Source organism: Nicotiana tabacum, chromosome 11 (genome assembly GCF_000715075.1).
Source record: "Nicotiana tabacum cultivar K326 chromosome 11, ASM71507v2, whole genome shotgun sequence".
NCBI lineage: Eukaryota > Viridiplantae > Streptophyta > Magnoliopsida > Solanales > Solanaceae > Nicotiana > Nicotiana tabacum.
The window spans coordinates 118,345,966-118,418,054 of NC_134090.1; the positions used below are offsets into that span (position 1 = coordinate 118,345,966).

Below are 72,089 nucleotides of genomic sequence, written 5' to 3' on the forward strand. Positions count from 1 at the left end.
GACGAAGGGGAAGCCTTCGAAGAAATAAACCGAGAACTGTGCCAATTTGAAGAGAAACCCAAGCCTAACCTAAATGACACTGAGGCTGTGAACCTAGGAGACGCTGATAACATCCAAGAGACCAAAATTAGCATCCACATTGAGCCGAATGTCAAAGCAGAATTGATCGAAACTCTCAGGGAATTCAAAGATGTTTTTGCATGGTCATATGATGATATGCCTGGATTGAGCACCAATTTAGTGGTTCACAAACTACCCACTGACCCGGCATACCCTCCGGTCAAGCAAAAACTAAGGAAATTTAAAACAGAAATGAGTGTAAAGATCAAAGAAGAAGTGATTAAGCAGTTGCAATCGAAGGTCATTCGGGTCACTCGATATCCCGAGTGGTTGGCCAATGTGGTACCAGTCCCTAAGAAGGATGGAAAAATCAGGGTATGTGTCGACTACCGCAACCTCAACAAAGCAAGTCCCAAGGACAATTTTCCGCTACCCAACATTCATATCCTGATCGATAATTGCGCTGGGCGCGAGATCGGATCCTTTGTGGATTGCTATGCGGGTTATCATCAGATCCTAATGGACGAAGAGGATGCTGAGAAGACAGCGTTTATTACGCCATGGGGAACCTACTGCTATCGGGTAATGCCGTTCGGGTTAAAGAACGCTGGGGCAACGTACATGCGAGCAATGACTGCTGTGTTTCATGACATGATACACAAAAAAATAGAGGTGTACGTCGATGATGTGATCATCAAATCTTGGCATCAGGAGGACCATGTTGCAGACCTAAGGAGATTTTTCCAAAGACTCCGGAGGTATGATATCAAGCTTAACCCGGCCAAATGCGCATTCGGGGTTCCATCAGGAAAGTTGCTAGGATTCATCGTCAGTCGACGGGGGATTGAGTTAGACCCATCCAAAATTGAATCCATCCGAGATTTGCCACCGCCAAGGAACAAAACAGAGGTAATGAGTTTGCTGGGTAGACTCAATTATATCAGCCGGTTCATCGCTCAACTCACAGCAACTTGTGAGCCCATGTTTCGGCTGCTGAGAAAGGATGCTGCGGTAGGTTGGACAGCAGAGTGTCAGGAGGCCTTCGACCAAATCAAAGGGTATCTGTCTAATCCACCCGTATTGGTCCCGCCTAAGCCCGGGAAACCTATAATCTTTTACCTGACGGTCTTGGAAAATTCATTTGGTTGTGTACTGGGGCAACATGATGACACAGGAAGGAAGGAGCAGGCCATCTACTATCTTAGCAAGAAATTCACAGTACATGAGGTCAAGTACACTCAACTCGAGAAAACATGTTGCGCCCTAACTTGGGTAGCTCAGAAGTTGAAGCACTACCTGTCTTCATATACTACTTATCTCATATCCCGTTTGGACCCATTAAAGTATATCTTTCAGAAACCTATGCCCACGGGAAGGTTGGCAAAATGGCAAATTCTGCTCACAGAATTTGATATCATCTACGTAACGAGGACGGCCATGAAAGCCCAGGCACTGGCAGACCATTTGGCAGAGAATCCCGTTGATGAAAAATACGAGCCCTTAAGAACGTATTTTCCTGACGAAGAGGTGATGCATACGAATGAGTTGGAATTACCTGAGGAACCGGGTTGGAAGCTTTTCTTCGATGGAGCTGCGAACGCAAAAGGGGTTGGAATAGGAGCAGTACTCATTTCTGAAACAGGACGGCATTATCCTGTTACGGCTCAACTGCGCTTCTATTGCACCAACAATATGGCCGAATATGAGGCTTGAATTCTGGGTCTGCGCCTGGCTGCCGACATGGATGTCCAAGACGTCTTGGTCTTGGGAGACCGGACCTCTTGATACATCAAATTCAGGGAGAATGGGAAACACGAGATTTAAAACTCGTACCATACCGACAATGCTTGCATGATCTGAGCAAGCAATTTCGATCGGTAAAGTTCAAACACATCCCGAGAGTTCACAATGAGGTTGCGGATGCCTTAGCCACCTTAGCATCAATGCTGCACCACCCTGACAAAATGTATGTTGATCCTCTGCACATCCAAGTCCGTGATCAGCACGCCTACTGCAATGCCATAAAAGAAGAAGCGGATGGCGAACCCTGGTTTCATGATATCAAGGAATACCTCAGGATGGGGATATATCCAGAACATGCCTCTAGAGACCAAAAAAGAGCCCTTCGGCGTTTGTCGAATGGTTTCTTCCTCAGTGGGGGAATATTGTACAAAAGAACCCCGGATCTGGGATTGTTGAGATGCATAGATGCCAGGCAGGCAACAACGGTTATGGCAGAAGTACATGCTGGAGTTTGTGGGCCACACATGAGTGGATATGTATTGGCAAGAAAAATCCTTCGAACAGGGTGTTATTGGCTCACCATGGAACACGACTGTATCACTTTCGTGAGGAAATGCCATCAGTGCCAGATACATGGAGACTTGATTCACTCTCCGCCAACAGAGTTACATACGATGTCAGCACCCTGGCCGTTTGTAGCATGGGGCATGGATGTCATTGGGCCCATCGAGCCAGCAGCGTCCAACGGTCATAGGTTCATTCTAGTGACCATTGATTACTTCACCAAATGGGTTGAGGCTAAAACCTTCAAATCAGTAACCAAGAAGGCAGTGGTGGACTTTGTTCACTCCCATATCATCTGCAGATTTGGGATCCCAAAAGTGATCATCACGGATAACGGTGCGAATCTTAATAGCAGCTTGATGAGAGAGGTATGCCAACAATTCAAGATTACACACCGCAATTCCACCCCATATCGTCCTAAGGCAAATGGAGCAGTCGAAGCAGCCAATAAGAATATCAAGAAGATACTGCGAAAAATGGTGGAAGGGTCCAGACAGTGGCACGAGAAATTACCCTTTGCTTTGTTGGGTTACCGCACTACCGTCCGGACTTCCATAGGCACAACTCCTTATTTGTTGGTGTATGGAACTGAGGCCGTGATACCAGCGGAGGTCGAAATTCCACCCCTCCGAATTGTCGCTGAAGCCGGAATTGATGATGATGAATGGATCAAAGCTCGCTTGGAACAGTTGAGCCTGATAGATGAGAAAAGATTGGCAGCAGTGTGCCATGGTCAGCTGTACCAGAAGAGAATGGCAAAAGCGTATAATAAAAAGGTGCGCCCCAGGAAGTTTGAAGTAGGGCAGCAGGTATTGAAGAAGATCCTCCCACATCAGGTCGAGGCAAAAGGCAAATTCGCCCCAAATTGGCAAGGGCCTTATATCGTGACCAGAATCTTGTCCAACGGTGCTTTTTGTTTGACAGATGTCGAAGGTAGATGCGTCGACATGGCTATCAATTCAGATGCAGTCAAGAGATATTATGCGTAATTTCTTTAAATTATGGCAATTTTGGTTTATTTGTTTGTATTTGGCATTTGTTGAATAATGAGATGACGGAGGCAATTCTTTCTTCTATCCAAACACTTTTAACCCTCGCTTCCCCCTTTAAGCCTTAAGCAAATTCTTTCAATACCCCTCTTTTGGAATCACTAATGGGAAAGATACGGAAAAAAAAAAAAAAAGAAAGAAAAGGAAAAGAAAATGAAAAGAAAGAAAAGAAAAATCAAGGAATATAAAACCGTTGGGAACTACGTTTGACCTGATTCCTCAAAGAGGATACGTAGGCGCCTCACGGCTCGGTCATAGTATGCATCATAGCAAAATATAGGATGCATAATGTACATAGTGTGCACAATGTGCGTAACGCACGTAACTCAACATAAGCGTAAAAAATAAATTCCCCAAGCAAGAAAATCGGGGCAGAGGTTATGTTTTAAATTCCAACAAAGGTCTGATTCCAAAAGTTGTAACACATCACCCTTCAAGTTGTTTTCAATTTTATAGCCTTTCTTTAACCCCACACCAAAACCAACATCAACGTCCAAAAGACCTCCCGATCGATGTTCAAGAGATGTCGAGTCAGGCGAATAAGACCGAGAATAATACACCAATCCCCAGCAAAGAAGAGGATCGTAAGACTGGGAACGAATTGATAGTCAAAGGAATCTCCAGAAGAGAGGGTCGTATCTACAACGCCCCGATTCCTCGAAAGAAATAAAATGAGAGAGTCTCATCGGTGAAAACCTTCGCAGGCACCGAGAGGCGATGTAAGATGAGGGATATGAAATGAGAGAGTCTTATTGGTGAAAACCTTCACAGGCACCATAAGGCGCCGGGAGATGAGAGAAAAGAGAGAGTCTCGTTAGTGAAAACCCCTCGAAGGGCACTATGAGGCGACAAGATAGAGCAGCAAAAGCTACCACATTCGCAACAAGATGAACATCCATTTATCATCCCCAGCAAGTCAGACCGTCGGACAAATCGATTGATACAAATAGACTGGGTCGGGAATCTATGGTGCACGTCATGATCACGGGGACCAGTTGTGTCCTCCAGATAAGTTCTTTGGATTGTCTCCTCCCACAAAATATTGGTTCAGAAAGTTTTTCTCTTTTCCATATCTTTACTTCTTTTCCTAAAATGTGTCTTGAAAGGATTTTTCAAAGCTTACTACCAGAAACCGAAGGGGAATTCATCCCAATGCAGGATAATACAAACAGTCTTAAGGGCCGGTCCCAGGCAATGCAGTGATTGTGCCCGGAAATTTTTGGAAGAAGTAAGCTCCAAAAGGGAGTGGTTTCGGGAGTTAGAAGCAAACTCCCACATCATGTGTTTTAAAAGAAAGCAGAAAAGGAGATAAATTGAAAACCAATCCCCAGCAGGCTAGAGACCCCCAACAGGCAACTTTGCTCGCCAACCAATTATGGGGACAAAGAGCAAGAAAAGAGGAAGAGAGAAAATTGCTCGCCAGAAAGGCACCCTCTACCACCACGATTAAAACTGACCAAATCCTTTTGTCTGTTGCAGGGGAACAGAGGATTGATGAGGGCAACAAGATGCAACGCCATGGAAGTCACCAAAAATCGGGGCAGAAAATTTTCTGCCGATTGTCGAAAATTTTCTCGGAAGAACGGGGAAACAATTTCAATACTTTTAAGTTCTAGGTCGCCCACCAGTATAATGCGGGAATACATTTCAGTTCTAGGTCGCCCACCAGTATAATGCGGGAATACATTTAAGTTCTAGGTCGCCCACCAGTATAATGCGGGAATACATTTAAGTTCTAGGTCGCCCACCAGTATAATGCGGGAATACATTTAAGTTCTAGGTCGCCCACCAGTATAATGCGGGAATACATTTAAGCTCTAGGTCGTCCACCAGTATAATGCGGGAATACATTTAAGTTCTAGGTCGCCCACCAGTATAATGCGGGAATACATTTAAGTTCTAGGTCGCCCACCAGTATAATGCGGGAATACTTTTAAGTTCTAGGTCGCCCACCAGTATAATGCGGGAATACATTTAAGTTCTAGGTCGCCCACCAGTATAATGCGGGAATACTTTTAAGTTCTAGGTCGCCCACCAGTATAATGCGGGAATACATTTAAGTTCTAGGTCGCCCACCAGTATAATGCGGGAATACTTTTAAGTTCTAGGTCACCCACCAGTATAATGCGGGAATACATTTAAGTTCTAGGTCGCCCACCAGTATAATGCGGGAATACATTTAAGTTCTAGGTCGCCCACCAGTATAATGCGGGAATACATTTAAGTTCTAGGTCGCCCACCAGTATAATGCGGGAATACATTTCAGTTCTAGGTCGCCCACCAGTATAATGCGGGAATACATTTAAGTTCTAGGTCGCCCACCAGTATAATGCGGGAATACATTTAAGCTCTAGGTCGCCCACCAGTATAATGCGGGAATACATTTAAGTTCTAGGTCGCCCACCAGTATAATGCGGGAATACTTTTAAGTTCTAGGTCGCCCACCAGTATAATGCGGGAATACATTTAAGTTCTAGGTCGCCCACCAGTATAATGCGGGAATACTTTTAAGTTCTAGGTCGCCCACCAGTATAATGCAGGAATACATTTAAGTTCTAGGTCGCCCACCAGTATAATGCGGGAATACTTTTAAGTTCTAGGTCGCCCACCAGTATAATGCGGGAATACATTTAAGTTCTAGGTCTCCCACCAGTATAATGCGGGAATACTTTTAAGTTCTAGGTCGCCCACCAGTATAATGCGGGAATACATTTAAGTTCTAGGTCGCCCACCAGTATAATGCGGGAATACTTTTAAGTTCTAGGTCGCCCACCAGTATAATGCGGGAATACTTTTAAGTTCTAGGTCGCCCACCAGTATAATGCGGGAATACTTTTAAGTTCTAGGTCGCCCACCAGTATAATGCGGGAATACATTTAAGTTCTAGGTCGCCCACCAGTATAATGCGGGAATACTTTTAAGTTCTAGGTCGCCCACCAGTATAATGCGGGAATACATTTAAGTTCTAGGTCGCCCACCAGTATAATGCGGGAATACTTTTAAGTTCTAGGTCGCCCACCAGTATAATGCGGGAATACATTTAAGTTCTAGGTCGCCCACCAGTATAATGCGGGAATACTTTTAAGTTCTAGGTCGCCCACCAGTATAATGCGGGAATACATTTAAGTTCTAGGTCGCCCACCAGTATAATGCGGGAATACTTTTAAGTTCTAGGTCGCCCACCAGTATAATGCGGGAATACATTTAAGTTCTAGGTCGCCCACCAGTATAATGCGGGAATACATTCAGCTCTAGATTTCGGAATCAGTCATCCCACCTAAAGACGGAAGGGTACAACAGAGATCCCCAAACGGGAAAACAATAAAATCCCCAGCACCAAGAAGCAGACAACTGCAGAGGCAAGCGCACAATTCAAAAGGAAAAGAGAATGCGTCTCAAAAGAAGCGTCTCAAAAGAAGTAGTTTGGGAACGCTATGGCATGCCTAACATAACAATTCTGATGAAAAGCCATACCACTGAGGAAACCATTGAAAGATTTAAAGAAGAAAGCCGTATCCCCAGCGGGTCAAGCAAAGTGATGAAAACTGGCATTCAAACGTCAGCAAAGGACCAACATCATCTCCCAAAGTCACAAGATAAAGGCATCGGAGGAAAGCGATAGCCGACAAGAAAGCAAGGCAACAAGAACAAGTCGAAGATGGATGAGATTTCAGGATCCTCAGTTTAGCTTAGCTTCTTGTTTTCCTTTTAGAGCAATGTAACAGGGAGATCGGTTGAGCAGTAGCATCCTACAGCAGCATACAACAGCGCAACAACAGCAAGCAATACAGTCACATGGTAGTCCCAGCTACCAAAATTTCCCGAACTACATTGACCTGATTCTTGTTCAGCCCAGGATATGTAGGAAACCTCTGAAGCAAAGGTTCGGTCAAATCTCTTTCAAAAAATGCTTCACACGGAGTATTCGGACGGGCAAAAATCGCTCGTTTTATCTTTGCGCGAAAACCCTTCGTGTCTTCGTGCAAAGAGGGGCAGCTGTAAGCACGTGATTTTTGCTTCACAGACAGTCACTCCAAAAGAAATAGTAACAAAGGACCTCGCTGTACAATTTTCAATTTTTCTGTAACGTGTGCTGCTAGTCATGTGTGGTTCTGTCCATTTTGTCCATTTTTACATTATTAAACAAAATACAAAATGTGTATGTCCTGGTAATTAGACCATAATTCATTCAGTAAAAGAAAAATTCACAAAAATATTCTAGGGTGCGATTTAAACTATTTAAATATTTTGATAATTATGTTTGTTTGAATTTCATTTTATTTTTAGTTTTAAGATTAAAAAAAAAAGAAGAAAGGAAAAAGGGCAAAAAAGAAAGAATGAAGGAAGCGGTTTGGGCCAAGGAAATAAACCAAAAATAGGCCCAAACCAACGATCTGACCCGGTCCAAACCAGGCCTGCCCAGGCACCTCCTGAAACGACGTCGTTTCAGGCAAATCAATCTGAGCCGTCCGTCCCAGCCGATCTAACGGTTCAGGACTTCTTTCAGTGACCCATGTTTCAAACCCGACCCAAATAACCAGCCTGACCCAACCCCTCACTTAAACCAAACGACCCCGTTTAACTACCAAACGACCCCGTCTCATTTCTCAGCATCAGATCCAAGCCGTTGAGATCATCTGATCTAACGGCTCAGATCCAATCCCATAGACCATATATAAACCTTCTCTTACACCCACGCCCCCTATACCAACACCCCACCCCTTCGTCCCCAAGCTCAAAGCCGGACCTCCCATTAGAAACCCTAGCCGCCCCCGTCTCCCTCGCCATTAAAGCCGGCGGCATGGACGCCGGTGGCCACCTCCTGAACACCCTAAGCCCCCCTCACTCTCCTGAACATGGATCTGTTACTCCCTAGACTCGAATCACTTTCCTTCGACTCGAATCTTCATTTGAAGATTTGAGTCGAACCTGGACCTATGCCAAACCACCCCATCTTCATACCAGACACCCCCTGACCTTCCTCGTGACCAAACCAAGCTTGGTTTGGTCCGAATCTACCCACAACTCCTTAAAAATCAGATCTGGAAATCCAGAACTTGAAACACATGCACCTGGGGAACCCGGCCAGTTTTGACAAGGGTTTGAGGTCTAATAGACCTTAGTCAAGGTGTTCTCATGTGAGAACACCCTGATTAAAGTTTGTTCGGCCTCAAAAGTTCGAGGTTGAATCAGATTTGGGTCTGTTTGATTTAAACATTTTCGGTAAGTTTTCCTTTCTTTTGTGATTAGTTTTGATTAAGTGGTCAGCATGTTTCGTTGTGTTTGTTTGTTATTTTTTTTTGTTATTTTTCATTCGGATTTCTTTCATCTCTGTAAAGACCTTTTATTTGGTCAATTATTTTCTGTGTATGATTTGAATGTATTCTGTGATGTACATGTTCGATTAGATTAGTCGTCAAATGAATAAACTTATATAGGTTCCCAGTAATTGAACACAAAATTGTCTGATGCCCTTTAGGTCCCTGAACATATTGTTTATGTGAGCGACTGATTATTACCTGCTATAATTAGTATAGTCGACTCGATAAATGTCGTTGATTAGTTTCTATAACTAATGAATCAAACGAGCTAATAATGTCGCATGACTAATTGAACTTTGCCATTGATTGAAGGCCCCAGCATTGTTTGAAATAGTTTGTTTGCATTGAAAAATGACTGAAAGGTTCAGTCTAGGCAGTCTTGAATTTGAACTTTCATCAGTTCAAAAATGCCCTGATGCTGCAAAGGGTCAAGACAGTGATAACCAGGGTTTGACAGGGGTAGTCTGGGGTTTGAAAAGAACAAAAATGATTAGTTTAAATGAGCTGACAAGTAGGGTACTAATTTAGGATTAAACTAATACCAATGGGGAGCAAGACATAAGAGTATGGGGCTTAAAATGAATAAATAAAACGAGCCCATAACTCTTGATTAAACAAAGACCAGGCGTGGGGAACAGAGGGGCTGGCACCAAAGATGCTTAGGCATGGGCTTAAAGGGTATGGGCATTCTGCCAATTGGCAGGGCAGGCAGCTCAGCTGTACTGGTTCATTTGGCCTATAAATAGGCCATTTGATAACTTAAACAGGGCTGGACATTTCTTAGTCTTCAGAAAAGAAAAACAAGAAACATAAAGTCTCAGAATATTGTAACCAAACACTGTCTGAAAATTACATAAGAGTTTATGTTGGTTTAGCTGTCTTGGCCAATTACTGTTAGTGGCCTGTTTGAGCTGCTTGTGGTTGTTGAATTGCTGGGGTGTTTACATTGAATACTTTGCTGTCTCCGCTGGTTCATACTCTGTTTCTGGGATTGTTGTTTGTTGCTCGACTACTCGGGAGCTTCATCCTTGTTGGTTGATTTTGTTGCTGTGTTGTTGCTGTGTATCTGCTGTTGCTGTGTTTACTGCATACTGCCCAGCTGATCATTCCTTTCTTCTTTGTCTTCTATACCAGGTACACAACCAATGCACTGTCAAATGTAATTGGGAAATTTGAGCATGAATATAAGTGAAAGTCCTGAAGAATGTCTTTATACATAGATGGTTACATTAAATATTCATGTAATATGTAATAGTTTGCATCCTTGTTTAAATACTGAAGGTAGCCTGTGTGCCCAATAGGTGGCAATATGTGGTGATTGAATGCTAGTTTGTATATGTAGGTTGATAGATAAAAGGGTCTCAAATGCAGTAGGTTGTATCTTAGGTTTTTATGGTTGGCATGTCCTTAAAACATAGAACTATCCATGTTAGTTAATTTCATGTCCTTTTGATAAATTGTCTCCTTATAATTGACAAACCATTGCTTTAAAATAAACGGCGCAAGGCTGCACTTCTCAACCTCACGAAGGTCGAGCCCGAATCAAACGAACCCAGCAGCCTTTCATCAGAAAGGCATTGGCCCAGGTCCAGCCAATACCGTGTGGGCTGGGTTTGGGCCCACGGTGCTCGATTAGCTGCCCATGGGCATGGTCATGTTTTCTTATTCTGCAAAGGCACTCGGGATTCCGTTATAATAACCTGCAAGCATGTAATTGAATAAGGTCACTTTTAACCTCGACTAGTAGAGACAAACGCGACAAGAAACGTAGTTGCTATAGGATATCCTGTTAAAACAAAGACGAGATGAGCTTCGACGAACAGAAACGCACAAGATGTGGGGCCCTCGTTAAACGTATATTATCAAAGCATTTAGTTTCCAGGACGGGTTGTTTAGCAAATTTCACAACCCTCCTAGAAATAACAATACGTTAGACTCTTTAGGACGCGCCTTAATAAATCTTACCTTCTTAAACCCGGGTGCACATTTATGTGACCCAAATCCAATTCTCAACGGAGTCGAAATGTGTTCCTAATCACGGGTACATTGATTGTGGCGTGGTTCGAGGTGCGTGTCCATGACGTTGCAAATTCATTTTAAAAAAAATATAATAATAATAATAAAATAATAAGGATGAGATGAGCCTCGCCAAATAAAATACAAATTGCGGGGCCCTCAGTAAATATTTGCTTTAAAAATTATTTGGACTTCGGGATGGGCCGTTTAGTAAAATTCCACGGTCTTACCCAAAATAAATACGCTAGTCGCTTAGGCGCGCCTTTAATAATTTAATTTCCTTAAACTCGGGTGCACATTGATGTGACCCAAATCCAAATCTCAACGGAGCCAAAGTGTGTCGACGACCACGGGTACATTGATTGTAACGCGGTTCGAGATACATTTTCACAACGTTGCAATTCTTGATAAAAACAGTAAATGATAAAAGCGGTTGAAAGTTAAATTTTGCACGTAAGTTCACACTCGTATAAAATCAGATAATCAAGCCGAATATAATAGTTGAGCGACCGTGCTAGAACCACGGAACTCGGGAATGCCTAACACCTTCTCCCGGGTTAACAGAATTCCTTATCCGGATTTCTGGTACGCAGACTGTAATATAGAGTCATTGTTTTCCTCGATTCGGGATAAAAATTGGTGACTTGGGACACCCTAAACCTCCCAAGTGGCGACTCTGAAATAAACAAATAAATCCCCTTTCGATTGTCCTTTAATTGGAAAAAACTCTCCCTGCGCCCCTCGGGCGCGTAAAAAGGAGGTGTGACAAGCATGCCTAAGTATAACCTTTCAATTCAATCAATTCCAACAACCTATTTGTCATCACCCAACCTCAAAAGCCGACTTGTAACCACTAAGCACCCTCAACTCATGCACTCACCCAACAAGAAAGTTTACAACATTACCGATCATTCATGAGATCATGTGTCACCAACAAATAAAAGAGTGAATACACATTCAAATATGCTTTTGAATATAGATTAAGGACATCACACAATTGAACAAAATTCGCTCACTTTCACAAAGAATTCATATGCATCATGTGGTCGTACCATAAGATTGTCCGTAGTGTATATCTCTACTAATTTAAGCTAGCCAAATCTAGGATCAATTAGGACTTTAAGGTTGTAATGTAGGCTAAGGGAAGGGTATGATACATTTAAAAATAGTGACTAACCCTCTTAAGCACTTTAATACACTACATTCATAATTCAAGCACATATTCTTCCCAACCAATTTACTTGCCCCGAACCATATGCAACATAGCCCTCTTTTCAATTAAGCACTTCTATATTTCCACTAGCACAAATCAATAAGAATTGGAGGTATGTACTTTTTTACATTATTTGAACTATCAATTTTTTTTCTTTCCTTGCAATTTTTCTTTTTCTTTCTCTTTTTTTTTCTTTTCTTCACACACTCCATACATTAAAGTTCATTGGCTAGTGACTTTTGATTTCAACTTTAGTGCACCAACAGTCCCTTCCATGGTTCCACTCAAAAAATAACTACTCCTCAAATAGTTCACCTTACTTCTTTTAGCGACTAAGTGCCTTAGTAGGTAAAGGTTCAATCAATATCAAATTAAGACCAAAATAGGGGTATGGCTTGTAATGTGGTTGCCAAAGAAAAGGTCTATAGGCTCAAAGGGGCTAGCAACAGAAAATTTTATTTTCTTATGTGATAAGCACATCTATGATCAAGCAAGAAAATGCATACGTCATATCCTAGATTAGCACAACTTACAATTTCGCTTCAATTAACACACGTGACAAGTTCTAAACTACACAGGATAGAACAGAAGATCACAAATCCTCACACACACGTTGCACATGACTCAATCGCAACGGTTTTGTTCAAATCTCAAGTCAAGCATGCACACATAATTGAGAAATTTAAGAAATATTGCACTATTTAGCATACAAGTCAAACAACTGAGAGAAAGTGTCACAAAATAGGCTATTTACTTTACTTAGGCTTTACAATTCAAACCAAATACACGAAAAGACGAAATGTCTGTCATATCCTAATATGCCAGCATCAACCATGTCAATGAGTATCTCAGAGCGACTCAGTTTCTTCCTAAACTACTCCTAAAAAAAGTACCCGGTTCGAGCTACACCCTTGGAAAAGAACCGGCGCCCAAAGAAAAACTAAGAGATACTACCTAACTATTCTAAAAAAAATCTTTTTTGTGTTTTTAATCGGACTTTTATCCCTCAAGAAAATTGTCCAAAAGATCCATCGTCGGGAAAATTCCGAACTTTTTCTAATTTTTTTTTCAATTTTCATTTTTTTCAACTATGTCTACTACGAGTTCTAAAAGAAAAAACTAAATAAAAAAATAATTTTATACAATTACACTTCAGAAAGTAGTTTCCCCACCCCACACTTATATTATGCATAGTCCTCGATGCATGATCATAGAGAAAAATATTAAAACAAGGGTGAGAAATACTCCCTGAGGCCCTCTCGGGCCTAGCTCGGACATGATCCTCAATATTAAGGGTCGGGACGACCCCACACTTAAGGTCAAACATGCTCTTCAGCTTCAACTTCAGGTACTCAGACTTCCCCTACTCTGCAAAACAAAAACAACATGAAACTTGACACTATATAAAAATAAAAAAAAATTAGAATACAGGCTAGGTTGCCTCCCAACAAGCGCTTGATTTAACGTCGCGGCACGACACTATCACTTTCACTACTTTTCCTTCCACTTTGAAGATATGAATTACGCCCCCAATTTTGCATCAATTTTTCTGTCATGTTCTTGGGGCGGTGATGTAAAAATAAAGGAACCAAGCAATAGATATCGCATCTTGCACTTCTTGGCCTTTAAGTGAGGAATGTCGTTTTGTCTCCTTGGTGTGGCAAATTTCATAATATAAACACTTTGTTCCTCATCCATTGACTCCTCCATATGTTCGACTGGATCAATTTCCATGTCACCAACCAAACACAATGTTGAAAAGTGTTTAGAATGAGGTCCAATATGCTCCAACTCAAAAATTGCATTACTGTTGACATCCTCAATTTTTCATTCTTCGACAACCTTGGCATCATTAATAATATTTTGGTCGAATAGTTGAAGTTCCTCTTTCCGCTCCTCAAGTTAGCTAGTATCTACGACAATTGGTTGTAAGGCATCAAATGCCTCAACCTTTTTATTCAATTGAGCCTGCAGGTCATGGATATCTGAGCCAAATTGGTCTATCTCTTTCTTGAGCTCAGTTCTTCCTTCTATTAGTTGTTCTTTCATATTTGAAAGACCATCACAGAGAAACTTTTGAGATTTTATCAGTTGAGCTTGTTCCTCTAGCCAAGATTGGTCACTTCATCTGCTTCTTCAAAATTTTCCTCTTGCTGGTACTCGCTCTCTTCTTTTAGTTCTTCCATATTGGCCTTCATTCTTGTGATTGTTGCCCTCATTCTTTGTATAGCTTTTCGATTTTCATCTTGTTGCTTGGCTATTTGCCTCAGAATATCCCTAATATATGCATCACGTTCCATATCCTACACTTCATTGCCCCTTATCAAACTCACAAACACTGTTAGAAAGATCATAAAAAGGGCTCAGAAAAGGAGGAAAAGAATTAGGAGAACCATCCCAATGGCCACCTTGACCACCACACATATTACAAATATTCCACTCATAAGATTGAGATTCACAATTTTGCCACAAGTGTGGTCCTCCACAATATGGACATGGATCACCAAAATAAGAATAACCAATATTCGACCAATTATCATTCCAAGATTCCATATCAACAAAGATAGTAAATATTAAACTAAGATAAAAAATAAAAACTTGAAAGACAAAGAGTAAAAATCTAATCTAGTAGGATAGTTAATTTCTAAGTCCCCAACAATCGACCGATTATCATTCCTCGGACACATTAGTTTGCTTGCTCCCCTAACAGGTATCCACGAACCTCTTGAGATGTTTGTAAGCATTTTGATTGACAGCGCCCGTAAAATACCCACGCTGCTCCAGCAATGTCAGCATCATATTGGTAATTTGAAAATTGCCCGCCCGAATTCGGGGTGGGACAATTGCACTTGCATAGCCTTGATTTGGAAGCACTCGAGGAGCCATTCTTGGAGGTGGCGGAGGAGGGTCTAGAATATTGTCATTGGCATGGAGGCCTCTCCTTTGTCCTTGAGGCACAATAGGGACCTCATCTTCAACATTATCATCTACTATCTCCCCCGACGGAAGATCTCCAAGAGGTGCGTTGTTTAAGTTTGTTGCTATTTTGTACCTGAAGTTGTGACACACACAAATTAGTAACACAGAAGGAAAGAAGAGCAATACACAAAACTATTTAGATAGATAGCCAAAACTGTTAGCTCCCCGACAACGGCGCTAAAAAGTGATCGATGCCAACCCTGTACTACTATGAAGTAGCAAGAGAGGTCGAAGCAGTTTTTACCCGAGAAGGTTGGGATCAATATCAACAAGGAGCTAGATATTGAAGTTGAGTTTCTATCTAAATGGGAATTGTGTAATTGTTCCTAATTGCACTTCTAAACATTGTTTGTTTTGGTTTTACTTCTAATTTTATATTACTACGATGCTAAATTAAGTTAAGTAAAGCTTAAGATTAAACTATTGAGAGTTGATCAAATAGATAAAAGGCACTAGGGTAGTGAATTTCTCATAGGTGGTTAATTGACGGATTCTTGAGTCTAAAGCTAGATTGTCACATTTGGGGAGTATGATATAACCATTGCACGATTCTACTCCCTCTATACCTCTCGGTAATTCGAGTAATTTTTCCCTAATTGACTTTCTCAAGACCAATTGGGTATGCAAATTTGTGCAAGCAATTGAGGTTCAAGACGGGTATTGCTATTTCTAGGTTTAACCTTTTAATTGGGGCTATCAATCTCTTGAATACGCCCCAATTCCTTGTTGGACTAATTTCATGGACTTAGACTCTCTTTCTCAAGAAGAGCCAAAGTCTACTAGGCATAAACTAGTGTTTGCAACCACTAATTTAACATTAAAACCCTAAATTAGTCCAAACATTAAACACCCATAGACAATCAAGCATCAAAACACAAGACCCATCAATTAACCACACTAGGTTGAGCCACAACCCTAGCTAATAGGTCTAGCTACTCATAATTATGGAAGAAAACAAAGAAATAGATGAAGAAAAACCCATAATAATTAATTACTAGATAAAACTTGAAGATTCAATGTTGAAACTAAACTAAAATTACTCAAAATGGTAAAAGAGAAGAAGTCACGAGTGCAGTTCTATCCCAAAATCTATCTGATGACCTAAAAAAGGGAAAAGAAACTATTTATACTAGGCTGAAAATTTTGGACAAAAATACCCCTGCGAGTCTAGTGCAGACCGCACAAAATCGAGTGCGGCCGCACTAAGGCTCTTGGCTTGACTATTCTGCTCTCTGAAGTTGGCCACCGCAGACCGTGGCCGCGGTGGCTCCTATTGCGGTCTGCATAAAATGGACCACGGACTGCATTGGCCAGGTTCCTCCAAAATGTCACATCTTTGAACTTGAGCTCTGCGGACCACACGAAATCGAGTGCGGTCGCAATAGCATCATTGCAGTCCATACAAAATCCTTTGCGGCCGCATTGCCTGGCTGACTGAGAAGCATACTCTCTGATCTTCATCTTTGCGGATCGTATAAAATGGTGTGCGGCCGCACTGGCCCTGTTTGACTGAGCTTGGTCTTGGTCTTGATACTTGTTCAAGTTTTACTCCTTTTTTAGCTGGTTTTTGACACCTTGTCACCTTGTTGATCAAACCTGCAATCAATTACAACTAGTGAGTTTTTGGGACTATTTTGTACACATTTCTATTCAAAACTTAAGCAAGAAGGAGTGTAAAATGTATCATAATCCCTAGTTATCAACTCCCCCAAACTTAAGCTTTTGCCTGTCCTCAATCAAACAAAATAAGACCCACCATTTAAGAGTCAATCCAAGAAAATTCAGCCGACCTAAAGTAACCTCATTTAGCATCAATTGGGACTAAAAATTGCCCTCAATTCAAATGAATCATTAAGAACATTCACTCTTTTAAACACCATGGATTTAGTGCAACACAAGAGCAATCAAGAGTTGACTCAACACATTAAAAAAACTCTTTCTATTACTTTGGTCATTGAGGAGCCCAAACTCACACATCCTCAACTCTCCCTAAGCAAACCTCACCTTTAAGATAGTGGCACTCAGAACGAGGTTAATGGAATTACACTCATCTCTCTCAAGGAAAAGTCACAAGTCCGGCTCTAAGTATCATATGCTTGCCCCTTATGTAAGTCACCACTAATGTAAGTTTCATTTAAATCAAAATCATATAGGACTTTTGTGGAGACATAGTGAAGACTTTTGGTTCAGGGTAGGAAATGTTTGGTTTAAGTAGGTTCCATCTTCCCTTTAGCACTTCTTTTGCTTCATTTTTGCACGCATTCACTTGACTTTTTAAGGCATTTCACTTCTTTCTAAGGGGTCAGAGAGACACACTGTCACTCTTTCTTGTTCATTTCAAACCTTTTCTCCTTTCTCAACTTTCCACACCTTTCATTCTTTGCTTTTATTGAATACCTTTATTCATTTCTACATTGAACATTTTTTTTGTCTTTTTGATTTTCTTTCTTTTTCATTGCCTTTCCTTTTCCTCATTTTGTACCTTTTTACCACTTTGTTGCAATCCTCGTCTCTACCCCCAAACTTATACTTTTCCATGTACTAAGGAAAGATCGGGTGCCAAGAGAGGGTATCTTAAGAACGGGTAAAGGCTTGTATCGTGATTCTTGAAAGAAAAAGGTCTAAAGCTCAAAAGGGTTGACTAGGGATTTTATCATTGGTAGGCTATAGAAGTGTTCAAGATATCATTTGGATCAAGGAGAGCCTATAATCGTGTCTCAAGTTAAATTACACTTAGGATTTCGCCTAGATAAACATTCAGGACAAGTTTTAGACCAATGGCTCGGGACTTGGATTTGCAATTTCAAATTCTCACCACACAAGCTATGGGATTGCTTAAAGACATAGAGTCGGGGGCCCAAAATAACCTTAGATAAGATTTGAGCACACAATGGTCCCGAAAAACCACTTGATGATTATCGGCCAACACAAGAGTCTCAAGGTCACAACTTTCACCATCCTATACACAACGATTTATTTTTGACCATAAGATCAAAAGCAAATGTGTTAGGCCCAAGTGAAGCTTTGCTTGAGTCACCCTTACCAACTAACTACTAAAAATTAAAAATAAAAATAGACTCAAACCCTTAAGAAGGTTCTCATGTCATCCATCATCGGGAAGAGCCACTCGGTTCACACAAATTCCACCTTTGGAAAGAACCGTGGCATTAAGAAAACCAAAGGCTTATTGCAAAAACTCAAAACAAGAAGCTATGAATATAAAATAAGAAGCTAAGAAAAAGAAAAAATGCAGAAAGTAAACTGAATATGTACAAGAGAGGATTTAATCGAATATACAGTAGGGTAAATGAATATATACAATGGAGCGTAACTTTTATATACAGACCCAATGTAACAAGTACGATAAATGTAATGAAATGATGAAACTATGTATATACCAAAGATAAAAAGGAAATAAAGAAATCATAAAATCTGTCATATATATACAGTCATCCAAATCCAAATAGGGCTACCCCTCAAATAAAAGCTAACATTGTCCTCAATGCCAACTAAGCAAAATAAGCACAAAAAATAGAGGAAAGAGGAAAAAGAAACTCCCTATGGGCCGTCCGTCTGCATGGGATCCTCTTTGGTCCCTGGGTCCCCTATATGCTCGGGAACCTGTGACTGGCTCCTTGTGATCTGTGGCTCTGCTGTTGGGACTTGGGCCTGAACCTGGGGCTGGCTAGAGGCATGTAGTAGAAAATCTAAAGGCAGGTGATCTGCTTTCAATCTCTCAACATCGACCCGTAACTCCTTCATGGACTCTTTGGAAGCCCGAGTCTTCCTCATCTTCTTAGCCTCCCTAGCAAGCTCCTTGAGAGCCTTTCCATGAGAGTGTCCTCAATGGACTATGGGACCTGTGGAGGAGGAGGTGTTGACTGAGCTGCCACAGTAGTAGATAATACATGCAACTTAGAAGTAGTTGTCTGCATCTAGTTGTTGATGCTGGTGAGGGCCTGGCTCAAATGGTGGGAAGTCAATGGATAGGCAGCGGTGGATGGTATCTCTGGATCTGCTGAAGTGGATAGGCCTAGGGCCATGTCTACTGAAGCGAAGGGAGGCTGCGGAGTAGTCACTACCACTACTGGCTCTTCAGACTGGCCAGTTGAAGTAGTGGATTTTCCCTTGAAGTGCTTGCCCTTAGGGTTGTCATCACCCTGTAGGTTATACCACAAGAAAGGTTCCTTTGCCTTCACTTTCACGTCAAATCTGCGGTTTTCCACATTTTGGTCCTTCAGGTACATGGTCAGGAAGTTGGGGAATGGGTAAGACTTGTCACCCTCATTCACTACCCGTGTAATGACCCGAGACATCACATTCACGACATTGATCGGGTACCCCACCATGATGGATGCCACTAAGATCGCCTGGTGAATTGGGAGTGAGTTGTCATGGGTGGTAGGATCTAGCCTGTTGCACACAAATGTCTCCCACCCCTTCGCCTCAAAGTTCAATTTCCTCCTCAATATCTTCAACCCCGCAGTCAACCACTTAGGGGTGGTACCTGGGATTGGCAAGTACTCCGCCAATCACGGACGAGCTTCTTCACCCAACTTCATTTTGTCCAAGTACAGGGACTCATCCTCCTCCGTGAAGCCCAAATAGTCATTGATGGTCTTGCCATCAAACTTCACTTTCAGATTCCGCACTTTGGTGACCATGGTACCCTTTTTGATGTGGGCCACGTTGGTGTAGAATTCTTTCACCAAGTGCTCATTGGCGTCATCTACCTACCCTATGAAGTAGTCACATCCTGCTCTTTCTTTGAATTGTCTCAGCACATTGGTATTGTGAGGCAAAAGATCCAGGGTGATAATTTTCCTCTCATGTATCAACCTCTTTTCTCGCCACCACTCTCTGAATTTGTGGTAGGTAATCTCACTGACGAACCGGTCCTCCCATGCCTCCGGGTTCCTAGTCCGCTCTACCCCACCAACTTGGGGCTCACCCCCTTCTGCTTCTTCCCCTTCTTCTGCTACTGCACCCTCTCCGGATAATGAAGCTGTATGAGAGGTGGAGTACTCATCCCCACTGCCTTCAGCTGAGCTTTTAGATGACTCAAAAGATATATGAATTGAGGCTTGGATAGTGGGGGATGCTGGAGGTGTATCTCTCAATCGGTTCCTCTCCGGCCAGTCAGGAACAAACTCTGGCACAAAATCTGAAGATGCCTCCCGGGAGGGCTCATACTCACTCCCTGACTTGTCAACGACCCTGTCTGCAGCTTTTATAATCTTCCTTGTGTTTTTTATGTTTTGACAGGCTTGTGGGGTTAATTTTATCATTGCCTGCTTCCCACCCCGGGAGGACCCTCCTCTTCCTATTTGTTTACCACCTTTTCCTCTAAATCTCACCATTGTCTGCAAACAACATTCATTCATGCTTTGTTAGTATCAATAGGAACAATAAATTTCAAAGTTGCAGAAAAAGAAAGTTGCAGACAGTTTTATTGCATAGTGTGAACTACACAAAATGCAGTGCGACCGCAAAGAGTCAATTGCGGAACGCACAAAATCCATTGTGGTCCGCACGGAGGTGGGGTTCAGACTACCCACTCTCTGAATCTATGCACCGCGGACCGCACAAAATGGCAATACGGTTTGCATTAAGGCACCTTGGACTGCACAAAATCTAATGCGGTCGCGGTCCTTAAATGATCAGCTTTCAGGACTTTGTCATTGTGGTCCGCACAAAATACCATTGCGGACCACACAGGGGCACCGCGGACCGCAAAATCCATCGCGGTCTGCACTGAACACCCAACAGAAATACCAACCTAGGGTTCATGTTTTGATCACTTTTAGTCTAATTTTACACCTATTGATGAGTCCCTAAGTGTTGGTTCAGTGTATTAACTACCTAGTCCTACATTAAACAAAAATTGACTAACCTAAGCTACAAAATTGAAAGAAATACGGACAGGGAAAGAAGAAGAACTAAGGAAAATAAAAATTCAAAGAAAATAAATAAATTAAACAACTAAGAAGAAGTTAATGTTACCAAAGATGAGATGAAATGCTTAGTAATGAACTTGAGCAGTTAATTTCATGAAGATTAAAGAGAGGAAAAGTAACTTTTATGTTCTGAGAGTAAAGGGGTCGAAAAGTTCGAATGTAGGGCCTCAGGTCCTATTTATAGAAAAGGTCCTACGGCCCAGCTTACCTACCCACCGCAAACCGCACAAAATGGCACCGCGGTCCACGGTGCTCAAAACCATATGGCACTGACCAATTGACCACTGCGGACCGCACAAAATGTAATGCGGCCGCAGTGGACCATCGCGGACCGCACAAAATGCAATGCGGCCGCGGTGGTAAACTTCAGAGAACCCCAACTTTTGTCAAATCACCAGTGCGATCCGCATTGATTTCTTTCCCCCCGCACAAGGGTCTTGCGATCGCACAAAATGAGTGTGGTCCGCATTGACAACTTCAGAGAATGGTCATTTTCCAACTTTTTCCTGCACTGCATCAACACAATCCTACAACATCTCACAACCAGTCAGTCCAATAATAAATCCTACACTACAATGAAAATCAAAGAAAAAAAAAGAAAAACACATGGGTTGCCTCCCAAGAAGCGCCTGATTTAACGTCACGGCACAACGCAGGTTACCATCAAATCATTTGAGATAAAGAAGTGCCACCACGTGGATGTCATCAATTTTTCCCAAGTAATGCTTGACCCTGTGCCGATTCACTCTGAAAACTTCTCCATTTTTGTTCTTCAAGTCAAGTGCACCAAACGGGGTCACAAATACCACTTCAAAAGGTCCACTCCACTTTGACTTAAGCTTTCCCGAAAATAGACGTAATCGAGTGTTGAAAAAGAGAACCAAATCACCTATTTTGAACTCCTTGCTACGAGCATATTTATCATGAAGGTACTTCATCTTGTCCTTGTACAAGGACGAACTGGAGTAGGCATGGAATCGGAATTCATCAAGTTCATTAAGCTGCTCCACACGAAGATTTGCTGCCACATCCCATTCAAGATTTAGCTTCCTCAAAGCCCACATGGCCTGTTGCTCTAACTCAACCAGTAGATGGCAAGCTTTCCCAAACACCAACCGATACGGAGACATACCAATCGGAGTCTTGTAAGCAGTTCTATAAGCCCATAGAGCATCATCCAACTTCTTTGATCAATCGGTCCTATTTGCATTGACCGTCTTTGACAATATACTCTTGATTTCCCTATTTAAGACTTCAACTTGGCCACTTGCTTGAGGATGATAGGGAGTAGAAACTTTGTGGTTGAAACCATACTTTGCAAGCAAAGTGTCAAAAGCTCTATTGCAAAAATGAGACCCACCATCACTTATGATTGCACGAGGAGTGCCAAACCTTGTAAAAATGCTCTTCTTGAGAAATGCAACAACACTCCAAACCTCATTGTTGGGTAAAGCCACAGCCTCAACCCACTTTGAAACATAGTCAACCGCCACAAGAATGTATGTGTTCCTACATGAGCTAACAAACGGGCCCATAAAATCAATACCCCACACATCAAAAATATTAACCTCAAGAATGGTATTGAGAGGCATCTCATCTTTCTTCAAAATTCCACCCGCTCTTTGACATTCGTCACAACTCTTCACAAGTTCACTTGCATCTTTGTACAAAGTTGGCCAACAAAACTCACAACTAAGAATTTTTGAAGTCGTCCTCGATCCGCCATGATGGCTACCATAAGGCGAGGAATGACAAGCCTCCAAGATACTCAATTTCTCTTCCTCCGGGACACACCTTCGGATCACACCATCCGTGCAAATCTTGAACAAGTATGGCTCATCCCAATAGAAATCCAAACTATCCCGTTTGAGCTTCTTCCTTTGGTTAGAAGAGAGCTCATACGGGATTATACCAGTCACAAGGAAATCAGCAATGTCCGCAAACCATGGCATACCATTCTCCGATACCGAAAGGAGTTGTTCGTTGGAAAATGAATCATTGATCTCTAGGCCATCACGAGACCTCCCCTCCTCCCCCAGAGGGGAGGATGTAATGACCCGGCCGGTCATTTCGAGAGTTGTAGCCCCATTCCCCCCATTTTCTGCTCCTTTTGTACACTACATCTGTTATATGACTTATCGGGTTAGTTGGTTTGGGTCCGGAGAGATTTCACAGTGAATTGAGACACTTAGTCTCTTAATTAAAAACTTCAGTTGGAAAAGTTGATCGGATGTTAACTTATGTGTAAACGACCTCGGATTTGAATTTTAATTGTTCCATTAGCTCCGCTGGGTGATTCTGGACTTAGGAGCTTGTCCGGATTGTGATTTGGAGGTCCATAGTAGAATTAGGCTTGAAATGGCGAAAGTTGGAATTTTGGAAAGTTTGACAGGGAGTGGACTTTCTGATATCGGGGTCGGATTGGATTTCCGGAAGTTGGAGTAGGTTCGTAGGGTCATTTATGACTTGTGTAGAAAATTTGTGGTCAATCGGACGTGATTTAATAGGTTTTGACGTCGTTTGTAGAAGTTGAAGATTTCAAAGTTCATTAGGCTTGAATCCGAGTGAAATTCGTGTTTTTGATGTTGTTTGAGGTGATTCGAGAATTCGACTAAGTTTGTATTGGGTTATAAGACTTGTTGGTATGTTTGGTTGAGGTCCCGGGGGGCCTCAGATTGATTACGGGTGGTTAACGGACTTGGAGTTTGAATTAAGGGACTCCTGAAGTCTGGACTCAGCTGGTGTAATCGCACCTACGGAAGTTTCATCGCATATGCGAGCCCGCAGAAGCAACAATGAGGAGGCTTAGCAGTGGACGCAGGTGCGAGGTCCTTTCCGCACCTACGAGGCTGCAAATGCGGGCCTGTTGCGTAGAAGTGCTTCCGCTGAAGCGGTAGTTGGAGAAGTTAGTGATTTTCGCAAAAACGGACTTTCCACCGCAAAAGCCGGACCTCAGAAGCGGGATTTTGGTCGCAGGTGCGAAAGACCTGGGCAGAACATATAAATACGAGGGTTCCGAGATTTTTCACCATTTTCATCATTTTGAGCTCGGATTTTAGAGGTTTTTGAGAGGGTTTTTGAAGAGATTATTGAGGTAAGATCCTTCTGCTCATTTTACTTTAATAATGATGTTTCTCCACTGATTTTTCACCTAGTTTGTATATTTTTTAGGTGAAATTTGGGAGTTTGAGACTAGGTATTTGGAGAGTGAATTTTAGGAATTTGAATGACAATTTGGTGTTAGATTTTGGTATATTTGGTATGGTTAGACTCGTGAGTGAATGAACTTTCGTGTTTTGTGACTTTTGTTGGATTTCGAAACGTGGGCCCGAGTGCCGGGTTTGAGTCGATTTTGAATTTTGGTTATAATTTTGTATTTTTCTTGTGGAATTGATTCTTTTATCCTATATTTATTGTATTGTACTGCTTGTGGCTAGATTCAGGACATTTGGAGGCCGATTCGCGAGGCAAAGGCATATTGGAGTAGAGTTTTGCTCGGATTGAGTAAGTAACAGTTTTAAATCTGGTTTTGAGGGTATGAAACTCTGGATTATGCGTTATGTGATTGGTTTGGAGGTGACGCACATGTTAGGTGACGGGCGTGCATCGTAGGAATTGGGACTTGGTCCATTCCGTGAAACTATAAAATTGAATAACGCTCTCCCTGTGTTATAGAAATTTGACTGCAACATGTAGAAATCATGTTTAGGCTATATGATGACACCGTTGAGACCCGCATAGGTCGTGTACTTGTTGAATCATCTGCTATTTGCTATCTTATACTCAGTCACGGTTTTACTTGCGTATCATATCTCTATCTTTTTTTTGTTTCTTATTGATACATGTTATTATCTCTATTTGGGCTGATTTGTATGATTTTTGAGAGCTCGAGAGACTGGAGAGGTTGGTGACTGAGTTAGGGCCTGAGTGCCGAGTTGTGAGCTATATGTGTATATATGAACCGTGTTGCACGCCGCAACGAGCCTTAAGGTTATATATATACATATGGATCGGGATGCACGCCGCAACGAGCCTTATGGCTATTTATATATAATGGATCGGGTTGCACGCCGCAGTGATATAACACTTGGGATGAAGGAGTCCCTTCGGAGTCTGTACACTCCCAATGAGCGCAAGTACCTGTTGAGTGTGAGTGTTGAAGGCTGAGAGCCGAGTGATTGAGCTATTGAGAAAGATTGAGTGACTGTTACCCTGAGAGGCTGTGCTTGCTTTCATTTGTTGCTGCACTTAGCTACTATATGTCACTGTTTTGAAATTTCTGGAAGATATTGTATCCGATTTTACTTGAATTTGGTAATGTATAAACTGATTTGAATTAAATTGCTGGATTTGAAAGCATGTCTACTTTCTTGCTGAGATTACTGAAAATGAACTATAACTATCTAGCTCATCACTATCTTTCAGTTTCTTATTTATTATTCTTATTTACTGAGTTGGTTGTACTCACGCTATACCTTGCACTTCGGACACGGTGGGCATTGATATCGTGCACGGTTGATCTTTGGAGATTTACGAGGTAGTTGCCCGGCGTCCGCAGTCCTTATTTATGCTATCTTTATTTGTACTTGGTTACAGACTCTCGTAGACATTTCTTTCTAGACTGGTTGTATAGATGCTCATGAGCTCAGTAACACCCTGATTTGGAGTTATGTTTTCGCACTTATGTTTGGGTTGTTACCCCGACTTTTTTTTAATGAAAATTCTGGTTATTCAAAATTTCTTAATTTATTTTCTATTAAATGTTGGAAGTATTTTAAAAATATCGGTTTGCCTAGTACCACGATAGGTGTCATCACGACGGGTTAGGATTTGTGCCGTGACAGTAAAGTGGGACAACTCTATAGAGATAATTATGTATTATCCTTACAATTTACATGCTCTTTGTCATGAGGCAGAAACAACTTAAGTGATTTGGGGTAATAAAACATCTTGCAAATATAGAGCCTGCATACATATAATGATTACATCATGAAAAGTTGAATATTCAGTCATCATAGTTAGAAGTAACATTTCTCATTTCATTTATCCTCATTTTGTGGAAAATTGAGAAAAGTAACTTTATATGAAGTACATTGTCACTTTTCACTCTTGATTTCTTCACAATTTCCACCATAAGATAATTTACATAAAGTAAGGTGAATCACTTATAGAGTACAAAATAGTGACATGTCATATTGAAGGCCACACAAAGAAGGCTTTATGATTGGATTAACAAAAAAGATTCACCAAAATGGAGAACAACCAAAAGTATTTAAAGGTGAAAAAGGGAAGGTATTTTTTTATCTCTCAAAATAGAGAAGTACTTACATTATATTTTGATTGCGTTAAAATTTAAAACTTGATAGTAAGATAGCCCTTATATAATTACCTGGGTGTTACTCAAAGTACATACAAATTATACATTATGGTTGTCCATATGTTTGGACAATACTAAAAAGATTTTTCTACATATCATAAACTCCAATAGCAATTAATTCTGTACAAGTAAAAGTGTCTCACGAAGCTTAGCAAACCCAAGGACTACAATTTGAGCAACAGTGTCAGTGTGTATAACATAAGGGACTAAATACAAAATAGCCAAAAACATAGTACACGTAGTTGCAAATATAAGAAGAAGAGGAGTGAGTGTGACAAATACTCTCCACTTCCTATAATTTATAATTTGAAACTTCGAATGAAACATCGTCACGCCAAAACATAGAGAGAGAAGATTAGACTTAGAGAGAGAAACTTGAAGTTCTCTTGACAATTAAAGTGTCAAAGACTCTCCGTAAACATCGCTTACTCCTCTTGTAAGAATTTCAGTCTTTTTCTTCTTACTCAATTTCTTTGACCAAGTTTTTTCTACTTTGATTTTTTTTTTTAAATTTTAGTTTATACATGAAATATGAATCTAGAATCCAAGATTTTGATTCAGAGGCAATTAAACCTGATAAACTGATCTGGGCTTTTAAAAAAAAAATTAAAATCTGCCTAAATATTTTTTTTTCCAGCAAAACCCCTGAAAAGGCTAATCTTGCTTAAGCATGGAGCTATTTGTTTTGATTTTTTAATTTATTACATTTTATTAGCAAATTATAAGTTGTGTTCTCAAGAATTTATTTTGGATTGTGGGTAATGTTTAAATTTTGTTAGTTTTGTAGTTTTTTTGTGGAGAAGAATGTTATCAAGAATGGATTCCAGGAAGAAAATTGGTGAGAAAACTGGAAATGGGAAGTTGTTGAATGATATTGAAGCTATAAGTAAAGCCCTATATTTGGATAAAACCCAACCTCGGATTTTGATGTCTACAGCTAGTAGTCGTTCTAAGTCTGTTGGGAAAGCCCGTTTACCCGACCCCAAATCGAAAAGCAAAGACAATAATGGTAGAGATTTGTTAGACAAGGATAGTAATAAGAAGTCCATATGGAGTTGGAAGAGCTTAAAGTCCTTAACTCATGTTAAAAACCGAAGGTTCAATTGCTGTTTTTCGCTTCAAGTCCATTGCATTGAAGGGCTGCCGCCATTTTTTGATGACCTTAGCCTTGTCGTCCATTGGAGGAGGCGAGATGGTGGGTTGATGACATGTCCGGTTGTGGTTTCTGAAGGTATAGCAGAGTTTGAGGAACAGTTGAGTTATACGTGTTCTATATATGGCAGTAGGAATGGTCCCCATCATTCAGCAAAGTATGAGGCAAACCATTGCTTGTTGTATGCTGCAGTTTGTGGCACTCCTGAACTTGACTTGGGGAAGCATCGGGTTGACCTTACCAGGTTGCTGCCTCTTACATTAGAAGAATTGGAGGATGAGAAGAGCTCGGGTAAGTGGACAACTAGTTACCGGTTGTCAGGCAAGGCTAAAGGTGCAACCATGAATGTTAGTTTTGGGTATCACATAGTTGGGAAAGGGAACACTTCTACCATGCTTCTGAGCAATAGGGACGTTCAAAACTTGAGGCAGAGCAGTTCAAGTGCTGCAAAACTTGCACAATCTGAGAAAAGTGATGAGCTGAGCATAATAAGGCGAGCTGGAAGCCTTCCTCCTCGGTCTTCTACTTCACAGCAGTACGCAGAGGAAGTAAAAGATCTTCATGAGGTATTACCAATGCGTAGTTCTGACCTCTCCAAATCAGTAGAAGTTTTGTATCAGAAGCTCAAGGAAGAGAAGCTTGAAGTTTCAAAGATTGATGTTTCCTCTAATACTGCTGAGAACCTCAAGCCAGAACTATCCTTGCTATCAGAACCTGGGAAGGGAAGTGTTGAAAACGAGTGCGAGTTTTCTGTGATTGAGAAAGGCATAGAACTGCCCTTGAAGGAACTGGAGCAAAAAGAAGATGATTCTGTGAAAACTATTGATTACCCCGTGTTGGAGAGGCTTGTACCTGCTAGTACTGGGAAGATGCCCATTGAAGAGGAGGCACAACCTGAACTATTGGACAAGGGTCTTGACAGTGCAAATGAACTACTTCCGGTGAGTGCCAGCAATTTTGAGACAGAAGAATTGATTATGAAAGAATTGGAGTCTGCATTAAACAGTGTCTCTGACTTGTCAAGCGAGGGATTAGATTCTCAAGAACATGACAATGAAGTTATAAATCATGATAGTTACTTGGATGTTAAAGCGAAGTATAGAGAGCTTAGGAAGGGAAAATCCCTCAGCATGGATTACGTTACTGAATCCGTGGCTAGTGATTTCCTGGATATGCTAGGGATTGAGCATAGTCCATTTGGCCCAAGTTCCGAGAGCGAGCCTGATTCCCCAAGAGAACGATTATTGAGGCAATTTGAGAAGGACACTCTGGCTAGTGGCTGTTCTTTGTTTAACCTTGATATGGGCATTGAAGAATTTGCTTCTAATGCTCCAAGTGGATCTCAATGGACGAGCATCTTCGAGGAATTTGGTTATTCATCTGCCGAACCGTCATATGAGGAAATGCCCAAGATAGAAATTGAGGCAATGAGTAATAAAACAAGAGCTTCCACATTGGAGGACTTGGAGACGGAGGCTTTGATGCGTGAATGGGGCTTGAACGAGAAGTCATTTCAATATTCTTCTCCCAAAAGTTCAAGTGGTTTTGGCAGCCCAATTCATATGCCTCCTGAAGACCCTTACCAATTGCCTCCTCTTGGAGAAGGCTTAGGACCCTTGGTACAGACTGAAAATGGAGGATTTTTAAGGTCAATGAATCCTGCAATTTTCAAGAATGCTAAGGGTGGAGGGAATTTAATTATGCAGGTATCCAGTCCAGTGGTGGTGCCTGCGGAAATGGGTTCTGGTATAATTGACATACTGCAGCATTTGGCCTCCATTGGAATGGAAAAGCTCTCCATGCAGGCAAGTAAATTAATGCCTTTGGAAGATATAACTGGTAAGACAATGGAACAAATAGCCTGGGGAAATGCACCGAGCTTAGAAGGACCTGAAAGGTTTGTCGTTTTGTTCACATTATTTTTTGTAGAGTTGGATTGCAGTTAGCGTACCACAAATATACATGCACCTACTTATATCTCGTTTGAAATTGTTTTGCAGGCAAGATCTATTGCATCATGAATTTGAGTTTGGGCAAAACATGGCCAGTGGTCGGAGTAAAAAGGGAAAATCACACGGACCAATGCCAAGTAAGTTGGAATCAAGTTCTACTGGGACTCACATAGACGCTGAATATGTATCCTTAGAAGACCTTGCTCCTTTGGCAATGGATAAAATTGAAGCCCTTTCAATTGAGGGTTTGAGAATACAGTCGGGAATGTCAGATGAGGATGCACCTTCAAACATCAGCACTCAATCCATTGGTGAGTTTTCAGCCTTTGAGGGACAAAAGATCAATTTTGGTGAAGCTGTAGGTTTGGAAGGGGCAGGTGGATTGCAGCTTCTGGACATTAAAGACAATGGTGATGAAGTTGATGGGCTTATGGGCTTATCTCTAACTCTTGATGAATGGATGAGGTTGGACTCGGGAGATATATATGACGAAGATGAGATTAGCGAGCGAACCTCTAAACTGCTAGCAGCTCATCATGCTATCAGCACAGACATGTTTCGGGGCAGGTCGAAGGGAGAGAAGAGACGTGGAAAAGGTAAGAAGTGTGGTTTGTTGGGAAACAACTTTACAGTGGCACTAATGGTGCAGCTCCGTGATCCTTTACGGAATTATGAGCCGGTTGGTACACCTATGCTCGCACTTGTTCAGGTAGAGAGAGTGTTTGTACCACCTAAACCTAAGATATACAGCACAGTTTCTGAAGTTAGAAACAACAATGAAGATGATGATGATGAATCTGAGCCTCCTAAGAAGGACCTGAATGTGGACATCAATGAAGAGAATATCACCACCGAGGTTGAACAAATACAACAGTACAAAATAACCGAAGTGCATGTTGCAGGTTTGAAGACAGATCAAAGTAAAAAGAAACTATGGGGTTCCACAACTCAAGAACAGTCTGGCTCTCGTTGGTTGCTTGCTAATGGAATGGGAAAGAAAAATAAACATCCATTAATGAAGTCAAAGGCTGCTAACAAATCTTCAAAGGCAGCTGCTTCATCAGCAACAACTACAGTGCAGCCTGGTGATACACTATGGAGTATATCTTCTAGGGTTCATGGTACAGGCGCTAAATGGAAGGAAATAGCAGCACTAAATCCACATATCCGAAATCCCAATGTTATATTGCCGAATGAAACAATCAGATTGAAGTAGTGGTTCAAACTGGGTGATTCACTGGGCAATGAAATTTTGGAAGCAGCCACCAATTTATGGTGAAAAAACTGGGCAATACAGCTTCAAGTTATATTAAAGGTCAAAGAACGGGTGAACGTGCTGAACCAGTATTTTTGTGCAATGTCAATGTCATGTCAAGGGATGTGCTCCTGTAAATGTGCTTTATTTGTACAATGTTTGGCAATCGTTGCTGTGGTTGTCATGGGAAACATTGTTTTCCTCTTCATAATTTAATGAAAGAAATGTACCGACTCTTGTGACGCCTTGTGTTTGTTGCAATAACAGAAAAATTGTTTCTAAAAAGGGTACCTCGGTGCACAAAGATCTCGCAGGGTATGGGGAAGGGTCGTATCTCAAGGGGTTGCAAAATGAAGCGTACCCTTTTTTGGATATTAAAAATTGGTGCTTTATTTCTCTGTCAAGAGCCATCTCCTTCCCTCCCTCTAGATGGCAAAATTTCTTATTACTGAACTTTTCTGGTTGATCTGAATTTAATCTAAATCTTCGTTTGAAGGAAATACCAATCTTTGAGCTTTTCATCTGAGACTCTCTAACCACTAAAACTATAAGAAAATGCGTTGTTAAGTTTGGCGAAAGGGTGTTTTTGAGGAAGGCAAAAAAGAAACAGAACTAAAAACTCATACTAGGAAACAAAAGATGCCAATCGAAGTGGGTGAACACAGGTAGAATAAAGGGGTTAGGGGCACTTATTACACAACCTTCAAATGACAACTTTGAAGGAAGTTGCTGGCTTGCTGCATACATGAAAGTCTCAGGGATCTAAATTAGTAGTGATACCCCACAAGAGAAGTTAGCAGATACAGATAACAGAAAGATGCCTGTTTTGCAATATAAAAAGCGGCTAACGAATACTAGCACCTTTCATTTCCCACACTGAACTCATTGACCTCCAGTTTTAAGCATCGTGCTTGTATTTCGTTATTCCTCATGTTTAAATTGCCTATTATATGCCTTGTCAATTAGATCACAAGCCGCAACCACAAAAGCAGAGCATACGCTCATAGAATCATTCAATTGATTGACACCAGCAAGATTTAACACAATTTTCAATTAAACATCAGGCTGCAGATGTCAACTAAACTATACCTGCGAAACCACACTCCAGCTAAGTTTTACAAGTTAGAATATACCACAGGAAGATGCTTTCCTACAAGATCCCTATATGTCCAAATTTAAAGTCAAACAGAGGGGCACCTCCGCAATTTTAACTAGTAGATTATCCATAAAACAAAGAGTAGGACGAGAACTTTGAATGAACATGCCCTGCTGATCTACGTAAGATGGCAGTGTCCTACAGGAGACAAATACAAGGGTGGAACTTTAGCAAATTCAACAGGATGTCAAGGGCGTGGCCTCTTGTTGCTGCATGTTGGGCATTTGTACTGCTTTATATGCTCAGCCTTCGCAGGTGTGATCTTCACGCACTTACCATGGAACCACCTCTCGCATATGTCACAACAAATCCAGAATTCATCTGAAGCATAGTTCTCACCACATGCCCCACACAGGGTATCGCCATGCTCTTCCTCCTCTTCATCTAATCCATCATCCTCATCTTTTACTTCGACCTTTGAGTATTTACCCTGGATTTCAACATGAAACTATTTTCATACACCTAATTGTTAAGTTCCACACCATGCATAAGGAAACACACTCAAATCATGGAATTGCTTTTAAAGATTTCTCTATGATAATCTGGAAAATATATGGCAGGAGACATGGTCTAGTTTCAAATAAGATAAACAAACCCCGATGCATACAGTGAAGAAGTGATAGATAAAGTGATGGCAACAAAAAATGAGGACTATAAGAAAGTAGTGAACTTACAGTATATATAAAGCAAACTGAAAGTAGGCACAAACCTCAATTTACAAGGAACCTTGACCCAAAAATTAATGAAGACCAAATTCAGTTGTGAAGATTCAGCAACATTAAATGCTAAGTACAATTGTGAAAACAAGACATTAGAATCAATTGAAAACTATAGCTCCGTCTCAAAAAGCTCAACTGTTGAAAATTTCCGCGTTGCCTCTAACAAGACACAACCTCTTCAAACAACGGGCATATAAGCATACACCCAGAAATGTCACTCCATTAGTTCATAACAACTCAAAATAACTTCATTATTCACTTACTGCTACTACATCACCAAAACCTGAAGCCCAACTAACTCCCACAAGTCACAACTCACATAGCAACATATAAACCTAAGCCCTTTTGATACTAGATGTAGTACTCAAATAAGCCTCCACGGTCCATACTTCAAATAGAAAGAAAAATCAACGTTTATCAACTTGAGAGGCTTGTGTAGAATTCCAGGACTACATAATCTATAGCTGGTTACCACATGGTACGCAAATCCTTCAAAATCACCCGTTGCACTCGTGTTGATCCAACACAATTTGGGTATGAGTGTTGAAAGCACCCCGATCTTGGTCAAGTCACCAAAGGGTGAGTTATAATACATTATAATACAATTTAATAGTCGTACCTCAACAGCGTACTTGTACTCCTACTCATATCCTCCAAGATCTAGGATTTAGGTTATGACAAATTCAATTTTTAGATTCACAACTGCATCAAATATGTGCACCCGTATCCATGTAACATATAATATAACAGGTAGAGATGGTTTTGTCACTGATTAATCATCAGGATGATTATTCCAATCTGTTGGCTAGTAAAAATCACTACAGATTTGGGGTTTCTAGAACGTAGCTGATGAGCCAGTGGTATAGCATCTTGCTATTCACCTGATTGTTGTTCCAATTTGGTAATTAAATTAGATGACCAGCGAGGTATTATAATTTCTATTATTCCAATAGATTTTTTCTAGATTTGTCCCATTAGGATCAATTGCATTGAATACAAAATTCACAAATTCAGTTCTATTTTTCTGAATTCACTTATCAACCAACATCAATCCAACTCAAACTAGTTGGGGTGAGCTCTATTTGACCCCACTTCACTAATACACTATAGGAGAAAAATGCACAAATTCTTGGCTCGTTCATTTTTACAGGGTATGTTGTTGTTGTCTTGTCTCGTTCATTTCATTCATGTTAATTATCTGTTATGACAAAATTATTCTAGTCACTATAATGGTTCTCTTTGCACTGCTTACTATGCATATGAGTTATCAGTCATCATAGACAATACAAGTCCCTAATGCCTACATAAGGAGTTCACAAACATATAAGCAAACAGAGATGGGTTGGAATAGTTGTTTCATATCTGTGGGTCAAATCCCAACTCATGTTGCTGATCTCTTGATCAATAACTTCACCCCCACCCCCCACCCCCCCCCCAACCCCCCAACCCCCCCAAAATAAATCTTTTTTCCTTATTTAGGATAAGTACCTTCAGGCCACACCCTTAAATTTCAAGTTCACTATTTAATGTTCTACGTTCCAAGAGTCCAAGGATTATGTCAAAAACTATCCACTGCTATCTTTGTTATGAATACTGCATAGCAACGGGTCATCAAAGAATCAACAATTTTATTTGGGAGAGGGTTGAAGAGTGATAGTGCCGTACCACTTTAGAGTTTGACTTGGATTTGGTGCTGCTATGGTTAGAGACTGATGATCTCTCCTTTACTTGCTTCTTGGCAGCTCCGGTGACAACCTCATATATTGTTGGCAGATCATTTATCATATTGAACAGGCGTTTCCTGAACCACAGATATCACAAACATTTAGCAAAACAAGAAACTTTTCAATTTAGTAAAATGAGTAGGTAATAGCTCTTCTGCATTCATGACCAAGCACATGCATCGCTAGGGACCATTCACATACAATGGCTTTACAGAGTGACGCTGTTTAGTTACTCAACAGAATAAGCAACTTCTAGTAGGCTATATGTCCACAATAAAATCAAACATAAAAGATACTGCAAAAAAAAAAATCATCAAAGGAAGATCGGATAAACACAGAAAGGGAAGGCAAAAGGCAATGCAACTGCTTTTGTAAAGTCTGTCAGAAAATCAAGTGTACCTATCAGCTTTGTCAAAGCCAAATCTGGCACCAAAGTAAAAGGCAACAGAGAGTAGCCATGCATCACTGTGAACAGCAACTAGAGCCAACCAGTCCTTTTCTTGCATCCCATCTCTGGCAAAGTTTATACCCAATGCTGGCTCTGGAAGCTCAGGAGGCACCTCCTCAGCTGGCAAATTGACTTCCCATTGCTCGCTTGGAAATCCATAAAGGCAAAGATTTTCCTTTTCTGCAAAGTTTTCATGAGAGAGAAACAGAGAGGGAAAAGAAAAAGAAAATTTTGAGATTGCGATATCATCAAAAAGTTTCAGATGAGCTAACCAATTTTTCAGAAAGCACTTATTCAATAAAATATGTCAACGAAACCATTAAAATCCTTATCGAAAGAAGAAACCATAAAAGTACTTGAATATCTGTTTTAATGTGTAAGGTAGACATTACAAGATCAGAAGTCTTGTTGAGCTAAAAGATATTTCAGGCTTTATGCTCAGGAGTAATGTTGCATTCTTTTCAGTTTTCATGGATTTCATATGTCAGGATTATGAAGAACTACAAGATTTTCCAATCATAAACTATCATGAGGCATATAAAACGAAGGATTTGCAATTTGTTTGACCCAAAAGATGATAAATAAAGCACAAAGCCTTGCTGTCAAGTCAAATGCATTAGACAGATTTTGAGCCCTATATTTATGGACCAATTCACATTTCAAGCCGTAAACAAGACCAACATATCGAACCCAAGTCTTCCAAGATATTTCTGCTTAGCCCAAACATTGGAAGCTGGAGTCAGTTTTGAGACAACAATTGAGTGATGAGCTAGGAAACATTTGCTACCCTTTCAGACCAGCTCAAGCAACATATAAGTAGCAAGTCCAATGGACCAGCTAGTTTAAAAAAATATATTTTTCCAAACTTGCATTTTCAATTATACTCTGCTTTATTTGTTTTCTGATGTCTTGCTGTATTATTTATTTCCCTCATCATAATAGTAATTGTCAAATGATTCACATTGCATTCAACCTAAGGCAAGAGGAGGTCCCCATTCTAAGAAAATAAATTTGTGGGTTGTGGGGATGGCTCTTGAACAACCCTTTAAAATTAAACTGGCAACTTACAGAAAAACCTACTGACACTACTCAAAATACAGTAAGGTACATTTAAGTAAATTGTGAGCACATGGTACTCCTTCCTCGGAGTAATGGCCCAAAAGCTGCATAACTATTCTTCAAATAAGTGTTTAGAAATATAGCAAAGATGCTGGTCTGGAACCAATGAACTATGACCTATATAGACACTTAGAAAAAAACCCTAATTTCAGTCTCCCTCCCTCTCCCCTCTCCACTTCGCCCATTTTCAAGTGCAGAGAGTGCCTTCCCACACAAAGAAAAGATTTTTTTTTCAATAGTTTTGAAGGAGCGGAAAGACCCAACCGTGTATTAGGCTTGTCCCTAGGTGACATCAAATAAAAAAGTTTAATTCAGGGAAATCGTAGCAAATAGGAAATGTCCACAAATAGAGCCCCATTTAATAAGTGAACAGAACATAATTCTATATAATCACACTTATATTCCAGAACTCATGAACACATAAAAGCAATTACATAAACAACCCGGGAAAACTGAAAAGAAATGGAGATTAAAACAACAATAATGCAGTAATATTTAACAGCAGAAAATTAGCAAATATTTCTTAACAATAAGAATCAGAACCCACTGCAAATTTATTCAATTGAAAATCTTTTTTTAAGAATATATTTATTGCAGTGAGCGAAAACTTACCAAATAATAAATAGTAAATGCGAATAACACTTTACCACGAGCTAATGGGAATTGAAAACAAAAGTAAGGATCCCTAAAACTCACCAGGGTCACACTGCTGATAAAATTCCTCCACATCTGCAAAATGAATTGCCCAAAATTAAAGTCTCGCAGAGTACAACAAAATACATGCTAAAACCCAGAAAAGGAAAAACTCAGAAAAAGAAGAATTTTGGACAGCAAAAACAAAATAATGATATACATGCAGTTTGCAGATAAGGAAATGTGTGTGTGTGTGTGTGAAAAAGTATACCAGCGGTGAGGGCTTTGATTAAGCCTGTACGACGGCCTTTGAGATCCCTAAAAACTTCCTCAACAGTGCGAGGATTATACTGTGCGCCTCCTTCCATTGCCCGATTTCCACACTCACTGCCGCTGCTTTTTTGCTCTGCTGAAACTACAGTGTTGTCAACGACTTTTAAAGGGTACGAAAAGAATATAAAATAAAGGTACTACTCCTAGTTGGAAAGACAGGGGCACTGTCGTAAATTTCATGGCTTCAACGATAATTTCGGTCGGTCAAGGATGGAAAATGAATTCATACTCGTATTACACAAAACTTGCAAAACTTATTCACTTCAGGACACATTTCAGAATTTGCATATGAACTTACAAATTTAGTAGGCGTTTGGACATGAATTCCAAATTCTTTTTTCAAATTTAAAATACCACTAAAATTTGAATTGAAGATGAAGTTGTGTTTGGTTATAATTTTTGGAACATATTTGGACGTCTTTTTTTTTCAAAATCATGAAACATGATTTATACCCCACAACTTGTAAAAAATATCAAAACCATCCCAATTTGATTATCCTACTTGAAATAAACAATCAAAATATTATTGTTTAACTGTTATCATATTCTGCTTTACTGCAATACACAGAATATGCAAAATCAATATCACATTTTCTAATTCTACTAACATACAGAGAAGGTGCAAAAGCAGGCATATCCACATATTTCTCATAACTATATAATCAAACTTCCAGTAGGCAGAGTTCAAGTATCAACTAAGACTGATGTTCCACCATCAGTCGCCAAAGATGTATCTGCCAAAGATGAAAAATTGATAGTCATTTTATAAATTTTAAAAATATAGGGTAAATTTGTAAAACTAAAAACTAGTAAATTCCCACTTTCAATTGAAAAAGTGGTGAGAACCAGTTTTTCAAATTTGAAAATGGATTTTCAAGTGAAAAAGGAAAAATTGGTAAGAATGAGATAACCAAACATTGTTTTCAAAAAAAAATTGAAAAAAAGGAAAAAAATTTGTATGTCCAAACGGGCTCTTAGGATTTTGTAAGATCTAAAGTTCTTCTATCACTTCAAAATATAACTTCGTAATTGAATATAGGGATTTGAAGTTCTTATATCGCTTCAATGTAATTTCAAAATCTATCACGACTCAAATGCCAACAATGTCGTGATGACACTTAACTCAACCAGCTAGGTAATCCAAACAACATATAATACAATTTGAAGAAAAATCATCAAAAAATAATAAAATAAGAATGCAGAAATTATTACAACTATCCCAAGGACTGGTGTATATGGTATAATCGTTTCATATTAAATGCTTGTATAATAGAGTGACACGTGGAACTAGAGACAGATGTAAAGCGAGACAGGTGGAAGTCAAGACCGGAGGCAACAGTCTCGACTGGCAATGGGAAGCCCCCGAAGGGAATGTTGCTCATGAAGACAAATGAATGTCTGTCACTCGATAGGATTCAATGAAGAATATTTTGTAGTATCAAATACATAGTCCGTTATAGAGAATATGACATTCATATTCTGCCGTTACACATTCTTCAATGACCCCCATAATTGTCATCTAAGAGGGGCTTGATCCTAGGACCTTGTTCCCTAGGTGCCACTATAAATAAGGATTCCAACAATCATTGTAGGGACACGAATTTTCTGACAAACTTATGATATACACATTATTCTAAGCTCAATAACATTCTATTTCTCGCTTATTATTATTACTACTGCCTTCAGAAGCTCTACTCCCGAAACCAAGCTATCTGGTATCTTATCTCGATTTTAATGTTAAGTCTTGCATTTTATTTAATATATTGGGATCAAATCGATTTGCTTGTCTATAAACCACGTATAAATTCAAATGTACTGTTTTATGGGTAAACAGTTTGGCATCTACCGTGGGGCTTAGACAATGACGTAATTGGGTTGATCTTTGCATCTGTTACTAACCTGTTTAAATTCTTTGTCTCTTAGCAAAAAATCATTAAAAATGATAGATAACAGTGTCAACAACATACACTACGTTGAGGCCCAAGGAAATCAGCTCAACACGAAGATTCAATCAGCGATACCCACAACGAGGAGGGCGTAGACACACTGGTCCATGGCCGATAGTATCCACAAAACGTTCGAGAGGCAACTCGTGATGATACTGAAGACGAGCACTTTGTGAAAACAATGAAAATCTTATGGGAGCAACAACGGGCTATATGGGCCACCTCTCACGACAAGATCAGGTCATGATAGAGTTAAAACAGGCGTTGTGAGGTGATTCCAACAACGCAAATGGAAGAGGTCCATTTCCTCCTGGTGCTCCCGTAAACCAAATGGCACAAAGGGTTGATAACAACACCCCTGGGGGTGAGGTCAACTTTGATAGGGCCGGGGGAAAGGCAGTGGACCTGGTAACAACAATGAGAATGATCTCTTTAAAACCAAACTCATATGGTTTATGAGGGAAATAAACACCCAAATTGATCAAATCTCGAGCGCACCACCGGTGTTGAAACGACCAGACTCTAAGAAATACACTGAGTTGCTGTTCAAACCAAGCGCGACAGCAGAATTGATCCCGAAGCGGTTCAAGATTCTAGACATGCCAAGATACGATAGGACTTCGGATCCTCAGGAGCACATCACCACCTATACAACGACGGTGAAAGGAAACGACTTAGCTCCGCACGAGATTGAATCATTCTTGTTGAAGAAGTTTGGCGAGACCCTCACAAAAGGGGCCCTGACGTGGTATTCACTTTTGCTCGAGCACTCAATATATTCATTCGAGATGTTCACGGATTCTTTTATCAAGGTCCATGTCGGGGCCTGGAAGGTACATGCCCGAAAGGCTGACATATTCAAAATTACACAAGGAGAGTCCGAATTGCTGTGGGAGTTCATGACCAAATTTCAGAAGGAGAGGATGCTGCTACTGGCCGTGCTAGATGAGCGGGAAGCAGAGGCATTTACTAAAAGGTTGAATCCGAGGAGTTCTGACATTTCCCGAAAGTTAAAAGAAAGTCTGCTCGAGTTCCAAAAAACGATGTAGGTTGATGTTCACAACCATTACGAGTATAAAATAAGAATTGAGGATGACTAGCTCAGTTTCCCAGCATCAACCAAGGGTCGGGATCGAGAGAAGAATAAGGAAAAGTTGAAGGATGATTTCAACGCAGACTGATGGTCCTCCAAATGTCAAATTTTGCCCAACGAGAAGGCCGAAGGACGTGGTAGATGCTTTCGGTTGGCGGATGGATTTGCTACCAATAGAAGAGCTTATCACAGCCGGAATAACAGGTCATTGCAAGACAAAGAAGTATCAGGCTCTCGAGACTCCACCTACTCTAGGCTGTCTGAGTACAATTTCAACGTCAGCATAGTGGAACTAGTTTCAGCAATGAGAAACATTAAAGAAGCTCGATTCCCAAGGCCGATGAGATCTGATCCCAGTTAGAGTGATCCCAATCTATGGTGTGAGTATCACAGGACTAACAGTCAGCGGACAGGGGACTATCGTCATTTGCGCGAGGAAGTGACAACATTGCTAAAAAATGGACATCTCAGAGAATTCTTAAGCAACCAAGCTAAGAATAACTACGCCCGCAACCAGGATAACGTGAAACCCTAAAAAATATGAGAAGACCCCCCTTTCTTAACGATTAACATAATTTTCGGAGGGAATAAGATTAATGGTGTAACTTTCTCGGCAGCGAAAAAGACAAAGGTATCAGTGACCCATAACAAGAGACTCCGGGAAGTCATCGAGGACGACATTACCTTCACAGAGGAAGGTGCATATGGACTCTTACTACCTCACAACAATGCCCTGGTAATCTCTCTTAATGTTTTAGATTTTAGAATCAAATATATTTTGGTGGACCCAGGAAGTTCAACCAATATTATCCAATGGAGAGCGTTGGAACAAGCCAAGCTGACCGGAAGTATTATTCCTACCACAAAGCTCCTCGTCGGGTTCAAGTTAACAAGCATAACAACCCGAGGGGAGATTCTACTGCCTATGAATGCCGAAGGGGTAATGATGAAAACCCTCTTTTAAGTAGTAGACAGCGAATGGGCTACAATATTATTCTTGGGAGACCATGGCTACATGAGATGAAGGTTGTGCCGTCAACTTACCATCAACTTCTTAAATACTCAACTCCAAAAGGACTTAAACAAATAAGAGGAGACCAACCAATAATAAGGGAGATGAATGACATCTTAGTTTCCAGCAACAAAGGGAAAGAGCATGCATTATAGAAATTACAGGAGCCAGTGCCTGCTCCTGAGCCGAACGAAGTCAACAGGGGGAGGAGTCGTCAGAATCCTATCAGGTACCAAGATATTTTTGGGTATTAGAAGAGACGGATGCAGCCAAATCCACAACTGAAGAACTTGAGCTAGTTGCATTGTTTGAGAAATTCTTGGAAAGGAAGTTCCACTTGGTGACATGACTAAACCCCGAGCGCATGTCAGGATTTTATTAAATTTCTTAAGTTTAACATTGACTGTTTTGTATGGTCGCATGCGAATATGACAGGTATTCTTCCAGAAGTGGCCATGCATAAGTTAAGCTTGGATCCTACTATCCCTCCGGCAAGGCAAAAGAAACGTCCTATTGCCGAGGTCAGAAACAAATTCTGACTGGCTAACTAACGTAGTAGTAGTTGGAAATAAGAATAATAAATTTCACATGTGCGTAGACTACAAGGATCTAAATAAGGCGTGCCCAAAAGACTCGTTCCCATTGCCAACCATTGATCAAATTATTGATGCGACGGCCGGACACGAGTTGATGAGTTTCCTCAATGCTTACTCCGGGTACAACCAAATCAAGATGAGTCTGAAGGATCGGGAAAAAATTTGTTCATAACATACTTCGACATATATTGTTATAATGTGATGTTTTTCGGGCTTAAGAACGCCGGAGCCACTTATCAGAGGCTTGTAAATAAAATATTTGAGAAACAAATAGGGAAAACCATGGAAGTTTACATAGATGATATGCTGGTTAAGTATTTGAATGCAGGTGATCATCTAAAACACCTCCAAGAAACCTTTGACATCCTAAGAAAGCACAACATGAAGCTTAACCCCGAGAAATGTACATTTGGAGTCAACTCCGGTAAGCTTTTAGGGTTCGTGGTGTCATAAATAGGGATCGAAGTCGATCCCAATAAAATTAAAGCCATTGAAGACATTCCCGTCCAGTTGTCAAATATGAAAGAGGTCCAGAGGTTGATAGGAAGACTGGCTTCTCTAAGCAGGTTTATTTCCCTGTCTTTAGAGAAGTGCCATCACTTCTTCTCGTTTCTGAAGAAGAAGAAGAACAATTTCGAATGGACTACGGAATGCCAATAGGCCTTGAAACATTTGAAAAGGTATTTGTCGAGCCCTCTATTACCATAGAAACCTGAGGAAAGTGAACAACTGCTTATTTACTTAGCGGTCTCGGAGGTAGCGATAAGTGTCGTTTTAGTACATGGACTAAAACGACACTTACAAAAGACTAAGTGTCATTTTAGTCCTTGAAGGTACAAAATATCCTATTTATTATGTTAGGAAAATTTTAACGGAGCAGAAACTTGTACCCACACCTAAAAAAATTGGCTTTAACTCTCACAGTCGCCGCTCGAAAGCTTAGGCCTTATTTTCTATGTCACTCGATAGCTGTGGTGACAACCTTTTCCCTGTGAAATATCCTTCACAAACCTGAAATTTTAGCTCGACTGGCCAAGTGGGGAGTCAAAATTAGTGAATTTGATATAGAGTATAAACCTAGTATTGTGATCAAGTCTCAAGTTTTGGCCGACTTTGTGGCTGATTTCAGTCCTGGACTGCTGCCTTTGGCCACAAAAAAAGTGGTGATGGTGTCGGAATTGACATCGGAAGTCTGGACCTTGTTCACGGATAGATCTTCCAACATAAAGGTCTGGGCTAGATGTAGTATTAATCACGCCTTAAGGAGAAACCCTGAGGCATGCCATAAAAACTGTTCCCTTTACTAATAATGAAGGGGAATATGAGGCCTGTCACACCTCCTTTTTACCTACACCCCGAGAAAGGTGTATAAGGAAGTTTTTCCAATTTAAGTGACAATCGAAACGGGATTTATTATTAAAAGATTCAGAGTCGCCACTTGAGAGATTTATGGTGTCCCAAGTCACCGGTTCCAATCCCGAATCGAGGAAAAGATTGACTCTGTTTAACAGTCCGCGAACACAGAAATCCGGGTAAGGAATTCTGTTAACCCAGGAGAAGGTGTTAGGCATTCCTGGATTCCGTGGTTCTAGCACGGTCGCTCAACTGTTATAGCTGGCCTATTACCTGATTTTAACGCATGTTTAGCCTATGATACAATTTTAACTAATTAACCGCTTTTAATCATTTTTAGAAAATTTGCAACGTTACTAAAACACGTCTTGAACTACGTCGCATAAATGCACCCGTGGTCTTTGACATATTTTAATATTGTTGGGATTTGGATTTGGGTCACATAAATGCGCACCCGAATTTAGGAAGGTAATTTTATTAAAATGACGCGCCTAAAGCGACTACGCGTTAGCAACTTTGCAGGGGCCATGAAAATTTGCTAAATGGCATGCCTCAAATTATAAGAATTTTAAAAGAAACAATTAAATGAGAGCCACACATTTGGGATTTTATTTGGCGTGGCGCACCTCGATTCCATTTCTAAAAAAACTAGTCACTTGGGGAAAAAAATTATAATTACTTCAACCCTAAAGTTCACACTTAAACCGCTTGATAAATAAGAAATGGACATGCGAAATTTTCACCATTTTCTCCCTAGGCTTGGTTAGGCTCGAGGCCTTAATTGTCAATAGCCCAAGGCATGACCCACATGAGCAAGACCAGGTTCATACTGTTGCCTACATCAAGAAGTACGAGTGCAGGAAAAAGGAAAGGGAGTCCGGCATAACTGGGCCAACGTTGGTGGCCCAATTTTGTGTTTCAGTACCATATGTTTGTAAGTGTAATACCAATTTGCATGAGAAAGACCCCTTGGGTTTGAGCAAGTGCGAACAGAATTTAGTTGCATGCAAGGGCACATTTGGGTATCACATATGCTAACAGGATAATAAAATATTCACATTGACTGGGCCAGAGATACACAAATCAAAATTCACGCCTGCTGACTTGAACCTAAGCTGGAATTAAATTTTGATGAGGATTCATGCTTACCAACTTTATTCAGAGATGAGAGTCAAAAATAAAAAAAAACTGAAACTAAGACGGCTGTGTAATGGCCGTTGGCTGAACATTATAATGGAATAAGATAACACATGAATTCAATTAACACATCACCACCACTAATATGTATATCACATTGAAAAGTTCTGATTTCCACCCTAACCTTAATATTTTAAGGGATCTATGCAGATTTCAACAAAATGCACTGGTTTTAGCCTAACCAAATAGACCTGGACCTTTTGTACAAACCTCGAACCCAGATTTATTTGCCCATTGGCCAAGACTACCAGTTCTCTATCATTATAAAATAAAATTAAAGCTAAGAGAGAGAAACAATTAAATGTAGCAAGCAAACCAAATTTACAGTAGAGCCTGGCAACATTCAAAGATAAAATAAAAACAGAACTCCATATTTAACTAAGTATTACGACACAAATGACAGAACTCATTCAAGTAACTTCATCTTCTTCCATTTCATATGCCAAGGTGGTGGAGAATACCTGGGTACAATAGCAAAACAAACAAATCCAAAGGAGTGAGGAATTAGCAATACGCAACAGCAAAAAAATAGCACCAGCAGCAGCAACTTAACCCAGAAAAATGAATTTGAAGTAAGAAAAAAACTGTTTCAATTGAGTAATAACCAAGCAACTTCACAACCAAACTTCAAACAACCAAGTCTACTCCATTCCCACACTAAATCATTGGACAATCTTCAGAAAACTACAAGTCTCGTAAAATTATAGAAGGGAAATGCGATGGAACAATAACTCTTCGCCCTCTTTTTTATTTTCAGCTATTTTTGATTTTTCTCGATTTTTGTCTTGAAATTCCAGCCACCTCTATTTCTGTATTTTCAGCTCTTAACTCTAATTCTTGGGTCTGCCTTGAAAGGCAAGTTTAGAATGCCTTTATAGGCAAGGGACTAGGGCAAACCTTAGGATTTTAATTTTGCACTTTGCCCCCCTCTTTAATTCTCATTTTTAGCTTAAAATCCCTAGTGCAAACCTCAGAATTTCAAAATAGCCCCCCATCCCAGCTTCTAGGAAGCTTGCTAGTTAGTTACAGAAAAGATTCCCTCCCCAAAATACCTAGACTACCCTCCCAGTTCCTTGTTTTTACCCTATCCTATCAGCCCAGAATGGGTCCGGTTGGACCCCAAAGGCTTCACACAAGTTAATTCTGGCAAGACCTGGGCTGAACCCTCTACTTGGGCCCAGGTCCAACCCTGTCAATCATGAGATTCCTAAAATGTGAACAAAACTCCAACGGCCCAAAAGTTAAAACAAACGAAATTTAAAACAAAACTGATTAACCAATTAATTAACAATCCAACCTAAACTATTATCAGGAAAATTAACATGAAACCAAGAAAGATAACAAAGGAAATTTGGCTAAAATTTGGAAAGGAAAACCGAACTTGACACTGATTTCACTCAGAACATGCTAGAGAAGGAAGAAAACGAAAAGGCAGGGCAAAGAGACAAACAAAACGAAGAAAGAAAAAGAAAACTTACCGATTTAGACTTAAAAACACCGAATAATTCTGATTTAGCCTCAAAATAGTATAACTCGCCTATTCTTTGGTAAGAACATAGAATAACACCATTATGAGATGAAACAGACTTTGGACACTCAGAGAAAAGCGGAGGACTGAACTTGCATGCACAACCTCCAATTTGGATTATAAACTCGAACCCTAATTTTGAAATTCGAAGGGTTCAAGCCATGCTTAAAGAAAACTAACTATGGGATAGGGTAGAGGAGATGAAGGAGGTAATGGGGTGTAAATTTGGTGGTGGTTGGTGGTGGCGCCGCCACCGAAGAAAACAAGGGCGGCGGCTAGGGTTTCGGAGTTTTGAGAGATTCCGGTGGGATTTGAAGGGAGCTGATGGTGGATTCATGATGAGGAAGGGGAGAGGGAGCTTTGGTGTGAGTTTTGGGGCGTTTGGTGTCCGGCCACCGCCGTGGGCGATTTTCGGCGGTTGGTTATCGGTGGTGATTAGGGAGACCAAAGGGTCTCTGGGGTGTGAGGTAAGAGATGGAACAGGGGGATGGGTAGGGGTCTTCAGACATATATGTATATACGGGAAACCAGTTCTGATCCGTTAGATTAGAAGACATCAACGACTCAGATCTTTCTTTCACGGAACGACGTCGTTTAGGTTTGGGGGGGTGGACCGGGTATCAGGGGCGGGTTTTGGGCCGATTTGACCGGGTACTTGTGTTTAAATCGATTGGGCCTGAAGGTATTAAATGGAAGTGGCCCAAGAGCTGACTTCTTTACTTTTCTTTTCTTTTTCTTTTCATTTCTTTTTTCTAATTTCTTTTTAAATTAAAATTAAAAATAAAACCTAAATTAATTTCAAATCAAATTGTCCTATCAAATTAAATTAACTATCTCCAAATAATAATTACCACAACTAATTAAAAATCAAATTCAAGGAAAAACTACCAAAATTTGAAATTAAAATTGAAAAGTGCAAAATGAACTATTTTTGTGATTTTTCCATTTTTATAAAACAACTAGTTTGTCAATCAATCCTAAAATGTAAAATTAAGTCCTAAATGCAAATGCAACATATTTTGTATTTTTCATTAATTAAATTAAATAAACATGCACAGACAAATGCAAACAATAATAGACAAAAATCTACGAAATTGCAAACAAATGAAAAAAAATTATTTTGTTTTGAATTTATGGGAGTAATTCATATAGGGCAAAAATCACGTGCTCATAAGGCCTTGATTGTAGGACTCGAGTTGGCCCAGTGATTGGACTCCGAGGTCTTTGAAATTAAATGTGATTCCCAGCTGGTAGTAAATCAGTTTTAGGAAATCTTCGATGCAAAGAAGAGCGCATGCAACAATAGTGAAAATCCAAGCTCTACTTGCACAATTCAAGGAATGGTCAATAACCCATATTCCGAGGGAAGAAAGAGCGAGAGCAGACACGCTAGCCAATCTAGGCTCATCCACGAAAATGAAGGGGTTAGACTCCGGTACGTTCGTTCAACTTATGCATTTGGTATTGGATGTGGACGACTATTATGAAGTTAACGTGACTAATTTGGTCTGGAACTGGAGGAATGAGATCACTGACTATCTCGAGCATAGAAAACTACCTGATGATCCCAACGCATCCCGGGCTGCGCACTAAAGTAGCTCGATATAGCTTCAAGGGAGGTCAATTGTATAGAAGATCTTTCCAAGGCCCGTTGGCCCGATGTTTGGGAGCCTCCGAATCTAACTACGTCATGAGAGAAGTTCATGAAGGGATTTATGAAAATCACTCGAGCGCGGATTCATTGGTATTAAAGCTAATGAGGGCAAGATACTACTGGCCCTGAATGGAACAAGACGCTAAGGCTTATGTTTAGAAATACGATAAGTGTCAACGCCATGCACCGTTGGTGCATGAACCGGCAGAGCAATGGCACTTGGTTTTGTCGCCCTGGCCATTCGTGAAATGGGGGATGGATATTGATGTTTTAAGCGTCAATACTACACAAGAGGGGGGGAGGTGATTTGTGTAGTACCCAATTTTCGCTTAACTGAACTATAGAAGAACCTGGTTCTTCTAGGTGTTCCAACTACTACTGTTTGCAGAATAATAAATACAGAAAATAAAGAACACAGAGATTTTTACGTGGAAAACACGTGGCTCAAAAGGTGAAAAAACCACGACCTATTACTCAGTAGGATTTTCCCAAACTTCCACTAAAATCACTGAGCCAAAACAACATTTACAAAAACTCTTTGTAAAACTAAGGATTAACTCTAATCCCGTTGTGGCACACAGCCTCAACTGTTGCGACAACTTCAAGTTAGCTATAACTTGAACACTCTAGGTACCTAATACAATTGCTTCTATGAAAGCTGAAAGGTACAACTTTAAACCACCTACTACAATTGAACTAGAATAAAAGATAGACACAATGGAACTGGTTCTTCTATCTTGTTCATGTAGCTTCAGGAGTGCACACTCAAATCACACATAAATTGCTTGCAAAATCGCCTTGCTCTTTTGCTCTCAATTTAGTTAACTTATGCGTATGTGCATTACATGTAAAAGAGAACAACACTGGCATTTAATAGGTTAGTAATCAGAGTTTAATTGGAACTCAATTGCTGCTCTCCTATCGTAGAAGAGTTCATGATGATCTCAAACTCTAACACTATCTTCATCCTAGATTGTGTTCTCTTCATATAAGGAGACTTTCTCCCCTTATCCAATATGCAACCTTTTCGATCAGATCAGGAGATACTGCTGCTTGATCAGTAGGACTTATCTCCTTCACGTGCATCTCACATGTATAGGTTGATCATGACTATGCTTCACAAGATGGACCTGGTGTCACGACCCAAATTTCCCACCCTCGGGAGTTGTGGTGGTGCCTACTAATGGGAGCTAGGCAAGCCAAATCTTAACTACCTACTACACTTTAATATTGCTTCATTTTAACAAACACGAGACGATAACATGATAACAACGAAATTTTTAAGTAAATAAGGGGAAGTCAATATTTATAAAACCTAAAACTATGTCTATTACAACTTTTAAACTTTAATTACCCCAAAATCTGGTGTCACTATATCACAGACTGTCTAAGAGTTGCTACATATAAGGTCTGAAGAAATAACAGCACACCGTTTCTGAAGTATGAAAAATGAAACAGGAAATAGAGATAGAGGGAGACGCTAGGGCCTACAGACGCATGCAGGTCTACCTTGGGTCTTTGAGTGGACTGAAGGAAGCCCTCCAACTACTGTCCGAAAGCTACTCCGGGATCTGCACACGGTGCAGAGTGTAGTATCAGCACAACCTACCCCATGTGCTGGTAAGTGCCTGGCCTAACCCGGCGAAGTAGTGACGAGGCTAGGACCAGACTCTAGATAAACCTGTGCAGTTATATAACATATGGCGGAAAAGTAACAAGTAATAAGCAATTAAAGCTGGGGAAGGGGAACATGCTTCAGGGGTAGCTGACAAAACAAAATAACAAGAAATAACAAGGAAGCTAACAATATAACTTATAACACAGATAAAGAAAAGTAAAGACAACTTTCACTTTCAGTTTCCATCTTGTTGCAGGCGTGCAACCCGATCCCATTTCTCATATCTTGTAGTAGGCGTACCACCGCTCCCATTTCATAATATCTTGTAGTAGGCGTACCACCCGCTCCCATTTCATAATATCTTGTGGTAGGCGTACCATCCGCTCCCATTTCACAGTTCATCACACAATCACAAGAAATCCCGACAAGGGAACGTAAGTAATATAATAACTTCCCGGCAAGGGAACAAAAGCAATACAATAATTTCCCGGCATGGGAACAACAATATCGAAATAGTCATCCCGGCAAGGGAGAATCAGCTATAACCAATCTCACTTAGCTGGTACTCAGTTCAATTAATGGAAATGCTCAATCATAGAAGATCATTAATTAAAGCACCCAAGTGTCATTTAAGAACACAACAACTTTCAATTTAAGACTCACGGTCATGCTTGACACCAACGTATAGATACTCGTCACCATGCCTATACGTCGTACTCAACAAGAAGCAAGTAGCAAATATGACTCAACTCCTAATCCCTCAAGCTAGGGTTAGACCAAACACTTATCTCGATGCCTTGAACACCACTCAAGTCTTAACTATAGCTTTACCCCTTGATTCCACCACCAATCCGCTCGAATCTAGTCACAAGTTACTTAATTACATCAATAAGTGCTAAATGAATCAACCCCAATGCATGAAAATAAGTTTTCCCAAAGTTTTACCCAAAAAGTCAAAATCACCCCGGGCCTACGTGGTCGAAACCCTAGGTTTGGACCAAAACCTGGTGACCCATTCCCCCACGAACCCAAATATATTATTTGTTTTGAAATCCGACCTCAAATTGAGGTCCAAATCCCCAATTTTAGAAAAACCTAGGTTCTACCCAAAACACCCAATTTCCCCCATGAAAATCTTGGATTTGAAGTTGAAGTTATGTTAAAAGATGTTAAGGAGTGAAGAAGATGAGTTAGAAATCAATTACCAACGTTTTGGAGAAGAAAGGTTGTTTGAAAAACCGTCACTTATGTTTTTTTTGGGTTTTGAAAAGTGAAAAATAACTGAAATTCCCGTTTATTTATACCTCTCTCAGACCCCCAGTGCGGACCACATCAAATGGACCGTGGCCGCACTAGCGTACCTGAAGAGCTGCAGTTCAGCACCCTGTGCGGACCGCATAAGGCCGACTGCGGCCGCACAACCTCCATCGCGGACCGCACAAAGGCGACCGCGGCCGCGCTGGCCCCTCCGTGGTCGCACGCGATTTCTCGCGGACCGCACTAGAGGGTTCAGAGACTGCAACTTCCTGAACCTGCAACACCTGACTTTCTTAGCCTAAAGCATCCCGGAACCTACTCAAAACTCACCCGAGCCCTCGAAACTATAACACAAGTATACACGCAACCTCAAAAACATCCTACGGACATATTCGTGTAATCAAATTGCCAAAATAACATCACGAGCATCGAATTAAACCTCGAGATCAAAGATATTTCTCAAAACTCTTTTAAACATCAAACATCGCAATTAAGGTCCGGATCGCGTCAAACGACGTTCGTTTTCAACCAAATTTTACAGGAATGACTCAAGTCATATATAAGACCTGTACCGTGCGCCGGAACCAAAATACGGGCCCGATACCATTGCTTTCTAATCAGATTTCATTTCAAATTTCCTTAAACAATTTCACTTAAAAAAGTTCATTTCTCGGACTTGGGACCTCGGAATTCGATTCCGGGCATATGCCCAAGTCCCATATTTTCCCACAGACCCTCCGGGTCCGTCGAATCACGGATCCGTTTACCCAAAATATTGACCGAAGTCAAATTTATTCATTTTAACATCAAAACTTAGCATTTTTCATAGAGTTTCATATTTAAACTTTCCGGTTATGCGCCTGGACTGCGCACGCAAATCGAGGCAACTCTAATGAGGTTTTTAAGGCCTCGGAGACACAGAAATCAACTGAAAGCAAATGATGACCCTTTGGGTCGTCAAATTCTCCACCTCTAAAACAACCGTTCGTCCTCGAACGGACAGAAGAAGGAAGTACCTGAGTCGGGGAAAAGATAAGGATAACGGCTATGCATATCGGACTTGAACTCCCAGGTAGATGCCTCAGGAGGCTGACCTCTCCCCTGAAAACGAACCGAAGGAAAACTCTTCGACCTCAACTGTCGAACCTGCCGGTCTAGAATAGCCACCGCCTCCTCCTCATAAGACAAGTCTTTGTCCAACCGGATAGTGCTGAAATCTAACACGTGGGATGGATCGCCATGATCCTCCGAAGCATGGACACATGAAATACTAGATGTACGGCTGATAAGCTAGGCGGCAATGCAAGTCTATAAGCCACCTCTCCCACTCGATCAATAATCTCAAATGGACCAATGAACCTAGGGCTAAGCTTGCCCTTCTTCCCGAATCTCATCACGCCCTTCATAGGCGACACTCGGAGCAATACCCGCTCACCAACCATAAAAGCCACATCTCGAACCTTACGGTCTGTATAACTCTTCTGCCTATATTGAGATGTACGAAGCCTATCCTGAATGATCTTGACCTTGTCCAAAGCCTCCTGAACCAGATCCATACCCAACAACCGGCCCTCTTCCGGCTCAAACCACCCAACCGGAGATCGACATCGCCTACCATACAAAGCCTTATAAGGAGCCATCTAGATACTCGACTGGTAGCTGTTGTTGTAGGCAAACTCTGCTAAAGGCAAGAACTGATCCCACGAGCCTCCAAAGTCAATAACACAAGCTCGGAGCATATCCTCCAATATCTGAATAGTCTGCTCGGACTGCCCATCCGTCTGAGGATGAAATGATGTACTCAACTCAACCTGGGTGCCCAACTCTCGCTGAACTGCTTTCCAGAAGCGCGAGGTAAACTGCGTACCTTGGTCCAAAATGATAGATACCGCACACCATGAAGATGAACAATCTCCTGGATATAAATCTTAGCTAACCTCTCAGATGAATAGGAGACTGCCATAGGAATGAAATGCGCTGACTAGGTCAGCCTATCAGCAATGACCCAAACTGCGTCGAACTTCTTCCGGGTCTGCGGGAGTCCAACAATGAAGTCCATAGTAATCCTCTCCCACTTCCACTTGGGAAGTTCAATCCTCTAAAACAGTCCACCAGGCCTCTGATGCTCGTACTTAACCTGCTGACAATTCAAACATCGAGCCACATATGCAACGATATCCTTCTTCATTCTACACCATCAATAATGCTGCCGCAAATCCTGATACAACTTCGCGGCGCCCGGATGAAGAGAGTACCGGGAGTTATGGGCCTCCCCTAAAATCAACTCTCGAAGCCCATCCACATTAGGCACACAAACTCGACCCTGCAATCTCAAAACTCCATCATCACCTAAGGTAACATGCTTAGAACCTCCACGCTGCACCGTGTCTCTAAGGACACACAAATGGGGATCATCAAACTGCCGATCACGGATATGCTCCAATAATAAAGAACGAGAGACCGTGCAAGCTAATACTCGACTAGGCTCAATGATATCCAATATCACAAATCGATTGGCCAAAGCCTAAACATCCAACGCAAGCCGCCTCTCACCGACCGGAATATAAGCAAGACTGCCCATGCTGGCTGACTTTCTACTCAGAGCATCGGCCACCACATTGGCCTTTCCCGGGTGATATAAGATGGTGATGTCATAATCCTTCAACAACTCCAACCACCTTCTTTGCCTCAAATTCAACTCCTTTTGCTTGAACAAATACTGAAGACTCTTATGATATGTGAACACCTCACACGCCATGCCATACAGATAGTGCCTCCAAATCTTCAATGCATGAACAATGACTGCCAACTCTAAATCATGAACCGGATAGTTCTTCTCATGAATCTTCAACTGCCTCGAAGCATAGGCAATGACCTTGCCATCCTGCATCAACACTGCACCAAGCCCAATACGAGATGCATCACAATAAACGGTATAAGGCCCTAAACCTGTGGGCAAAACTAACACCAGTGCCGTAGTCAGAGCTGTCTTGAGCTTCTGAAAGCTTGCCTCATACTCGTCTGACCATCTAAACTGGGCACCCTTCTGGGTCAATCTGGTCATCGGGGCTACGATACATGAGAATCCCTCTACGAACCGACGGTAGTAGCCTGCCAATCCCAAGAAACTCTGAATCTCTGAAGCTGATGCTGGTCTAGGCTAGTTCTTGACTGCCTTAATCTTCTTCGGATCAACCTGAATACCCTCTGCTGATACGACATGACCCAGTAAGGCAACTGAACCCAAACAGAACTCACACTTCGAGAACTTAGCATATCATTGACTATCCTTCAGAGTCTGAAGAACCACTCTGAGATGCTACTCGTGCTCCTTCTTGCTGCGGGAATATATCAAGATATCATCAATGAAGACTATCACAAATGAGTCCAAGTAAGGCCTGAACACTCGATTCATCAAATCCATAAAAGCTGCTGGGGCATTTGTCAACCCGAATGACATAACCAAGAACTCATAATGCACGTACCGAGTGCGGAAAGCTATCTTAGGGACATAAGATGCCTTAATCCTCAACTGATGGTAGACAGATCTCAAATCAATCTTTGAAAACACCTTGGCACCCTGAAGCTGATCAAACAAATCATCAATCCTCGACAATGGATACTTATTCTTGATTGTAACATTGTTCAACCGCCGGTAATCAATACACATTCTCATCGATCCGTCCTTCTTCTTAACTAACAACACTATCGCACCCCAAGGCGAAACACTGGGCCTAATGAAGCCCTTCTCAAGCAAGTCTTGCAACTACTCCTTCAACTCTTTCAACTCAGTTGGGGCCATACAATACGATAATATAGAAATGGGCTGAGTGCCCAGAGCCAAATCAATGCAAAAGTCAGTATCCCTATCAGGCGACATACCCAGCAGGTCTGAAGGGAATACCTCAGGAAACTCACGAACAACGGGCACAGAGTCAATAGAGGGAACCTCCGCACTAGAATCACGAACATAAGCTTAATAGGCCAAGCACCCTTCTCGATCATACGCCGAGCCTTCACATAAGAAATAACGCTACGGGTAGAATGACCAGGAGTTCCTCTCCACTCTAAATGAGGCATACCCGGTAAAGCTAAGGTCACTATCTTGGAATGACAGTCCAAGTTAGCATGGTAAGGTGATAACCAGTCCATCCCCAATATAACATCAAAGTCGACCATATCTAGAAGCAACAAATCCACACGAGTCTCAAGACCGCCAATCACAACTACACAAGAGGATGGACTCGATCTACCACCATAGAATCACCCACCGGTGTAGACACATAAATAGGAATGCTCAACGAATTACTAGGCATGACCAATTACGGTGCAAAATAAGATGTCACATACGAGTATGTAGACCTTGGATCAAATAACACTGAAGCATCTCTATCACAAACTAGAACCGTACCTATAATAACTGCATCTGAAGCCTTAGGCCTGGCTGGGAGAGCATAACATCGGGGCTGGGCCCCACCACCCTGAACTACCTCCCTAGGATGGCCTGCAACTGGCTAGCCTCCACCTCTGGCGGCTTGAGCTCCACCTCTAGGACCTCTACCTCCACCTCTAGCACCTCTACCCCCACCTCTAGTTGGCTGGGAGGTCTGTGGAACATCTGGTGCCTGAACCATAGCACGAGAACCCTGATGCGGAGAACTGCTCGAAGCTCGAGGGCAATACCTAGCAATGTGCCTCGGGTCGCCACAAGTAAAACAAGCCCTCGACTGCTGGGGCTGACGACCCTGAAAACTCTGAAGCGATGGTGCAGTGATAGGTGTTGGTAGTGCACTGAAGGACTGCTGGTCAGAATACTGAATCGGAGGACCACAACCACCTGAAGCACCGTGAGAAACCTGAAGAGCTGACTGAAAGGGCCTATGAGGAAGGCCTCTACCATATGAATCTCTACCTCCAGACGAGGTACCACTGAATCTGCCTAAATGACGGGGCCTCTTATCCAACCCATGACCACCTCCATGTGACAAAACCATCTCAACTTTGCGGGCTATATTGGCCGCCTCCTGAAAAGTGATCTCACTCCCGGCCTCCTTGGCCATCTGAAGACGAATCGGCTGAATAAAACCGTCGCTAAACCTTCTCACCCTATCTTTCTCGGTAGGAAGTATGACAAGAGCATGGCGAGCTAAGTCGATAAACCTGGTCTCATACTGGGTGACCGTCATGGAACCCTACTGGAGGCACTCAAACTGCCTCCGATAGGCCTCTCTCTGAGTAACAGGGAGAAACTTCTCCAGAAATAATACTGCAAACTGCTCCCAAGTCAAAGATGGCGACCCGACTGGTCTAGCTAAGCAATAATCTCTCCACCAAGTCTTGGCGGATCTAGACAAGCGAAATGTAGCAAAATCGACCCCATTGGTCTCAACAATGCCCATGTTCCTGAGAACCTCGTGGCAGCTGTCTAGATAATCCTGGGGATCCTTAGTAGATGCACCGCTAAAAGTAGTAGTGAAGAGCTTGGTGAACCTATCCAGTCTCCACAAAGCATCGGCAGACATAGCCGCTCCATCACCGGTCTGAGGTATCACACCCGGCTGTACTGCTCCAACTGGCTGAACTGTTGGAGTCTGAATCTGAGAAGCTACCTGCTCCGGAGTGCAAGTAGCAGGAGTTTGGGCCCCTCCTCTAGCCTGAGAAGTGGCTGGTGCTACAGGAAGCAAACCTGCTCGGGTGACACTTTCCATGAGGCCCACCAATCGGACTAGAGCGTACTGGAGAGCTGGGGTAGCAATAAACCCCTCTGGGACCTGAGCTGGGCCCACCGAAACTGCTGGGGTCGGAACCTCCTCTTCAAAATCAACCTGAGGCTCCGCCACTGGTGCTGCTGCTCGGGGCTAAGCTCTACCCCTACCTCGGCCTCTAGCACAACCTCGGCCTTGCCCTCTGCCCCTAGTGGAAGCTGCTGCTGGGGGCTCGAGCTGTTAAGCAGTAGATGAGGAAGCATGTGTTCTCGCCATCTGTGAAAGAACATAGTAGAAATTCAATCAGTATTGGGGAAACAGAACCGCACGACAAGAAAGAACAAATGTGAGGTTTTCCTAACTCTGTAGCCTCTAGGGGAATAAATACAGATGTCTCCGTACCGATCCTTCAGACTCTACTAAGTTTTTCTGTGAACTGTGAGACCCATGTAACCTATAGCTCTGATACCAACTTGTCACAACCCGGATTTCCCACCCTTGGGAGTCGTGATGGCGCCTACTAATGGGAGCTAGGCAAGCTAAACCTTAACTACCTACTACACTTCCATATTGTTTCATTTTAACAAACACGAGGCAATAACATGATAACAACGGAATTTTAAGTAAATAAGCGGAAGTCAACAGTTATAAAACCTAAAACTACGTCTATTACAACTTTTAAACTTTAATTACCCCAAAATCTAGTGTCACTATATTACAGACTGTCTAAGAGTTACTACATACAAGGTCTGAAGAAATAACAACACACCGTTTCTGAAGTATGAAAATGAAATAGGAAATAGAGATAGAGGGAGACGCCAGGGCCTACGGACGCATGCAGGTATACCTTGGGTCTCCAAGTGGACAGAAGGAAGCCCTCCAACTACTGTACGAAAGCTGCTCTGGGATCTGCACATAGTGCAGAGTGTAGTATCAGCACAACCGACCCCATGTACTGGTAAGTGCCTGACCTAACCCCGGCGAAGTAGTGACGAGGCTAGGACCAGACTCCAGATAAACCTGTACAGTTATATAACATATGGCGAAAAATAACATGTAATAAGCAATTAAAGTTGGGGAAGGGGAACATGCTTCGGGGTAGCTGACAAAACAAAATAACAAGAAATAACAAGGAAGCTAACAATATAACTTCTAACACAGATAAAGAAAAGTAAAGACAACTTTCACTTTCAGTTTCCATCTTGTTGTAGGCGTGCAACCCGATCCCATTTCTCATATCTTGTGGTAGGCGTACCACCCGCTCCCATTTCATTATATCTTGTGGTAGGCGTACCACCCGCTCCCATTTCATAATATCTTGTGGTAGGCATACTACCCGCTCCTATTTCATTATCTTGTGGTAGGCGTACCACCCACTCCCATTTCATAATATCTTGTGGTAGGCATACCACCCGCTCCCATTTCATAATATCTTGTGGTAGGCATACCACCCGCTCCCATTTCATAATATCTTATGGTAGGCGTACCACCTGCTCCCATTTCATAATATTTTGTGGTAAGCATACCACCCGCTCCTATTTCATAATATCTTGTGGTAGGTGTACCACCTTCTCCCATTTCATAGTTCATCACACAATTATAAGAAATCCCGGCAAGGGAACATAAGTAATATAATAACTTCCCAGCAAGGGAACAAAAGCAATACAATAATTTCCCGGCAAGGGAACAACAATATCGAAATAGTCATCCCAGCAAGGGAGAATCAGCTATAACCAATCTCACTTAGCTAGTACTCAGTTCAATTAATGGAAATGCTCAATCATAGAAGATCATTAATTAAAGCATACAAGATTTCATTCAAGAACACAACAACTTTCAATTTAAGACCCAAGGTCATGCATGATACCTACGTATAGATACTCGTCACCATGCCTATACGCCCTACTCAACAAGAAGTAAGTAGCAAATATGACTCAACTCCTAATCCCTCAAGCTAGGGTTAGACCAAACACTTACCTCGATGCCTTGAACACCACTCAAGTCTCAACTATAGCTTTACCCCTTGATTCCACCACCAATCCGCTCGAATCTAGTCACAAGTTACTTAATTACATCAATAAGTGCTAAATGAATCAACCCCAATGCATGAAAATGAGTTTTCCCAAAGTTTTACCCAAAAACTCAAAATCACCCCTGGCCCACGTGGTCGAAACCCGAGGTTCGGACCAAAACCTGGTGACCCATTCCCCCACAATCCAAATATATTATTTGTTTTGAAATCGGACCTCAAATTGAGGTCCAAATCCCCAATTTTAGAAAAACCTAGGTTCTACCCAAAATACCCAATTTCCCCCTTGAAAATCTTTGATTTGAAGTTGAAATCATGTTAAGGAGTGAAGAAAATGAGTTAGAAATCACTTACAACGTTTTGGAGAAGAAAGGTTGTTTGAAAAATCGTCTCTTATGTTTTTTTTGGGTTTTGAAAAGTGAAAAATAACTGAAATTCCCGTTTATTTATACCCCTCTCAAACCCCCAGTGCGGACCGCATCAAATCGACCGCATCAAATGGACCGTACCCGAAGACCTGCAGTTCAGCACCGTGTGCGGACCGCACAAGGCCGACTGCGGCTGCACAGCCTCCACCGCGGACCGCACAAAGGCGACCGCGGCCGCGCTGGCCCCTCCGCGATCGCACGCGATTTCTCGCGGACCGTACTAGAGGGTTCAGAGACTGCAGCTTCCTGAACCTGCAACACCTGACTTTCTATGCCTAAGGCATCCCGGAACCTACTCAAAACTCACCCGAACCCTCGAAACACCAACAAAAGTATACACACAGCCTCAAAAACATCCTACAGACATATTCGTGTAATCAAATTGACAAAATAGCGTCACGAGCATCGAATTAAACCTCAAGATCAAGGATATTTCTCAAAACTCTTTTAATCACCAAACTTCTCAATTACGGTCCAGATCGCGTCAAACGACATTCGTTTTCAACCAAATTTCATAGGAATGACTCAAGTCATATATAAGACCTGTATCAGGCACCGAAACAAAAATACGGGCCCGATACCATTGCTTTCTAATCAGTTTTAATTTCAAATTTTCTTAAACAATTTCTGAAAACAATTTCACTTAAAAAAGTTCATTTCTCAAACTTGGGACCTCGAAATTCGATTCCGGGCTTACGCCCAAGTCCTATATTTTCCTACGGACCCTCCGAGATCGTCGAATCACGGATCCGTATCCGTTTACCCAAAATGTTGACCGAAGTCAAATTTATTCATTTTAACATCAAAACTTAGCATTTTTCACAGAGTTTCATATTTAAGCTTTCCGGCTATGCGCACGGACTGTACACACAAATCGAGGCAACTCTAATAAGGTTTTTAAGGCCTCAGAGACACAGAAATCAACTGAAAGCAAGTGATGACCCTTTGGGTCGTCACACCTAGTCCATGACATTGTTCTTTTTGTCATTCTCAAAACTTCACCTGTTCTTGGACCAACAAATTCTCCCTTTTTGATGATGACAAACTCTGTACTTTTTACTGATTTGGAACCTATAAGAACTCAGCTTAACCATCAATACTAAACTTAGAACATTCACTTATCATCATGGACCAGGTTAATTAGGTTATAAATATCACTTATTTTCAGAATGTGTAAATATCACAATGTCTCTTCCCCCTTTTGGCATCATCTAAAATTGCATAAAAATGTGATACCCGGATTTTAATAAGTACTCATGGCCACTGGGGCAACTGCAAGTGCAATCATGGTGCAATTATTAGTAATCAAGCCAACATATTTAAACTATCAAGGACAGATTAATCATTGAACAAGATCAAAACAGTAGTTATCATTGACAGAGATATGTTGCCACCAACAATCCACAAAAAGAAAGAAAAATATTCAAACCATGAGAAAAAAACAAAAGATAGAAACATCCCTAATCTAGGTCACTGAGGTTCTAAGCAAGTTCAGGAGTCCTAAGGCTTGGAGGAACTAGAGGGTTGGGTTTGTGTTTGGAGAAGACTCAACATGTTATAAAGAATTCCATCATTCTTCTCCTTTTCTTTGGCATGCTCAGTTCTGAGACCATCCCTCTCAGTTTCCACTTAAATCAGACGAGCCTTGAACCTAGCTATTTCAGTATTCTTGGCTGCACATTACTGAACCAGAGTCCTAACTTTGCTGTGATGGGTGCCTTCTGAGATGAACCAGGTTCATTTGGGATGGCAGTGACTGCATAGTCACAAGCGAGAAGAGTATTGATACCAAAGTGATCCTTGCTCGACGCCATTTCCCATTTCTTTAGAGGCACATTGAGCCTGTCCAGAACTGTAGTTAGAATAAAGCCATAGGGAGTAGCATGGGCCTTGGAGCCGTTTATGACCCTGTCTAGCAGCTTGATAATGAAAGCATGCCAGTTGATTTGCTTTCCTCTCTCCCAGAACTCCATAAGAACTATGGGTGTTTATCGGGCGGGATGGGACGGGCTGAACGGGAAAAACCCCAGCCCGTTCGGTTAGCGGGCGGGTTGTTAGCGGGATGGGGATAACAGGCTGTTATAGGGCTGGGTTTTTTCGGGTTTTCATGGGCCCGTACGGGTTAGGGCTCACACGGGCTTGGGCGGGCAGGCTCAATTTTATTATCTTTTTTAATTTAAATTTTATTTTTCTTATTCAATGTTATTGATAGTTAAGTATTTGCAAACTTTTAAGAGTTAGAATTAAACTTTGAAGTTTAAAGTTTAAAGTTTTAAATTTGAAATTTGTATTTTATAATTATAAAATTGAAATTGGAAAGTAAGTGGCTAAAAAAATTATTTAATAAGAGTATAAGACCAATAGGCAAATGTAAGGAACAAACTCCGAAGGCTTTCATTTATATTTTTAATATTTCAAATTAATTTGCAAGTTCTTTTTTGATATTTTTTTATTTTTGAACTTGCAAATTAAAACTTAAAAGTTTACAATAATTATAAAAAATAAGAAATAGTACATCACATGCTTTGCATCATTTTTGTAAGTTCTTCCATGTCAACATGAGGTTCTTGGTTTCCGGGATTGGTTGAATTGGAACCATAAACCATTATATCTCCAATTTCTTGGTCCTCCTCTTCGTCTACCTCGTCACGCCCTTGATTTCGCCATTCTGATCTTATCCAATCTCTGAAGCACACTAGAATTTCCAAAGCGTTGCTGCCCAATGAATGACAGGTATCTCCTAGCTACTGCCTTGCTTGGCTAAATGCGCTCTCTGATGCGACTGCTGAAATCGGCACATTTAGCACGTCTCGAACCATGGCCGAAAGAACAGGAAATTGATTTGAGTTGCTCCTCCACCAACTCAGCGGTAGAAAATCCTTTGTGAGGGGCTCTGGTGACTTTTGCAAGTAGAATTGTAGTTCATCAATATTCCTGCTACTGGTTTGTTGATGCTCTCCTAGTGTAGACCAAATCTGATAATCTTGAACACAATCATCATCATCCATAGTTGTTCCAGATGTTGAAGGATTAGTTGAAGGAATATTTGCATCTACAACCGAAGAAGCATCAACAATGTTAGCATAATAATTATATAAAGTTTGTAAATGTGTGTGTAGCTCAGAAATACAAGTGTCAATATCAGGAGTTTCAGTTGGGCCAATATCCATATAAGTATATAAAGCTCTAATTAATTGGCGACACTTTATCATTTTGACAGTAGGGTTTAAAATAGCACCAATTAGGTAAATATAGGGAATTGGGTAGAAATACTTTTTTAACTTATCTAGCATAGATTCAACAACAGTAGCATATCCTTCTTTCTGCTTCAAATTATGTAGTAAAAGAGAAATTTCAGCAATATGAACTAAACCATTTGAAATGGTAGGATAATAAGCTCCAGAAAACTCAAGTGTAGCCACATAAATTTTTTGTAAAAATTGTATAACATCATGAATGACTTCCCAAGTTCCAGATGTTAACAAACAGTTAGGATCGGTACAATGAGAATTAGCAACTTCAGTTATAGGCATTCTATATTTATAACAACATCTTAAGAACAAATAAGTATAATTCCACCTAGTAACTATTTCTTCAGGCATGAGTCTTGGTTTTAGTCCATAGTGTACACATTTTTCCTTAAATGCATTTAATCTAGCACTTCTATTATTTCCTTGAATTACACCAACAACTCTCCTAATTAAAGTAATTTCATCTCTAAATAATTCAAGGCCACTCTTCACAATCAAGTTATAAATATGACATGCACATCTAACATGAAATATTTCAGGAATTGGTGGGTGTAGATGCAATTTTAATATTGTAATAGCAGCAGTCTTGTTAGAAGCATTATCAAATGACATACACAAAACTTTTTCTGCAAGATTATAAAATATAGCTACTTCATGTATAGCATTACTTATAAATGCACCAGTATGACTTTGATCTTCATCATATTTAAAAGCAATAATACGTTTTTGCATACAAAAATTATCATCTATCCAATGGCATGTAACAGTCAAATAATCATTTCCATTCACAGCACGACCAATATTAGAAGTAAGAGAAACTTTACAAGGAAGACTTGCGAACAAATAACGTATATATGTCTTATATTGTCCAAAAAGCCTAAAGATATCAGCTCTACAAGTACTTCTAGGAATACCTTTAAACATAAAGTTATAATTCTTTGAATATAAGTAACAAGATACGGTGAAGAAGCAAAACTAAAAGGTAAACAACCTAAAACAATCATTTTAGCTAAGTCTTCCCGATCTTTCTTAATCGTATTTCCCAAATAACCCACCAGTACTCGGGTTAAGTCTTTGTTGTCCAGATAACTCATCTACTCCCCATTCAAGAGGGTGTTTCTCTTTCACATGCCTACGAAGTTGACCCGTTCCCCCTCCTTTACCAGGCTCATGTTTATAATGTTCACTACAAATTTTACATTTTGCATATTTTTTATGATCTTCTAGTCTTTCAAAAAACATCCAACACTTACTTCTTAATCGTCGATTCTTCTTAATAGGGAGAGGAGGCCTACTTGTTGCACCTGCACCCCTAACATTTTGAGTTTGACTAGCATTACCAGGTGTAGGTAGTGGTGTGTCAAGATTATCGGGTGATTGAATATCATCTAACAAAGCATCTAAATCATCATCTACACCATAATTTTCTTGCATTCGCTCTTAATCTACATTTAAATTTTCAGGTGAACTTTCAGAAATATATGTAAAGCTACTAGAAGAACCAACACCACCTCTTGTTCTTTTTGAAGTTTTCTTACTACCACCTCTAGTGCACGATTTTTTGGCCGTTCTAAGTAAATCCATTATATAAATTAAAGTAAGAAATTAAATTACGAAATTAAATTAAGAAATTCAAGTAAGAAATTAAATTAAGAAACTAAATTAAGAAACTAATTAATAAAATAAGTGTACACCAAATAAGAGAAAGAGATGGAACGAGTGTACCGGGATTCCTTATGCCGCACTAATTTTGAATTTTTGATATCAAAATTCAAACTTCAATTGATAGACCGAAACTTGATAGTTGATAATACTTGAATACTTGATAATTGATACCACACTTCACTTGAATAATTGATATTTGATAATAATAATTTTGTAATGGCTAAACTAAATAATTGATGAAACTTGAAATAATAAATAATTGAGAATTTGAGATTTGAGAATTTAAGAACTATAATATCAAGAGAGAATTGAGAGTTTGATACTTGAGAGAGAATTAGAGTAGTAAGAGAGTGAATTTATGAGAAAAAATGAAGAAGAAGAGGGGCTATTTATAGATTTTGGGGTGGGAGGGCTATATTATTAATGGGGGGCCGAAATTGGCCATTTTTGCAATTTCTGGCCGTTCCCCAACAGTCATTTCTGAATTTGACCATTGGGAACGGTCCAATTTAATTAAAAAAAAAATTCAAATGGAAACCGGGCTACTAGCGGGCTGCAGCCCGTGTTCAGCCCGTTAAGGAAATTCGGGTTTAACGGGTTCGGGGCACCGTTAGTCTAAACGTGAACGTACGCAACCCGGCCCTCGTCCCAACCCATCCCAACGTGAACAGTAGCGGGTTGACCCGGGCTGACCCGGGTTGAAGCGGGCTGAAAATGGGTCAGCCCGGCCCGATTAACACCAATAATAAGAACTAGATCCATGTAATTAGCAATGTGCCTTCTCTCCTGTCTAGGCAATAAACACTTGTTGACAAATTCAAACAAGACCTTGTGCTCATGCCTCATTTCACTTTTCTGCACAACCCTGGCTTCATTCACCTCTTCTGAATCACAAAACCTCCCGGTGATTGCAAGAGCAGTAGGGAGGGAGTCCAGGCAGGGCCACTTTTGCCTTGTAAAGTCATCAAACCCATCAGAGGGTATGTCCAGGATCTCTCCCAGTTTCTTTGCATCAAACTGCACTTGGACTCCTTTTACCAGGCTACTAACAATGCCATCCTTAATCGTATCATTGACCATAAATTCAATTAGCTTATTTCTGGCTAGCCTACCATCCACCTGAAGGACCATGTCCTTCCTTCCCTGAGCAGCTAAAGCATCCACCAATCTCATCATTCCTGGTTCCACCAGGTCTTTCAGTAGTCTACCCTTTAAAATCTTTCTTTTGCCAAACATGACAAGCTTATCCTGTTCCTTCTCAGAGTCATTTTCTTCTTCTTCTTCTCCACTCCAGTCATCATCTTCAAAAAAATTTGATTGTTTGTTTTTCACTGTAGATCTTGTCCTCTTGGCTAGTGTAGGTTTAACAGCCTCAGACACAGAGGAAGACTTCTTGGAGGAGGTCTTGGGCTTTTTAGGCTTAGGGATAGGAACCTCCACTAATGTACCCCTCTTGATGGACCAGTTCCATCTCCTCTTCCTCAACAGCCTCTGAGGATTCTGCAATCTTTCCCTTTCCTTTATCTATTTTCTTTTTCTTACTCTCTTTTAAAGCCCTTTATAGATCAGCTTCACTCTGTTCACCCTACTTCTTGTGGCTCTACCCCTGGCAGTGAAGAGTCAGTAGGTGTTGGGGATGAAGCCTTTCTTTTCTTGGAAGGCTTAGGAATATTGTGGGATTTTGTTATGTGAGTTCTGCATTTCTTTACGTCATAGCTTGCCCCAAACTTTTTCAGTAGGTCTGCTAGGGTCTCTTCAGCAGATGAAACAGGTTCATCTCTCTTTGTGCTCAGATAAACCAACCCCTCAGCAACTTCCCCAGAACCACTTCCCCCTGACTTCATGCCACTCTCTTCTACCCTTTCTTGTGCAACCCCACAGATAGCAAGAACTGCTCCCTCCCCATTTTCCCTCTCATTACCACATGCACCCTCTCTCTCTTTTTCTTTTTCAGAATTCTTTTTACCTCCACTCCTTTGTGACCCTAGTACTTCTATATCCTTAACAGATCCAACCAGAATAAACCTAGATTCTAGATTCTCAGACACAGAAGAAATTGCCTTAGATGGAGATTCTTGAGTCTTTCAGAGTCAGAAGACCCAGGTCCTTCCCCCTCAGTAGCGGATTGATATGATTCAGAATCAGAGTTGGAGCTGAATTTTTGGACCTAGCTTGCCTTCAACTTTTCATTTAATTTCTTCCTCAGAGCCTCAGACGCTAAAGTCTTTCGAGCAAGCATTTCACCCTACGCAATCTATGTTTTGGCGATGTACTGGGTGAAGGAGGTATGGATGAATTTGAGGGAGATGGTGGTAGAGGAGTTCCAGTATCGTCTTGTGGGTTAGTCATGATCGTTGGTTTCTTGAGAGATTTTGGGAATTAAAGTTTTGGAGAAGAGGAAAGTGAAATTTTTTTTTGACGGTTTGAAATTATAAAGATGGCAGGAGAAATGATGTGTATTTAAAGAGAAATACACATTTAATAGGTAACATAAGCCTTTTGCAGTGGTCAAATAGAGGTCTAATCAACCTGAAATTCCATATTTTGAATGATCGGTTTATCTTCCCTAGATTTTAGCGAAATTTTTGGTTTAGAGTTCTAAGCAGACAGAACTTGTTCAATGCTAACAGATAGAATTTTCTAGGAATTTAACAAGTGTAGGACTTCTGCTCATGATTGAATTATTAATCTTTCTAATTGTGCAGAGTATAGAAAATATACCTTAGCTTTCATATGAACCCATACTGATGAACTAGGTTCTTCATTTAGATGTCTCTTGAACATGCCTCAAATGCCATAATAGAGAAAATTTTGTAAGAGATCAGTGAGTCATATAAACACATATCACAGGAGTATACTATTTAAAGTATGAAGCTGAGTAAGAATTAATCTAGATAATTACACAAGTTCAGAATTCATAGCCAAATTGTTTTTTCATTTTTTAATTTTTTTCATTGTACATTCTGAGCTGAACCTATTAGGTGATCTTAATCATCCCTAATTCCAACCTGTTCCTCTCAAAGTTTTCTCTACTCAGTGCTTTAGTGAAGATGTCAGCAATTTGTTTATCAGTAGTACAAAATTCTATAAAGATCAATCCTTTCTCATAGTTATCTCTTAGGAAGTGGGGTCTAACGTCTATGTGCTTAGTCCTCTTATGATGAACATGGTTATTTGTCATACTTATAGTACTAGTGTTATCACAAAATATAGGAATGCAACCAACTTCAATGCCAAAATCTACCAGCTGCTGTTTGATCCATAACAATTGAGCACAACAAGAAGCAACAACAACATATTCAGCCTCAGCAGTGGATTAGGCCACTGAATTTTGCTTTTTAGTGGCCCAAGATACAAGACATGAGCCAAGAAAGTGAGCCATACCTGAGGTGTTTTTCCTATCCACAAGAAAACCTACATAATCAGCATCAACATATCCTACTAGATTGAAATTACTGCCTTTAGGATGCCAAAGACATAGATCAGAGGTGCCTTTCAAATATCTTAGTATCCTCTTGACAGCAGTCAAGTGAGACTCTTTTGGATTGACCTGAAAGCGAGCACAAAGCCCTACACTGAAAACTTTGTCAGGTCTGCTGGCAGTAAGATACAAGAGTGAACCAATCATACCCTATTCAACTTCTGATCAATTGATAAACTAGGTTCATCTATGTCTAATTTAGTGGAAGTTGCAATCGGGGTATCTATTTCCTTTGATTAATCCATTTTAAACTCTTTGATCAGCTCTTTTGCATACTTCTGCTGATGGATCATGGTTCCATTTGGGCTTTGTTTGATCTGTAAGCCTAAGAAAAAGTTAAGCTTACCCATCATACTCATTTCAAACTCACTCCCCATTAATTTGGCAAAATTCTTACTTAGTTTATCAGTGGTGGCCCCAAAGATTATGTCATCAAGATATATTTGTACCACAAGGAGATCCTTATCTTTTTCCTTTACGAATAGGGTACTGTCAATTTTTCCTCTTTTATAGACATGTTCAAGCAGAAATTTGGACAGTCGTTCATACCATGCTCTAGGAGCCTGCTTGAGTCCATAGAGAGCCTTGTCTAATTTGTACACATGCTCAGGACATTCCTTGCTCTCAAACCTTGGAGGTTGTTTCACAAACACTTCTTCTTTCAGATAGCCATTCAGGAAGGCACTTTTGACATCCATCTGATGGAGAGTGAATTCCATGTGTGCAGCAAAGGCTATGAGGTGTCTTATTGCCTCTAGTCTTGCAACTGGAGCAAAAGTCTCATCATAATCTATACCCTCATCTTGGCTATAACCTTGAACCACAAGTCTTGCGTTGTTTCTTGTAACTGTTCCATCTTCATCAAGTTTGTTTCTGAAGACCCATTTTGTACCAATAACTGATCTGTCCTTAGGTCTTGGAACTATATGCCAGACTTGACTTCTCTCGAACTGATTGAGTTCATCTTGCATTGCATTCACCCAATCTGCATCCTGCAAAGCCTCAACAACATTTGTAGGTTCAATAAGAGATAAGAGTTCTTTAATTGTGATCTAGTTTTGACTCCAGATGTTGGATCAGTGATTATGTTCTCAATAGGATGATAACTTTGATACTTGTGAGGTTTCACAACCAACTGATGACTGCTAGATGTTTCTCCCATGTTCTATTGCTGAGGAATAAGGTCATGAACAAGTTCTTTTAGGGGATTTGTTTCAATTCCTCTTTGATCAGTTCCCCCTATCAGGTTGCCCTGAATGGAAGGACCTGTTTCATTACCTGTTCCTTCTTTTGGTGCCACTTTAACTTGTACTGAGACTTCAGTCAAATCCTTTACCAATCCAATGGCTTCATCTTCATGTTCCTGTCTCTTAGAAAGAACGTTAGTTTCATCAAACACTACATGTACACTTTTTTCTACACACAAAGTTCTTTTATTGTACACTTTATATGTTTTGCTATGTGAAGAATATCCCAAAAATACTCCGTCGTCACTTCTGGGATCAAACTTACCTAGGGAGTCTTTTTCATTATTGTGCACAAAGCACTTTCATCCAAATGCCCTAAGATTAAGTAACTCATAGGGAGTCTTCTCTATAAGAGGTCTAGTCATGCATCTATTGATAATGTAACATGCAGTGTTTACAGCCTCTACCCAGAAGCTGTGGGGAAGTTTACTAGAAAGAAGCATAGTCCTAGCCATGTCTTCAAGAGTCCTGTTCTTTCTTTCAACTACTCCATTTTGTTGAGGAGTCCTAGAGGTAGAGAGGTTATGATCTATACCATGCTCATCACAGAATTCAGAAAATTTAGCATTTTCAAATTCAGTTCCATGATCAGACCTAATGGATGCAAGTTGATTACCTAGTTGTTTCTAAGTTTTTCTAACAAAAGCAACAAACATGTCAAATGCTTCATCTTTAGATGTTAAAAATAGTACCCAGGTAAATCTAGAATAATCATCGACAAGTACCATTACATATTTCTTTCCACCTCTGCTCATGGTTCTCATTGGACCACAGAGATCCATATGGACCAGTTTCAATATCTTGGTTGTGCTTACCATTTTCTTGCTTTTGAAGGATGATCTTACCTGCTTCCCCCTTGGACAGGCCTCACAAACTTTGTCTTCCTTGAACTTGATGTTAGGTAACCCTATCACCAAGTCCTTAAAGACTAATTTGTTTAGCTGATTCACACTAGCATGACCAAGTCTTTTGTGCCATAGGAGGGGATCATTATCCAACACACTTAGGCAGGTGAGTTCATTTTCTGAAAGAGTAGACAAATCTACAATGTAAATATTGTTAACTCTTTTTCCCTGCAAAACAATCTTGTTAGTGTTAAGGTTAACCACAAAGCATTTAGTAGAGGTGAATGCTACAAGGTTACCTCTGTCACACAGTTTTGACACTGATCAGGCTGTATTTCAAGCCATCTATCAAGTATACATTCTTAATGGAGTGAGAGTCTGTATTACCTACCTTTCCAACCCCAATAATCTCACCTTTCTTCCCATTTTCAAAGGAGACATTACCTCCCTTTAAGTCCTCAAGTGAAAGGAACTGGTTCTTACTTCCAGTCATATGTTTTGAGTAGCCACTGTCCATGTAACATATTTGGCTACTTCCCTTCACTTGGACCTGCAAAAAGAAATCAAGGGTTAGTCTTAGGAACCCAAACTAGTTTGGGTCCCTTTCTATAGGCAAAGGGATAAATCAAATTCCTTTTAACCCACCCAGGCAGCCTATTTTTCTCTTGAACAAAATCTTTGTTCTTTTGACTGGCCTTTTCTTTTGCATTACATTTATTTTTGTAATGGCCAGTCTTGCCATAATGTTTGCAGATTTTGTTCTCAGGGAGAGTGAGGTACTTGCTTTTAGGATCCCACTTTGGTGCTTGAGTCCTATAGCCAAGTTCTCTTTTGTTGTTACTGTGATGTTCTTGTAGCCAGGAAAGTGCATCAGAAGCCTTGTTTCATTTGCAAGTTCTGTCTAGTTCATGTTTTACCTTCCCTAGATCTTCTTTCAAGACTTTTATTTGCTCATCCTTCCTGTACAACTCATCCTTCATTTTTCCTATGTTTTCTTCTAGGGTGAGATGTGCGTGGTCAGCTTTCTTCTTACATGTTCCTAGTTTCAGTTTTAAGTTCTCAGATCTAAGTTCTAGGACACTGGTGTCAAGTTCAAGAACCTGGTTCTTTAACTCAGCATTTTTACTATCACTCTTATTAGCCCTAGACTCTAGATTTTTGCACTTGGCTTTTAGGACACATTCCCTAGACAGATCTTCCTTCTCAGTGTTAATTATCTCAGACTCATCAATGAAGTCTAATAATAGCTCAGACAACCTTTCTTTAGACAGGAATTTAATCTTGTCTTTGAGATGAAGGATACTTACCTCTTGTTTATCATCTGATTCTTCGATGTCCATAAGTGCTTGTTCATCTCCTACTTCATCTTCTGAGTCCTCAACTGATGTTTCTCCCCAAGCAGCAACCATAGCCTATGTTGATCCTTTGTTCCTTTTTGGTTGAACCTGTTCCTTCTTCCTGTTTCTTCATTCCGCCCTTTCCTTCTTCCACTCAATTTCCCATTGAGTATAGTTCTTGATCATGTGGTAAGTCTTACCACATTTGTAGCAACCCTCGTTGGTCTGTTTCTCAGGAACCCTGGGTTTGTTGAAGGTTGTACCTCTTGAAGAACCCTTTCCTCTCATCAGGTACTTTTTAAAATCTCTTGTGATCATTGTCATTTCATCATCCTCCAAATCTGAACCTTCAGCTATTCTGAGAGCCAGACTTCTTTCCTTCTTGGGTGCATCCATTTTCATGGTTTGCCTTCTTAGTTCACAGGCGTGAGGTTTCCAATTAGTTCATCCAGCTTGAGGGTAGCAATATTCTTTGATTCCTGAATAGCAATGATTTTGCTTTCCCAAGTCACTGGTAAAACCCTTGTCAAGATTTTCTCAACCTTGTCTTCTTCAAGGATAATTCTCCCAAGAGATATAAGATCATTTGTTAGTGTTGTGAACCTTGTGTACATCTCCTGGATAGATTCTCCTTCTTTCATACTGAAATTCGCATATTGAGAATCTAGCAGTGTTCCTCTTGATCTCTTTACTTGAGGAGTTCCTTCATGAGCCACTTGTAAAGTGTCCCATATTTCCTTTGCAGTAGTACAACTTTCAATCTTGTTGGACTCGTCTGGACCCAGTCCACACACAAGCCATTTCTTGGCCTTAGCATTCTTCTCCCATTTCTTCAAATCTTCAGCAGTGCAGTCAGCTCTTGTCTTTGGCACATCCATTCCTTCAGCATTCTTCTTTGTAGTTGCCAGAGGACCATCTGTGACTATGTTCCAGAGTTCATAGTCTTCTCCTATGATGTGATCTCTCATCCTGTTCTTCCACCAAGAATAGTACTAACCATTAAAGAGTGGAGGCCTAGCAATGGATTGCCCTTCCCAGTTCCTAGGTGGTGCACTCATTTTGATCTTTTCCTAAAGAGTGAGCTTCTTCAAGGATAACTCGCTCTGATACCAATTGATGTTTTAAGCGTCAATACTACACAAGAGGGGGGGGGAGTGATTTGTTTGTGTAGTACCCAATTTTCACTTAACTGAACTATAGAAGAACCTCTTCTAGGTGTTCCAACTACTCAGAAGGTGAAAAAATCACGACCTACTACTCAGTAGGATTTTTTCAAACTTCCACTAAAAAGAGCCAAAACAACATTTACAAAAACTCTTTATAAACCTAAGGATTAACTCTAATCCCGTTGTGACACACAGCCTCAACTGTTGCGACAACTTCAAGTTAGCTATAACTTGAACATTCTAGGTACCTAATACAATTGCTTCTATGAAAGCTGAAAGGTATAAATTTAAACCACCTACTACAATTGAACTAGAATAAAAGATAGACACAATGGAATTGTTTCTTCTATCTCATTCATGTAGCTTCAGGAGTGCACACTCAAGTCACACATAAATTGCTTGCAAAATTGCCTTGCTCTTTTGCTCTCAATTTAGTTAACTTCTGCATATGTGCATTACCTACAAAAGAGAACAACACTGGCATTTAATAGGTTAGTAATCAGAGTTTGATTGGAACTCAATTGTTGCTCTCCTATCGTAGAAGAGTTCATGATGATCTCAAACTCTAACACTATCTTCATCCTAGATTGTGTTCTCTTCATATAAGGAGACTTTCTCCCCTTATCCAATATGCAACCTTTTCGATCAAATTAGGAGATATTGCTGCTTGATCAGTAGGACTTATCTCCTTCATATGCATCTCACATGTATAGGTTGATCATGACTGTGCTTCACAAGATGGACCTGGTCCATGACATTGTTCTTTTTGTCATTCTTCAAAACTTCACCTGTTCTTGGGCCAACAGATATAGTCGGTCCGCTATCGCCAGCTCCCAGTAAGGTAAGATTTCTTTTGATTTTAATTGGCTACTTTTCTAAGTGGGTTGAAGTAGGTCCCTACTAGAAAATC

The 72,089-nt window shown here is 40.7% G+C and overlaps 2 protein-coding genes across 3 annotated transcripts; one reads left to right on the forward strand and one right to left on the reverse strand.

Annotated features, from left to right (window-relative positions):
- The first annotated feature begins 26,577 nt into the window (after window positions 1-26,577).
- Window positions 26,578-30,924, forward strand: LOC107823575 (protein PLASTID MOVEMENT IMPAIRED 1-RELATED 1). 2 transcript variants are annotated; one of them, XM_016650262.2, is made up of 3 exons: window positions 26,578-26,715; window positions 27,067-29,329; window positions 29,433-30,924. In XM_016650262.2, exons 2-3 carry the CDS (start codon window positions 27,084-27,086, stop codon window positions 30,598-30,600), a joined length of 3,414 nt encoding a protein of 1,137 aa, XP_016505748.2. In that variant the 5' UTR covers window positions 26,578-26,715; window positions 27,067-27,083; the 3' UTR covers window positions 30,601-30,924. The 2 variants fall into 2 exon arrangements, with proteins under 2 accessions (XP_016505748.2, XP_016505747.2); XM_016650261.2 differs by having other exon boundaries at window positions 26,579-26,715; window positions 27,059-29,329.
- A 714-nt stretch (window positions 30,925-31,638) lies between these two features.
- Window positions 31,639-36,872, reverse strand: LOC107823574 (PHD finger protein ALFIN-LIKE 5). Its single transcript, XM_016650260.2, has 5 exons — window positions 36,710-36,872; window positions 36,502-36,534; window positions 34,638-34,866; window positions 34,180-34,315; window positions 31,639-32,225 (listed from the first exon to the last, which is right to left on the reverse strand). The coding sequence occupies exons 1-5, from the start codon at window positions 36,804-36,806 to the stop codon at window positions 31,983-31,985; spliced, it is 738 nt and encodes a 245-aa protein (XP_016505746.1). The 5' UTR covers window positions 36,807-36,872; the 3' UTR covers window positions 31,639-31,982.
- Window positions 36,873-72,089: the final 35,217 nt, after the last annotated feature.

What these genes read in the sequence shown, in the direction of transcription:
- LOC107823575 (XM_016650262.2), top strand. Translation starts at nt 27,084, where the DNA reads ATGTTATCAAGAATGGATTCCAGGAAGAAAATTGGTGAGAAAACTGGA. An exon ending in AGCTTAGAAGGACCTGAAAG is followed by an intron (nt 29,330 to 29,432) that starts GTTTGTCGTTTT and finishes ATTGTTTTGCAG; the next exon opens with GCAAGATCTATTGCATCATG.
- LOC107823574 (XM_016650260.2), bottom strand. Translation starts at nt 36,806, where the DNA reads ATGGAAGGAGGCGCACAGTATAATCCTCGCACTGTTGAGGAAGTTTTT. An exon ending in GGCTTTGACAAAGCTGATAG is followed by an intron (nt 34,316 to 34,637) that starts GTACACTTGATT and finishes TCTGTGGTTCAG; the next exon opens with GAAACGCCTGTTCAATATGA. An exon ending in CCAAGTCAAACTCTAAAGTG is followed by an intron (nt 32,226 to 34,179) that starts GTACGGCACTAT and finishes GTTGAAATCCAG; the next exon opens with GGTAAATACTCAAAGGTCGA.